This window comes from Blennius ocellaris (genome assembly GCF_963422515.1).
Source record: "Blennius ocellaris genome assembly, chromosome: 9".
Lineage (NCBI taxonomy): Eukaryota > Metazoa > Chordata > Actinopteri > Blenniiformes > Blenniidae > Blennius > Blennius ocellaris.
This window is the reverse complement of record NC_137658.1, coordinates 3407115-3479203: the sequence shown is the minus strand read 5'-3', so window position 1 is coordinate 3479203 and position 72089 is coordinate 3407115. Positions and strand designations below refer to the sequence as shown.

At 41.0% G+C, this 72089-nt stretch overlaps 1 protein-coding gene across 1 annotated transcript; it reads right to left on the bottom strand.

Moving 5' to 3' along the window:
* Positions 1 to 24136: 24136 nt before the first annotated feature.
* On the bottom strand, positions 24137 to 69298 carry cplx1 (complexin 1; the record flags this gene model as incomplete). The annotated part of the gene is made up of 3 exons (XM_080502822.1): positions 24137 to 24331; positions 28138 to 28313; positions 69268 to 69298. The coding sequence occupies 3 exons, from the start codon at positions 69296 to 69298 to the stop codon at positions 24137 to 24139; spliced, it is 402 nt and encodes a 133-aa protein (XP_080358948.1).
* Between the last annotated feature and the right edge of the window lie 2791 nt (positions 69299 to 72089).

Here is a 72089-nt window from a genome sequence, read left to right as displayed (position 1 = left end):
TTCAAAAACACATTTAGAGCCTATATAATGGCCACTGCTGCATTACATTTGGTGACAGTGGTGGGATTTGAACCCACACCTCATGATACTGTAGTCTGGAGCCTCAATCCTGCACCGTAAGTCTCACTTAGTTAAACCTGTTTAAATGAGGGCAAGAGTGATTTTGTAGTGATGCCTTTTGCATCTACGAGCTCTCCAAAAGTTTCCACTCTCCCAATTGGAACAGTTTTTCCTTCAAACATACGATAAATCACATCACCAACTACGTTGCATCATTCACAGTTGGTACAGTGAGTCATATCATTTAGCAAATGCTTTGCGGCATAATAGGAAAGTATTTTGATGACAGGACAAAAAACAGCTTAGGGCCATAAAAATGTGAGAAATTCAAGTTTTGACTAATGAAACAAACTTTAAGACCAAAGCTACAGAAGACACATCATTATTACAATGTTTATGGTATCGCTGTGTGTAGATTTGTGGCATTTCTAACGTTTGAGTTGAGTCTCTTCTGCTGCACACCTCATTGAAGTTAAATATCCAGCATTTCAGAATTATTACAAGTTCATTTGCAAATCGTGCGTGGTATTATAATGGTGGCCAAAGGGGATGGAAAAACAAACAACAAACTCGAAGCGTCACGATTCCACCGCCATCTTTTTGGGGCCGCGTTGCACGAAGCGATAGCTTCATCCCTCCTCCCGCCGTCTGGTCTCCAGAGGATCGGCTTTCAAAGACGAAGAAAAAGACAAAATGTTACGCCGTCGCCTCGGGGACCCTTCACACAATGACACAACATGTATTTTAGGAGCCCTGCTACATTAATTTCCCATTTTCCTCTCAATCATATCTCCCTGCCGGTGTTTGGAGTGAGCTGGCTCCGTGGGGAATCGATTAAATTATGCATGGGAACAAATTGATACTCTGAGCTAAAGGTGGTCCTTATCATTAATTTCCCCCCTCTTCATTATCCTGTTATGATTCAAATGAATAATTAAAAATTCGATGTCGTCACTGTCACCCAAAATGTCTCTGAACAGAGCCCTTCTTCTTCTTCTTCTTCTTCTTTTCTTTTGTTGCCATTCTGGGATGTTAAAGGAGAAGCAGCAGGTTCACATGGTGTAGCTGCTGTTCTTCTTGGATCCGTCTCATTACTAATTCTTTTAAATCTTTTTTTTTTTTTTTTTTTAATTGGGCCGTTGCTGGTTTATGGCAGCATTACTGATCAAATGAGAGAATCTTCATTAAAAGAAATGAGTCTGAGAAAGTCAAGCCTTTATTGTTGTGATAGTGTTTTTATTTCCCCAGATTTTTGAAAAAAAATAATTATCGGTGTTTATTTTGTGCAGGGGTGATAAGTTCATTGCAGTTCAGGGACCGAATACATCCAAATTGATCTGAACTGGCTTGGTCTTGTAAAATAAGTCCTTACATCACTTCTCTATGTACACTGGAGCCTTCGGGGCTGTTGGAGGTGCACGTAGAGTCGACACTGTCCACACATGTCGTGTGAATTACACAAACACGGCAACAGAGTCCTGCAGATCCTCTGAAAACACATCAAGGACAACAGAAAGGCTCCTGATCAATGACAGAGGCACAGTGGGTGTTGGTCGGCGAGGGCGTAACGCACTACACTGCACCAATCCATCATTTTGGGTTTTCGGATCTTTCCCACACCCACCGCATATCGACATACTGGATGATACATGGTCACAGGGTCCTCCACATGTTTGATCCAACTGCACAGTGAATAGATTTTTTCTTCTTCTTCTTCTTTTTCTTCACAGACAGAAACACATGTGGCCTTTCAACCACTCCAGTGGTCTACTTAATAATGTATTTACCCATTTCCAGCGGGAGCTCAATTATATGTAGGCCAACATGTCTGATGGCATTGTGAGAGTCGTCCTTCCTCCTGCCGGTGGTAATTCTGTGCATCAATCTTCATAGGACTGGATATTAAGCAGCTCTCTTTCAGCTGCTCAGTTGAGTCTTTGATGCCAGGTCTGCTCAGTGTTTTGATGTGGGAACACAGAGGCCCACAAAAAAAGATGGCTTGGCATTAGTGGTCCCTTCAGATGGCAGATCAGGAGGGAGGGAAATAAAAAAAAAAGCCTGATGATGTGAAGACCCTCACAAACCAACACTGATCTGTCACACAGGGAAACTCCCCTCAATCTGTCTGATTTTTTTTATGTAAGACAGAAATATAATTAAAAATGCTCTTTTAAATTAATTAAAAACATGTCTGTGATTTCTGCCTTTTATTATCACGAAATTGTTTTTTGTCTTTAAGAGATCCTAAAAATGACTTTCCAAATCTGTCAGATTACACCACACACACACACACACACACACACACACACACACACACACACACACACACACACACACACACACACACACACACACACACACACACACACACACACACACACACACACACACACACACACACACACACACACACACAGAGGGAAGCTTTTCTTTTACATTTACATATCCTACTATTTTCTGTAGTGAGAATAAAAGGGAGCTTATCCTAATGCTGTTAATAGTGAAAACACCCACTAATTCCATTATGGTATCTCTGTCCTTTTCAACAAATATGCTGTTCAGAAGCTTTGAAAAGCCACTAATCAACCCAATAATCTCTTAAATGTTTCAGATTATTACTTTCAAAGGGTTTTAAATGAACAACACATGCTCTTTCTGGACTGCCTCAGAGGGTGGGAGGAATGTTAGACTGTGGTTTGGAAACAAACCAATTTTTACAAGTGAAAAATAATCATTTTGGTTTATTTGATGCTTACTTTCTGTTTGTGGTAAAAACCAACTAGGAGTGTTGCTGTGAGAGCCGAGAACTAAGCACAAAACATGTCATAGTTTTACAGTTACACTACATTACAGTGGAAGAGGAAAAGAAAAAACAGGAAGTTGTGTCAATTATATTCAAGCATATTTTAGTTATCCTCAGTAGTTTCTTTATTGGATAAAGCTTGCCACCACTGGGTTGTTTCCCCCTTTTACAAGCATTTTGCTTCATATGGACATGATATTGTCACACATTTAGACGAGGTGACTGGCCAATAGGATGCAGTAAACTAAGGCCCTGTTTATACAACAATGTTGAGTAAAATTCAAAACGCAAAACTGTCTTCGCAGTTTACCTGTGTTACCCTGTGGCTTATTCTACCACCTGACAGGCTCTGCACTGAGGTACCTTTTAAAAATCAGTAATACAGTTACCGAGACTCAAAATTAATAGTAAAGCCTGAAGGATTTTCGATTTCTTGACCCACAAGAGGTCATTCATCTTTGTTCACATTAATAGGACAGTTGTAGCCGCTAGCAGCGATGCTAATTAAGCAGCTGACCCGGGAAAGCACCGGGAAGCCAGATCCACTGCCTGAGACAGAGTCGGGTCGTCCGGTGCCATGAGCAGTTTGTCTCGCAGCTTGTGATCAGCCGTGCGCTCGACGAACTGATCCTGAATGAACTCATCTTCGAGGTGGCCGAATTTGCAGAGGCTAAACCTATGGAAGTATATCTGTGCCATCAGAGTTTGAGTTTGAATTTTTAACTCAGAATTTTTTATTTTTTTTTACATCGATTTCAAGCAATATTTTCAAGCCGGGGAGAAGCAATCGATCCCTGTCTCAATTCACCCAACATCCAGCCAATCAAGTTACACTCTATTACCCTCCTCTTCCCCCTCCTCCTCCTCCTCTTCCTCCTCGTCCTCCACCTCCTCATCATCCCCCTTTTCTTCCTTCTCCCCCTTCAGTGCTTCAAATTCAATGGCTTTGAAAATTCAAATTCAATTCTGATTTCAATGGTTAAAAAAAATGATTCCTAGTTAGACATTCAAACTCTGATGACAACGATATACTACCATTTTGCGAATTTTCTATCAGTAGATAAATTGTGTAGTCTTTGTTACCATTATATGCTTTTGTGAAATACATTTTTTTCCAAAGCTATTATACACAATAAAAATATTTTTTTATATGTACTCATAACAATTTCCCCCAAAAAGTTTGTTTTTGGACACTAATCAATACTTTAACCTATTTTACCATCTCCAGTACACCTGCATGTTAAGTAGTTATGATCCAACGTCAGATACTAAATATACAAAAACCATCGCTCATTACATTTATAAAACAAGAGCACTGAGGGAGGTCAAAATAATGTTTCCCAGTGCCCTTCAAGGCCAGCCTCCAATTGGATCAATGTCTGAGCTTTCTCCCATTTGCACCGTGATAAGTCTTCAATCTGTGTGTGACAAGATTAAAGAAGGGGGGAAAAAAAAACCTTGGCAGCTGTCACACATCATCAGGGAGGAGGGATGAGGCATCTTACGGGTCCATGATAGAAAATTAATGAGATCGTCCCAGTATGCCGTCACAGTTTTGTCACAGCTGGACTCTGAGTGGTTCACTGCTTTCACAGTAGATCTTTCTGTCATAAAACTTCTTATCGGTGTGTTTATGGCTAACTACGGCGAAGCATGTCACTGTCGCCCATATGCTGTGCTGATGTGAGAGGAATTCAAGCAAAACCCCAGCAGAAGGGTGCCGTTCTAAATGAGCTGCTGCGCTAATTTTACTCCACAGTTTCCGCCCAACCGTTGCATAATAACAGGATAGATAGTAAGTGCAGAGCTATGACTTATTCAGCCGTCCCCCCCCCCCCCCCCGACAGACTCCACTGTACCGGTGTTTGCTGGGGGTGACAGAAAAGCCGTGCGGTGCCAGCCAGGGGACAAGTGCATGTGTGCCTCCCACATCAATGCTTCAGGTTCACTTCGCTGCAGCGGTCCCTGCAGAGGCCGCAGCACAGCCACCAGCAACATCACAGGTCAGAGGCAGACACAGCAGAGGCTGTGCAGAGAAACAAGAAAACTGGAAATGATTGGCACCAAGAACAAGATTTATAAAGCACAATAAACACATTGTTTTGATAATTGCTTTTTAAAAAAAACAGCAACTTTGTTCTGTGAATATGACCATAAACCAGAAACTTGATTAAAGTTTAACAAGAAAAACATCAAGAGATGAACTATGTCGACTGTCAGTTAGCTAAGTGATGTATTTGTTGCCCTCCGCTCTGCGCAAGATGGATCTTATGAGCTTGCGTATGAACATGAAGTGTTTTACGTACATCGCACGTCAATAGGCAAGAATAAGCTCATCCTATGATGAAGCCATGCAGCCACCGCACCAGTGCCATCAGGAGATGAATAAATTAAAACTAACCAAGAAGAAAGCCATAGCTCTTTTATCATTTATGTACAAGAAAAAAATGAAAATGTGGGGACTGGCGCAGAGCTGGCAAGGGGGAGGGATTCAAATAAAATTAAGAAAGCACACGTCCTGAAATGTGGACGATGAATCCCAGGAAGCAGGAATTTTTTCACATTCAGTTAATGTATCTTGTAACTTTCCTTTCCACTGTTTCATGTGCTTGCTTATGAAGAACAGTCTGTAAAAGTGCCTTGACATGACTGTATTTGGTGCCACATAGATCGAGTAGAGTTAAATTGAGTGGGTTCGAAGAGAGAAAGAGACAAAAGGACAGAAACAGCAGACTTGATCAGGAAATGACTTCACTGTACGTAGAGTGAGTGCAAAGTTTAATTTGCCGTCCTGATAGCAGTTTCATTTCCCGCTTCATTTCTCTTGTTCGTAAATAAACACAGGTGGTAGCAGGAGTCACACTGAGGGATGCAGGGCTATGTTTGGGGGGAAACAACCTTGATAATTAAACTAATGCAATGCCAAAGCAATGTTTGGAAGCAACATCTAAAGACGGCATCAGTTTCGCTCATGTTTTTTGTAAATTTATCTGAAAATCCATGAAACATTTATGAGAAGACCTTGTGAATGTAACAAGGATGGTCCTTGTTCGTAATGGAGGCTGAAGAGGCTTTTCACAGCAGTGGAGAGCTGCACATGTGCGCTTTATCCAGCACTTGCACTTTGCATTCGCTGCACAACAAGAAGCAGATGTTTGCATCCGACAACGTGTTGTGTTTGTTTACTAGTTTGTTGTGCATTTTGACACATTTCTGTTTAGTCCTCCAAACAGAAGTAGGTAATAGGAACACATTGACACTAAAATAAAGACGAGAATGAATGTCATTGATGGTCACTGAGCAGGAAGATGGACTGTTACAGCATAACTAGCTTTTCCATAAACGTAGTGCAGAAAGGTGGATCTGTCCACCTGCAACAAGATAAAGCATTGTAACAGGCTGATTTGAGTTATTTAGCCATGTTTTGGGTTTGTTTGGTGGAACACGAATAAGCTGTTTTGGTTCGGAGTGTAAGAGACATCTTGATCGGATAAGCAGTATCAGGCTGGAGTGCTGTTTTTAGCATTCCTTCTAATTGTCGATTGGGAAATCGAGCCGATCGTCTGCAGTGAACTGAGCACCATTTGCTGTAAACAACAACAAGTTCAGGTCACTTTATTTACCATAACACCATTTAATACGTCTTTATTGTATTTTAACGACAAATTGTGTCCGAATCAGCTGATGTGAAATTTTAAATACTAATCTTCAATGCAACAAAACACTGAAAAAAGAGTGGATCAGTTCCATTTTCATCACGGGTTTGAAGGGCTGACCGTTTGCTCTGGTTTCTGGTGACCATCATGCTTCATAAGGAGATATATGGACTAAAATGATAGCCTCAATAATCCTTTCTCTTTATTTAGTCCAGCATCTCAAAGGGAATTCCTCACAGTGATGCATCTCTCAAGTTAACTGCATAAGCGTCACTTTGAATTTAGTTTTATAGTATTTACTAAATAATCTAGTTTCCATTCTCTTTCAATTGTGAAGCTGGACACATGGCTGTACAACAACAAGTAGAACATGAGGGAGGATGGGTTTAATGACTCCTGCAGCATTTAATTATGGATGATTATTTAACACTTCATCATAATCAAGATAATTATGGTTGAATATTCATAAGATCCAAGAATAGGTCATGGAAAGATACTGAGGTTAAGCAAGTTGCATATAAAATTCAAATGAGCAAGCTAATTAAACAAATCTAAGAGGACTTCCTTCGTAAGAGCACAGAGTAATTTCCAATCTGCCACACCTGGCCAATTCCATCTTTGATTAAAGAGTATATATATATATATATATATATATATATATATATATATTTTTTTTTTTTTAAAGTTTTGCTGCACTGATATTAAACGAAAATATTAAATTGCAAAGAGTTGGAATCTGGTGTTTAAAGAAGTTTTAACTCTGCACAAATCTTCAACTTTTGGATGACGCACGTCTGGGTCAGATCTCCCACGACAACGCTCCTCGTTTGTGAAATGGAAATCAATCAAAAAGCAAGTCTAGACGTGATGAACGGCAGTCCCAGGAAACACAAAGCGATTTAATCAACCGTTCGAAAGCGGCAGCTTGAAAATGGGTGTCAGGCCACAACGAGAGGCAACAGGCCCCCCCGAGGTTAATCTGAACTTTCAAAGAGACCCAATTAAAAACAGCTGCACTAAAGAGACAAACATTCGCAGGGCATCTTTTGTGTACTGCTGCTCCAGTGCCGGGGTGGAAAAGGTATTTTCTCACAGTGACACCTGGGAAATAAGGCCGAGTATCTGTGGCTATTATAAAAGTCAGTGTTTCCTATTGTGCAGTGGGATTGTGGCGTCTGCACTGACTCGCAGTCTTTGTTTATCCACACAGTTTGTTTTCCCGGGGTCACATTGCTATCTTCCTCTGGCAGCAGGAGAAAGTAGGAGAAAAAAACAAAAACAAAAGAAGTACCCGCAATTAAAGGGTAACACAACAGGCACTGAGAACAACTCTGCTTTAAACTGTTCCAGGTTTTCTAGGCAGGATGTCGCGAACCCGTGTTTCCTTTTAATCACCGGAACTTGTGGAATAACACGGCGGCTCAAACTGGTGCATGTGTTTACACCAAGCAACAAACAGTTGTCACTGTCAATGGGCAGAACCCAAAAGCTGACGCAAGAAACTGCAAGTTCCTAAAGTTCAACGGATTTTGTGCAAAGTTCAAATCGATGCCAAAATATCCAAAAGGAAGAACCAAGATGGTTACCCTCAACACACGCAGAAGTCCAAACATGAGAGAGGTGGGTTGTCACGACACATGACCAACGGCCCAGGAAAGCAGACCCCGACATTCCAAGAGTACCATCAGAGCTGTTGACACTTTCATTGTTTCACCAGCTATTAAAGGGATTTAGGACATTACAGTGGTTGAATGATGTGCCTGAGGCGCATGTAACAAGATATCCCGATAGGACAAACAACCCAAACAAAACATGGACAAATATCTCCTGTGGATGAAGCTGTGTGTCAGACCACACAAACTCAATAAGGCTATGTCTTGTATAATCTTAGCGATGGAGTCATTATTATCAATCACATAGCAATGGGCTTCCTTACCTGATGAAAACTGAAGATACGTGCTTCTAAACTTCAGCATTTTCTCCTTTACGTCCAGTTTTACTCATCGCTTTCGACTGCATAATCGATGAAATATAGTCATGCTGGCTCCAAAAGTTGCGTTGTGGTTTCTACACCTTCATAAAATGCAGCCAGATGTGATGGCTTGTCCGACCTAGTAACAGTAACTAGGGGGGGGGGGGCATACAGTAAGTGTCGACAGGAAGTGTGGAGCGACGCGGACGCTTATCCGCCCTCAATAGATCTGCTTCATTTTGAGGAGGTTTGCTGATTCCCTGCTGACTTTGTCTTAAGAGGTAAGCTACGAGCCGGACAGTGGGTCCCGACTTCTCAGCGCTAACACAGAAGGACGTGCAATCACAGACACACAAATTCACACTTACACAGCTGATTTAGAGGTGCGGCTGAACCTTGGCAGCCTGCATTGCCATTGGATCGTGGAAGAACATCCAGAGTCGCCCAGAAAAGCTCTGAAGCAGATTCAATCTCAGGCTTTCACTTTGAGGAGACGATGCCAATTATGGAATCCACATTGCTTCCTGACCTCACATTTGCACCAATTAGTAGTGAGCTACTCTTGCTGTTACACTTATTTATTTTTTTTATCTATCTTTTCACCTTTTTAGCCTTGATCTGTCTGGGTCTGCCATACCTGTTCTGAAAGTTTCTATAAATAATGAAAATGTTCTGTTTTTTTGTTTCTCTTTCTTTGAATTGCCGAAAGAAAGGGAGACAACTTTTTGTGGTGCATTTCTGCACAGGTGATGAAATTCCTCAATTTTATTGACATCTGTATCACACAAACTGGGGGGGGGGGTTATTCATTATTTGTGTTGTTGTTGTATTGCCATACCTCTGCTGTACCTTTGAGAAATCACTCCAAACTATAGGCTTCAAACTCATTTCTATCGCTTGGCTTTTATAAACTGAAGTTCTCTTGCTGTTTTTCTGATCTCTATTTTTTCCTAATCTGTATATTATTATTGTAAATGTTGTGGTTTTAACGTAAAAACATTTTGTAACTATATTTACAAAAGTGCTATACACATTTCTAAACAGGAATGTACGCATATCCACCTTCATTGTTGATTTGATGAAGTTTGAACTTGTTGCATTTAGATATGTTTTGAATCCATTTTTTAATCAAATGTATTCATATATATTTATTTGAATTTATATAATGTGTTCTCGTGAGTGATGTACTGTATTTTATTTTAAGTTTTTTTTTTTCGATAAGAGGTTTAATGTGTTTTGGTTTGACTGAGAGGAGGGGACTTTCAACCTGCTGTGTGTCAGCTGAATGTCGCATGAGATTTATTTTGCTTTATCTCTGGACAGATGCATCAATTAAATGTCGACCAGCAACAGTGGGTCATCTGAGTTTTCTCTCCACACATTGACACATTGATGGATTGTAATATTGGATTGTTAATATTGGATTTTGTCTCCACATCATTGCGCTCCTGCTGCTTTATTTTAACAAACAAGCCTCTTATTTAAAAAAAAAAAAAAAAAATCCTGATGTTGTTTTTGATGCTGACTGGAGCTTGTTTTTCCAACAAAGCTCCTCAATAAATACTATAAACGTGACACACAATAGCTGCTTTTTGTAAACACCCACACTGAACAAGAGAGAATTAACTCCTTTACTTGCGATAGCGTTCAAACACAACCGAGCGTTTACATCTTATCATGCTGAGGACACAATCAGCGGGGGGTCTACGAGACGAAAATACACAACACAATATCATTAAGACAAGTTGTGTTACGAGAACAGGGGAAACTCACGCGCAAGGAGGCAAAGTGCTATAAAATAGTTTCACAGAGTGCAAAAGAAGTTTGTCTTTAACAGTAATTTCACACCTTCCTATGAGAATATTAAGGGAAGAGATCAAACTGCATTAACATTCCCTCATGTCTGGGTGTGACACAAGTCGTGCACTTTAACGTCTTCTGGGGATTTTAATAAAGTACCATACGCCGCGTGTTCCTCTTTCCAATTATAACCCCCTCACACCAGCTTTTTTTAGACAGCTTTGTTGACAGTTTGGCTAGTAGAGCATGTCCGCTCTCGCCAGCCTCTACCTCAGAGGCGCTTTGCTCACATGTGGCGGAGAAAACTTGTTCTTCTCGATCGCTCTGCTGCTATTTTTAGATCCAATTTAAACCGCGTGAGAGTCAAAAATGTTGCATGATCTGCGCAGAAAATTGCATGTGTTTTAACTGGATTGAAGTGGTCCCTTGCTGCTTGAGCTTCATCTGCACCTTTACTTGTACACACAGTTGATTGTGCATTTACAGTTTTGTGGGATTTTCCGGGTTCTGATAGGATTCAAGCACATTTTCAAATGAAACTCTCGCCTCTGCATGTTGCACCACTTTGAGCAGCGACTTCTTTTTTGATTCACACAATCACCGGTATCATCACAATGCCATTTGCCGCATGATTTCTAGGTGCAAAATGTTCCCTCAGTTCCCCACAAAATCCTCCCTATAATCAGCCCAGCCATCTTTGCACCTTTGTCAGTGGATTCCAGCTGGAGCTAAACGTCCATATGGTGTCACAGATAAGGCCAGCGCCAAAAAAGAGCCGGCTGTCCCATTTTTCTTTCTTTTTTTTATTATCTCCAGCTAGAAAACTTTGAGTGCTTGCTAATTGAGAGAGGACTGTCCTAGTTTATAATGCGTTTTTTCTACAGACTTGAAAAAGTATCACATGAGTGAAATCAGGTAATGTTCTGTATCTGACACCGAGATTAATTGTCTGGAAAGGATAGAATAGAATAGAATAGAATAGAATAGAATAGAATAGAATAGAATGCACTGATACCGATACCAGCATCGGGTATTGGGTCTGATACTTGTGAAAGCTCCCTGATACAACCCAATGAGTACTGTCGTGACGTGATGCGTCAGCAATTTCGCTCACAGATTCACAGGAGAGCTCAAGCGATGTCAACGTTTTAAAGATTCTTTATTATCGAAGAGAGGTGTTGACTTCAAGGTTACCAAAGGTCAAGGTTAACTATTATGTCCCATTAGGCTCCTTGAAATGAAGGAGCTTTTTACATTTTAGGCACAGACATTTGAATGAATACACTATATATATATGCATTATGCAACGACAAGGACCTCAAATTAAACAACTTTCTCTTAAAGCCAATGATTTCACATTGAAAATCATGACTTGCTCTATTTCACAAAAGAAAAGTCAAGTATTTCAATTTCAAAGCGACCCATTTGCTGTAGAGCTCCTCTGCATAAATCTTTGCCCGTCTCCCGATGGCAGAACAAATGAATGCCTTAAATTAAATTTTGGACAATTAGGCTGCCTGCAATATGTAATTGGTCTTGTGGACGGATCAAACAGCCGCGGCTCCGCCCTGGAAGAGGGAGCAATGTGGGTGGATTTGGAGATGCACCATGAAGAGTGAAGCTGAGGACTCCCAAATGCTTCGTAACAAAGGGTCAGTAATAAGACATCACATCGCTTCTATCAGGAATCAGTTCAATCTTTATCTTGGATTTACACGTTGTCTTTTTCTCCTGCTCCCTTCTTCACTGCACGAATAAGCCTTTGATAGCAATATTGAGGGAGGTTTTTTTTTCCCCCCTGCTACTTCAAGGTCGAAATTCAAATTTCAAACTCAATGCATTACCCTTTGTTATCACATTTCCATAGATGAATGGCAGTTCAATTTTGCAGCTTAGCAGAGCATAATCCAACAAAGCACTTTCGGAGGGGCAGCGTTTCACACTGAGCTCCGGCAAAATGTCTTCTGATATTTTGGGCATCGTGTTTGCGAGCAATAAAACTGTGCATATGTACCGCGACCAATTGTTCTGCCATGTTTTGAGCGAGCATATCTACAAAGACGTTGTGTCGTGAAAACAGGGAAGAAAGGAATGAGTAGGAAGTGAAACCTCTAAGCTTCTAGTCAAGGTCTGAGAATCACAAACAATTGTTGGCTCCACACTGTCAGTCGTTAATATTCCCGAGAAAAACTGATGCATGAAATATGACCATTTTGGACCCCAGCACAATAATACATACAATACAAATGGGACGGCAGCTGAGGTTTGTTCACACAATGATGTTTTCAAGTGAAAAAGCAAAACATTTGTTGTGTTTTGGGTTTCATTTCAAAATATAAACAACAGCGCCAACTCATGGCCTGGCATGTGAACTACAGCATTCCTGCTGTTGACCGTTTCAGATCATTGCCACGTAAATGGGAAACGTTTCTGAAATAAAAACACAAAAACGAATTTAAATGGGGCCTAACTTTCCTATCTTTCACCTCCCCGTCATAACCTGCTGTCAGAAATTAATTGATTCTGTTCTTCAAATGTAAAACTAAAGTTAACACTGGCCACGCTGAGAATCTTTGTTTCCTCATATCTGAATTTTTTTTTTGTAATGCTCTTGTTTGTTTTACTTATTTATCTGTTTTTGTTCATCTTTACAGTGTGGTTTGGTTCTCCTCTTGCCTCTTGTAATTTTCTTCAATATATATTTTACACACACGCAGATATTCAGAAAGCTACTTTGAAAATATTTCATTGAAAGCCAACCAGAAAAAAATCTTAAATCTTTTCTTTTTTGAAATGTCACAATGCAGATCTTCCATATTGGAGGTGTTGTTTTTGTTGTATTTATGATGTTTAGGACTGAATCTCGAATTCTGTGAATTGTCTTGTTTTGTTCTACTGTTCAATTGTTCTGATTCTTTAAGGAAAAAAAATCCTGTCTTTATGTGTCTTCTGCAATTCCCTATTACCACCGCTATTGTTGGTTCATAAACACCAACCTGCAGATGTTTTATTGGCACCACATACCTGCAGCTTTTCTCAAAAACAAATGTCCAGGAGATTCTTTCAGTCGTTCTTTGAGCTGTTACCACGTGATTCATGCTAACAAATGCATTGCGCCAGTTAAAGGTATATTATGCTGCATGAACACATTTCCTACATTGTGTAGATGTTTAACTAATTTATTCTTATGGCCATGGTTGTCTGAATGATGTATGCTGAAAGGGTTTTTATTCCACCATGACTGGTTAAAGAATAACTGTAATAGTATCCAGATACATGAAGATATAAATCAATTGAAAGGAAGTCACATTTGTCTACATTTACCCGAGGTTCCAGCTGGAGAATCGCTAATAACTCCAATTCAGAGTGACATTAGTTGATTGTACACCACAGCTGGTTTCCCAGTGAGAACGCTGGTTGATTAAATGTAAGATGGTGTCTTGTTTTGCAGACACAAGAAGCAGCAGATCAGAACAGTGTGAGACTGACAGCTTCCCGGAAGGAAACCTTATTGAAGCGCAGTAGTATTCATAGGCAGAGCAAAACATCCTGTTTATCTCTTTCAAATCCTTAAGGAGGAGCCATGCAGTATTCAAACTTACTCCCAGTCTACATCGCCTATTTATGGAGGGAGGAAGTTTTCTATATATAATGCAGAACTCAGCACCAGATTAGGTTTTGAGGATCGGTGGCAGGAAACACACCATCTAGCAGTTCAGAATATGAGCAGAAATACTCACTAATTGAGGTCAGGCGTGCTCTTAAAACTGAACTTTTAAAATCACTTTTAGCCCGTTACTTCTCTCTTTTTAACACAGTGAAATGTGATGATTGTCCCCTCGGAGGCCTGTGCTTAAATTAAAAGCCTTATAATACGTTGGACCTCTTGTCAGCGAGGTGGATGGAAAAGCAGCTCCAATGTCCTTTGCTGATATGGGTGGGGAAGGTCTCTGGGCTACTCTAGTCATTAAACGGACCTATTATAGCTTCATCTGAGCCATCGCAGCTGCTGCGGTCTCATATCAATGGACTTGTCAATCAGAGCCTCTCGAGGAAGCTGTGATACCTATCACGCTCTCCCCTGATATCACGCTAAACGGGGGGGAAATCAGGCTCTCTTCTCGCGGCAAAAAAAAAACTGCATCGGAGGGACATGAAGCCTTCCACATTTATCTACATAGATTGATCACAACATCCAAATCAGAGGAGACTCTGTATGCGTGGCTTTTAGGAGCATATAGTGTGGCCAGGGGATGTAGATTCCTGTGACAAATAAACATGTTTTTACTTCAGATTTTCAGCTACAAAGCTTTTTTGTGTGTGTGTGCTGTTAATGAGCAGCCTGGACATTGTTTTCTACTCTTGAGATCTGATGGTTGCTCAAATCATTATTTAAATCCAACAATGTTGTCTGACTTTGAAGTAACTCGCACACACAAAGACGATGTGGACTCACAAACAACACGATGTGTTCTGGGAAATATGAACGCTGCACATGTCAGCGTGTGTGTGCGTCAGTTTGAAATCCGGTTTGTAGTTGCTGCTGCCGACATTCTGCACGGGTGTATGTCCAGATGGGAGTCGGTGGAGGGAGTGGTGGGAATGTGGTGTGTTACCGACAGAAAGTCCTTAAAATGTCTGTAGAAATGTTTGAAGTTTTTTGAGTTCTTGCAGTACAAGATCTTGAGTCTAACTAAAACTAAATTGTCACAAATGCAAATTAAATCCAAACCTTTACTTCCTTTCGACTCATGAGCTCCATTATAATTATTAGTGATGCCAAACTGCGAGAGCACGTCTGCTCTTTGTTTGCTGTTAAAACACATCTGACAAGCTGAGGCATGAAGCCGAAGCCTTCTGGGACGGGACGCTCACACATTACAGCTCCAGGTTGCTTGCAGATGTGCCACTGCACTTGGTTTCCCACTTGTTTTGTCTCTTCTCTCACCAGTGTTGCACACAAACCAAAACAGTATGCGGCATCCCTGTAGTATAACATGAGCGCTTCATGTTCATATATGATATGTTGGATCTGATTTACTAACATCACGTGTGATTTTTTTCTAATAATGGGTGATATCACACACAAGCAATTTACAAATTTTTTTTTTTTTTTTTTAATGCATTACAGCCTGTTTATACAGAAGCAATCTGGTGGAAATGGTTTTGCAAGCAGAACATGTGGAGCTGGACATATTGGCACACACAGTTAATATATATTTTGGAGCATTACAGCACATAATTTTGAAAATGGCAAACATTTGTAAAAGTAAAACACAAGATGGGGACGACAAGGTAAAGATTGAGACATGGTGAGCGAGCTGAAGAAATGACAGCAGCATGTCTGCTAAAGGCTTGCTCCATTTTCTCAAACACAATAAAATCAGACACAAAAACACATTTTCAAGTGTCGTAAAAGGCAATAATCTCCTCCCATCACTTTGTGGGATCTGGATCATAATTCGATATTTGTGAAAAAAAAACAAAAAACTGGTGAGTGTTATTCTGCAAGTCTGTTAGATGAGATCCTCAGAGTGTTGCTTTGGTAGAGTTCATCCATTTTTGTTATCGTGTGAATTTTGCAAATTAGATTTTTTCCTTCACCTCTCACAGCTTTTCTGCATTTTTCACATTCCGTTCTACGATTCCTTGTGGGTTTCCATAGTTCCTGTTGCACTTTTGCTTAAGCCTGGGTTGAAGCTTTGTTGACTGACGGAGCCTTGTTTACTTTAAATTTCGGGATTGTTAATATGTCATTTAGCTCTGAGGACAATCACAGCAATAAAGTGCACTGTGAAAAAAAAAAAAATCTAATTGAAACTCTAATTAAAAAAAAAATACCATAGACTTTTTTAGGCCAAATCAGCCAGCACTAATACATATAGTAGATCAGGCCTGAAATGGTTAATTTCTTCCAAATCTGTCATCAGGGAAATTCTATAAACATCAGATTAGCATGGCAGATCACGTGCCAGTCACATTACCGTATAGCTTCATGAGTTACATCATACAGATTTCCTTTGATAACAGTTTTAAGGTTCTAGTATTGTCCTCCTGAAAGCTATATCCACCCCTAAATATATACCCGATTCCAGTTCTGGTCTGCATTCTCTGGATGGTGTTTAGGGCCATGGGCCAGCACTCAGCGGAGAGCAGTTAATTGACATTGACTGTTGCCCATCGTCTACAGCACACACCAATAGAGTCACGGCTCTCCTGCAGCCTGAGTGCTGCTCAGAGAGCACAGAGGCAGCTCGGTTGAAAAGGCTACCTCTGAGCATGAATACTAATGGAATTGATTTATACCTCTATTTCCTGCAGGGAGACCTGTGGACTTTTATTGCAAAGGAGGAGCCAAGACCCTTGTGTGTGCTCAAGAGCCTGAAGTGGTGGGAAAGCAGCAGCAGCAGCAGCAGCAGCAGCACAGTGAAATCATCAGGGGCCACTGCAGTTCTGTCACAAACAGAACTACTGCATCTGGAGCTATTACTGAAATCCACTGGAGAAATGGCAGTGTGAACACACCGCCTCTCAGGAAGACTGCAAGTAGAACACCTGTGAAGCGAAGCAGTGGTTTTATTGTATCATTAGTAAATCTAAATGGCCTGAAATGATGGATGTGTTCCACATTTGGCAACATGTGCTCAGGAAAGAATCTTACATTTACGTTTTTTGAGGATCATTTTGGTGATAAAAAAAGAAGTCATCAGCCACTGAGCAGACACTAATCTGGTTATCATGGACTGGCTATGAAGGCTTGTGTGAGGAAGGTAGTGACTGAATGAAATATATCTGCTGCTGTAAAGAGATAAACCGAAAACAACACAGTATATTGTTTTTCTTTCGATTCACCTTCTTTACACACTGTATAGAACACTGCTTTATCAGCCAACATAATCACCAGAGCTGCGTTTCTTTCCAGCCCTGCTCTGATGTTCTTGTGGTTCGTTTTCTAATTTGCGCTGCTCTAGGTTTAGACTCTTGAGAGAACTTTACAGCACTGACACAACGTCGCTCTCCTGCAGTCTGTGCTGTCTGTTCCTCCCTGCAGGATCTCTGACAGTAGAAAGGGAAGTCCACCTCTGAGTCTCCACCTCTGAGTCTGGTCGTACAAACGTTTCCTCTTGTTCGACGGGACGTTTTCATTTCATGTCTCCTCCGCTTGGTCACGTGGGATTGTTGAGTTTTTGTCTATAAAAGTGACATGAGATGACGATGTTGTTTCTGGCGCCGTTTGGTCACCAAAGGCTCCCTCTTGACTTCTTCTCATCAATTCAGTGTCATTTTACGGAATTTTCAACACTCGGTTGCAGGTGCATTGCAATGAGAATGTGATGGATGTTCACTTCTGTCGGGTAAGTGAGTCGAGTGAACCTTGCTCCCCAGGCTGATGGAACATGTTCGCACAAACCCCTCCACCAACCGCCCTCAAAGGGAGGGTGAGCTCCATGGTTTGACTGGTCAGTGTGAAAACAACCTGATTGAGGACTGAAGTGCCACTGGCAGACAGTCCATCATGGTGCAAACGCAGAGACCCGTCACACACACACACACACACACACACACACACACACACACACACACACACACACACACACACACACACACACACACACACACACACACACACACACACACACACACACACACACACACACACACACACACACACACACACACACACACTTCACCAGCTGACTTGTTTCAATAAGTCAGAAAGAAATACAGTATATTGTTGATATGAGTCGACTCCGGCGCCTCCAGTAGCCAGACCTTAAATTCATAGTATTGCTTCAAGGGCCACTCCTTTTAAAAATGAAGTTCAGTTTAGACAACTGAGCTTGCGTGAAAACAGCTGTTTAATGTTATTTGTGGCTCCAGGCAGAGCGTTATAATGTCACCATGATTCTGTTGCAGTGCAGACTGGGATGTGAACTTTGCAAGCATTCAAAAGCAGTTGATTTGCAAGATGGTACAGAAACCAGGAACAATTCTTCTAAATGTCTACAACCTAAAAGATGTAGAAACAATGTTGTTGTTTTTTTTAAAGATGCCTTTACAAAGCTGTGTTGTATGTGATTTGGTGGTGGGAAAGATTGATGCATCTCAAATCCAATGTTTATTATTTCCATTAATAATGATATGTTTTCTTTAAACCATTGCAATTTATATTTATGTTTTTTACCATAGTTCTAACAAGATTTTTGCAATAGCCTGTTTTTGGACATATATTTTAATTACTGCAGCGGGCAACTTGACATTTTTTCCACATTTTCTCGATCAGTTCCAGAAAACATGTACAAAACAGTGACACCAGTCTTATTGGGGATTTCTAGAACTAACAAGTTTATGCGACAACTAGACTGTAATCTTTTATTAATCCCATTTTAAAGACTATTAGACTGTAAATGTGATGGCTGTGGTTGTATATTCAAACTGAATTTACTTTACTTTTAGCAGAAAGTACAACTGAAAAGTTCGTATTGAAATAATCCGAACCTACGGAAATAATTATAATATTGAATGTCTTTTAAAGGGTTAACAAGTGGTGGTATAGTACTGAGGTCCTTTTGTCACAGAGGATGAAAAAAAAAAGCTTTTAATAAATGACAGTAACTGTAATTCTTGCTTCTTTGAGCTTCTATCTGTGGTTCATTTCATTGTGCACACTGGCTTGTGTACAGAGTCAATGGCTGTCAGCGCGCTAAAGACTGGCGACTGTACGTTATGTTGTGGTGAATCATAATACTACTGCTAAATCCCCCATAAGCGCTAATAATAACAGCAACCTGCCAGTGCTGGGGGTATTTGTGTGCGAGGAGCTGGCACAGAATAAATCAGTCATCATCTGTTGCAAGTGAGAGAAAGATTTGGTCCCCCACTGAGCTCCACAAACCACGCGTGCTCTCTGGAGCCGTCTGATGTACCAGGCAAGTCAAAATAGTTATTTATAATTCAGCGGCGCAGCAGAACAATGTATGCAATTATTTGTGACTTTTTTTTTTAATAGGGTGTGTGTGTGGCGTGATTTGTGTAAACACAGAGCGGCGACTCAGAAAGAAATGTAGAAATGGAGCCTTTGTAAGAGTGTACTGTAAATAATTTGCGCTGGAAGTGCTCGCAGCCTTTCAGAAGAGCCCTTGAAAAAAACCTCTGATAAGCATTAACCCCTGAAAATGTCAAAGCATCACAATCGATTACGTTTCCTTTTAATGTCAGCCTTCGTGCTGTGCAGAATTAAACCTACTCACAAGTCGTTGCCATGCTTAATTCTTGCTTGGCGTTCCCCCCATTGCCATGTATTTGATGTAAAAGGCTTTGCTGCTGCAGAGGCACTTGTAACGGAGAGAGGGAGAGAGAGAGAGGGAGAGAGAGAGAGGGCAAGAGAGATGATATTTGCATTGCTTTGATGTAAATCGGGTCTCTCTCCAATCACCATTTTAACGACACAGTGCATTCTGTTTACAGCCCTTTGCGATTTTATTGAAAAGATGTTGAAATTCCTTCTAAAGGAAAAAAAAAGAAAAGGAACAACAACCATGTCTTGATGAAAAAACAGGATCGCATGACAAAAACAGTCACATGTGATATACATTGAAGGTTTTTGCATATCAACCAATGTCACGCAAGGATCCGTGACTGGAGGTCACCTCTCAGCTGAAACACGTCAGGTTTGATCCCGAATCCCCACAAAAAAACGGATTAAAACACTCCGCGTCTTCCCCGGTTGCAGCAGCCCGGTGCTCGCTGCAGAACTGTTCGAATGCAGAGACACAAGACGATGAAAAAATTATATGAAGTCACTTTATTCTCAGTGTGCGGTGATTCCATTTTTCTTTTTTTTTTTTTGCAGGAAAGTTACAGACTGAAATATTTCGTCTAAAATGGCATGCAGTGAGGCTAACAGGTGAGGCTTTGACACAGAGAAGACACGAAACGATTATATCAACAACCTTGCCTACATCGCACACCATTAGCATGCATACATTGTTGTCAACAGATAGAGGGAGCGAGAAAGAGAGACAACAGAGGGAGGAAGGTGAGAAGTTTTTCGCAGTACAAAAGAATTCACCCCAAAAGAAAAACATGTTTTTTTTGTTTGTTTTTTTGTTGTTGTTTTTTTCTCAAAGTACCAACCACCAGACGACAGAAACAGGACTGGCTACAGACAAGGAAAACTTAAAAACAGAAAATACTGCACCAGAGTAAACATCTTCTCAACATGTACTGAACAGAGAAAGACAGATGCAAGGAGAGAGAAACGTCAGACAGTTACATTCAAGTCACATCAAAAGAGTATTTTTTTTTTTTTTTTTTGTCTTTTAAGTGCCATATTCCCAGGCAGTTTCTTCGCCCTATTAATGGCAGTATGACCGGCACAAATGAGTAGACTTCAAAACCATAGTGGGTTTTCCAACACAATTGTCTACAGGACGATCACGCATGACTCGGGCAGTTTGTTCGGGCAGTGGTCTAAAAGCTGCTTGGCGCGCAATAAATTGGCATTTACAAGATAATGACAAATGAGTTGATGGCGATGCCAGTGGATGAGATGTGATGGGCGGCAATAACGTCCTTGCACGCTAGTTTGGAAAAAACACTCGCTTCTAGACTTAAGTGGGGCGCACACGCTAATGATGTTTGATGAGGTGTTGCTGGGAGTCCTTTACAAGGGGCAGTAATCGTAGCTTTCTAGAACATTTTCGGGGCCAAACAAGAGAGGTGTCATTCACAAGTCAAAGTTGTTGTAGGCTTGCGAGGCCCGCAGGAATGAACGTGTGAAGTTGTTTTTTGATTATTCACACAAAAAAAGGTAATTATTGTAAACTACAGTTGAAACTTCAACGCTAGAGTACCTGAGAATTTAAAATAAACAAATAAAGAAGACATGCCGTAACTGAAAATGAATGAAAACTCTTGTACTTCTACTACTACCAGCACTATTCTTTGGTCAGACTGAATAACTGCTGTGGCAATGGAGTCGAGTGCATGACGCATGACGATCCAAAACTGTAAACATCTATCGGATGCGAGCTACCTCCTAACACGCGGCTGGAACAGAGGTTTTGCAAAGGCAGTTTAACAAGTACATTGAAATCACAGGGAGTTTAGTAAATGTGCTCTACGGGTAACCTCACCACCCTGTGCCGTTGTGTATCGCCGTTGATATATATTCATTCTGATTACAGAGCTAACGAAGCACAGAGAAAAGCTAAATTTCCTCTCGTCTACGCCACAGGAATACACAGGTTCAGAATCAGTGCCGTTAGCTAGCGTCATTAAAAACTGACAATGTGGCAAAATAGCTGTTTTTTTTTTTTTTTAAACGTCAACACCAACAGTTACTGTGCACAAGTGCATCACAAACAAACTGTTTCTAAGAAAAGATATCACAAGATCTGACAGATTACCGCTAATAGCACATTTGTGGATTTTCCCTTAAACGTTACGTGGGATTTTTTCTTTTTTCCTTCTTTTTTTCAAACAACGCTCAACAATCTTTGTGAAGACTCACTTGTTCCGGCAGTTTTCAGTTCACAACAGCATCAAATTTAAGAAAATTCCTTGTGTTGTACTTGAAGGCTAAGAAGGCATTTACCGAGGAATGACTGTAAATCTACGTCTGCGCGTTACCAGCACGAAGTCTGGTGGAATGTCGGAAATATCTGGAATGTTTAACAAGACACTGGAATGGAGGAGGATTAAAAACTACAAGGCATGTGAAACAAGTTATCAACCTGCAGCCTCAACATAGCAGGAAGTTGTTTTACACCGAAGGACGTTTAATGATGCCAACTTTATTTAGACAGATTTATTTATGTTTTTAGGGAGTGGGGCTTTGTGTGATTGTTAAAGTAGACCCAGAGCATGGCCACAAATCACCGCACCTCAAAGGACATTTGCATTGTCTATCAAAGACAAATTTGGTTTTAAAATTCATATTGGGACGTCAACAAAAAAAGGCAAACATACATCGCAAAGACATTTTGAAGTTGCTCTTTATGATTAACAGTTCATCCTTGCATTGCACAGATCTATTGTCAATTTCTTCGGCATGAGAGCAACAGAGCATCTGTGACTTTGAATAAATGGTGAAGGGATTTCACCAGCACTTTTCCACCACTTGTTAACCACATTCATTCTTTAGGCGCATTTTGGGATGGGGAATCAAACTGGCAACCTTTCATTTGAGAGATAAGTATCTTTTTATTCGGGGGGAAGTTGTCTACTTTGGAGAGAAAAAAGAAAAAAAGATCTGTGCAGCAAATGTCCAAGACCTTATTTTGTTCAGAGGCGTAAGAATTTTTTCTCCCACAAAGTCAAACTTTAAGTTTGCATGATTATCGTCCTTCAGCGTGTTTTCTTTCATAGTCAGAGATCTTTCACGCGGGGGGCCTTTCGACTTTGAAATGAAATTAAACCTGCGCACGACTCGTCGTTCGGTTGGGCGTTGCGCCTCGCTCTGGATCGCGTGACTGAATAACGTGGACAAATCATCCCTCCACCACAAGCCATTATCACAGTATGGTGACACACGTTTGTCTTTAACATTGACTAAAACATTAAGGAGTAACTTCAAACACGCAACAATGAAGATTGTCTGTTATTGCTGATTCGGGACTTCACTCCCATCAGTTAAACCAACGGACACAGGACAACTTCATTTCCAACAATATATTGCACTATTGTCACTGTCTGTTCACGTAGAGTGTTCTCGACACTGTTGCATCGGCAAAGTGTCTTTTTTTTTCTTGTCTATATAAAATAAATAAGAATGAACGATGACAACACAATTCAATATAACTTTTAACAAGTCCTATTTGTAAAAGCACACATTGAACAGAAACCACAAACATGTATAGCAAGTGAATTTAGATCATTTAAATAATTGTACCGTTACTGTTCGAAGACAAACTTCATGTACGGAGAAAATGTATAGATTCTCCCATGGAAGAACACTTTGGACACAAATTCAATTATCAATCACTGTACACGGTGGACAAAGTTGCAGCTGACTGAAAGTGGAAAAACCAGTTATTGCCTCAAATTTTTTGTTGTATTTTGCTCCATCATAACAAATGAAATGGCTCTGATGTTTGCACTTCACTTCACAATGGTTTACTGCATTTACTGCATGCTCAAGAAAGAGAAACAAAAGAAAAGATGTACAGATGTTGCTCATACGCCACAATCACAGTAAACCAATGAGAACATGAGGGACAGTTCATGGGGTGTAACCTCACGACGGAGAACTGATAGAAATGCATTTATATACACCGTATGTATCAAAGATTAGCAAGAACATAAATGGAAAATTCAATCAAATTTTGATATGATTTGGATAATTTCTTAAAAGTTAAAAATATGGCTTATACTCTTCATCTCATATGTGATATTTCACTCATATATAGTACTTTTTTTTAATATATATATATATAACTGAGGCTATTTACAAACAAAAAGGGTGGATGATGGGCGATCTCTGATCTGGTTCCGAGCGCTGGACAATTTGAAAACATGGCATCAGTTTGCCTCGAACTAAACATCTCTGTGGGTGTTTGCATACTTTTTTTCAAAATAGATTCATAATCAAAGGAAGATGCTCTGTTGGAGATATTAAAAAAGTATGAATCACTGTGTGAGAGCAGATAGTTTAACTCAGGGACAAAATCATGACACGTTGCACGGCTCCGGGAATCTTAGACGTTTGGTTGGAGAAGAGGTGAAGAAAAGTGTGACTGCAGATCGGGATGGGGCCAAGGTGGTACAGCATTGATTACATGAATAGATGCCAGAATTCACTCACATATTAACCCCCTCCCACCCCCTCCGAGAAAAACACAGTTACTTTTTATTGAACATATCCATGAGAGGCGCCGGGATGAATTTCATGACCGTATCCACGATGCTCTCCTCCTCCTCCTCGTCCCCGCAGCCGGTGGGCACCGCCTTCTTGGGGCGGGTGAGGCTGCCCTCGGACGCCTGCTCCATCGCAGCTGCTGCCTCGGCTTCCTTCTCCTCCTTCTTCTTGATGCCATACTGCAGAAGAAAGAACAGAATGATGTTAAGAAGAAAACAAATGTGACATATTAACGCCAGATCAATTTAATGGTGGACGAACTTTGCCAGGCAATAAGTGGATTATGCTGCACTGTGATTGCTTGGTGTGTCATGAGCAGCAGTGAAATTCTCAGTTTGCTTTAATTAGTAGGAATGCTTCGGACCCGACTGCATGGAGTACTCGTATAAGCTCCACCTTTCAACAAAGTCACATATATGAGACTTGGCCATTCAGATGGCGGTCCCATTGGAAGACATGTGGAAAACAAATCTGAATTGCACCGTTCACATGGTAACAAAACGGATGTGAGTCACTTTTGAGCAGACACCCACTAGTGGCCAAACATGCAAACTACATTGTTTTCAATATCTCTGCGATTTCCGTAAACAGACTTCGTTTTCAAATCGTTTAAATGCTGAAATTTTTGTAAACGATTGTCGAGTCTAGTCTAGATCTGAATGGGATCTTAAAACTATTAGAAATTGGACAATATACAAGTTGGAAAGATCTGAAATGTGAGGGTTTTCGGGACACTGCAAACGCCACAAAGAATGACCGAGGCATAAAAAACTGCATTTCTGACAGTGACAATGCAAAGTCGATCACTGTGCACAGCAAAATGGACATAAACTACTCATAAGTAAACCTCCTGAGGGTTTAAAGCTTTAACTTGCTGGTTTCCCACTTTGATTTAACACTCAGGCGATTCATTATTAAGATAAGTAACTGTTAGCCTCCGTCCAAAAAACGTTTTGACTATTTCAGTAAACTGCTAGTTTCTATGTTAATGTGTCAGTGCCTCTGTTGGCTGTAGTAATTATGATGATAAGCATAATAATATCAAACTACAAACAATTCAGTTGTTGTTTTTTTTTCTAGTTTGAACAAACAGGCTTCATCTACTTTGCTGCTGATATTTTGTACAAAATCAAAGTGTTACGTGAGAACCTGAAAACAACAATCAATATCCAAGATAGAGTGTTTGAATTACTCTGGCAACCAATTGATTCTTCTTTAAGAGCATAAATAAGCTTCAGGTTGCATTACTCTGAAGTGCAGTGTAAACTTTGTGTACTTGGCGTGAACAATGGGCTTTGTTAATTGTAGAGCAGCGACTGCAAGGAGAAATTAAGCTATTGATTGTGAGGCTGCTTTGACATTGTTTGACTGGTGTGAAGACTTTAAGTGCTGCTTACTTTAATTTGACCTTCCTGGATATTTTATGTACCAATTATAGTGGCAGAAGCACTCAGCAGCAGTTCTGGACCTCAGTTAGCTTATATAAGCCTTCGATTAAATCACGACTGTGTTTCAGAATTGGGAGAACAGCATCAAGTGGAGTCCAGCTGTTTCTGCAGCACAATTCTCTGATTGACAACTAAAGGTCTTTGTTTGACCATATTGTTTTCATATGTTTGAAAGCTTGTATGGTTTTATGTGGTACAATGTATGGAAATTAGCCTTGTGCTAAATTCGACATTTTTACAGTAACCTTGTTAAAGAGATGGCTGGTTCATTTATATGCACTGTCCCATCCAAATAAACAAATTAATAAATAAACAAAATTCTTCATTAATTTATTGTCTCACTATTTCTATGATTTTGTGCATTTATTTGGTTCAGTATTATCTACTGACACAACTAAAACAATCATTCTGGGTAAAACCTGAAGTGATTAAAAAAAAAAAAAAAAAAAAGGCCTCGTGGGAAAGTGTGTTTGAAGTCTGACTGACAGCTTTGAAGACTTAATGAGAAAGAAATACTTTCTCAAGAACTTAATATTTAAAATACACCGGAGTTTCTGTTTCTGTATTTTCACATCATCTGAAAGATGTGAAAGATGTAGTCTGCGGCGGGATCGTGTTTTCCCCACCTGCAAACGTTTTCCCACGATCGCAATAATGTAGTCTTCATATTGGGCCACTAGTGGGTGCTGTTTCTCTTTCTAATGAAACCACACACTGCTGCAGGCAGAGAACAATACGCTATGAACATTAGCAATAAACTCCAAAACTACCAAGTCCCAGGAGAATATGGACTGGGAGTCATGACACTCTGGAGGAAAACAATTACGTTGTTATTGTTTATCTATTTATACATGTGCATTTACTATGGCCGTGGTGCGAATGCGCTGTCGCAGCTCCATTTTGTCCCATTCACGCAGAGATTGACTTGCAGCGTTTTCAAAATGTTGCATTTGCTGTGTGGCTCCAAACACTGTTGTCATGGAAACGGAACCCCGGCACACAATGAGGGTTTTGCGTTTTCACTTTAAAATGTTGTTGTGACAACTAATTTGCTGTATTATGCAGACCCTTTCACCAAATCCGGGGGACCAATTTCATTTACACCTTAATCACAGTTTTTTTTGTTCTGCCATTTTTATTAAGTCTCAGCCTTGATATTAAAAGTGCCTTCAGATATGTTATAATTAGCGCTACAAGGATCACGGTTTTCTGATTTTTGTGCAGGAAGATGCCGTCCTCCATGGGAATGGAGCATTATGGGGCTTCTCCAAAGGGTGTTCTCAATCCATTCATACACATTTTATGGAGTAAAATCAGGTTAAGAAATTTACATTTCTCATAACTCAGAACAGCCTTGAATGTTTCTGTGAGCGTTCCTGTCAACCTAACTTGGGTACCAAACCTAAAACAAACAGAGTGCAAACTACCACAACACAACACTATCTTTAGTCTTAATTCTGCAAAGATTGTATATTAGGAGTTGAACACAACCCCCAGTTGTTGAAACAATGAAATAACTGAGAATAAAATAAATGTTAAGCACATATTTCTGCAGGGTTCTAACACAGCATCCCGACTGGCTGAATGTTCAGATAATGATGTTCAGAAGTGCTTCCAAACAAACACGTCAGAAGGTTTCATGCAACACCAAAAGAAATGTTTCTTTCTGACTTTATGGCAAAACTTTAAAAAAAACTGTCAATATTTACTGATGGATAATTCTCCCTGTATCTTCCCCTTTTCCTATTGTTTGCTCTCTGCTTTCCCTTCATGCTGCTCCGTCTCAAGTCTTTTACAGTCAGTCTCTCCTTTCAGGCTTGTTCCACTGTGACAAAGACTTGCATCAGTTGAAGCGAAGGCACTCGCACTTAGTCAGCCGCTCTCCACTCTCTATAATCAAACACTTCTCAGAGACTTGCTGTCATATTACACCCTCTCCCTCATCTTTCTTTCTCCAAAAGTGTTCCAGTGGAAAACCAAAACAAAAAAAAAAGTGGCATTAAGAGCCGATCCATAAACTCCAGAGACAGTGGTACACACATGGAAAACTTTGACATTCAGCTTCAAAATCCCTAAAAGAGTATTTATATATCCCATGCATTATTACTGCGGCCGGGTGTAATCTGTCACTGCAGGCTGCAGACGCTTTGATACCATCATTTCACATTTCATTTCCATCTTATCAAATATTAACAATGACTTTGTCAAAGGAAAAAATTGTCCCGGCGATACAAAGAAATAGGGTCAGTAAGGTTTTAAAATGTTGAAATCTACTGCTGGGAGTTATTTTTATAGATTTTTTTTTTTCCAGAAATAATGAAGAAAGAACATTTTTTTATTTGGAATTGGTGGGATTGGTTTTCCTCCAATATGTATTACTCGTGCAAATGGGTAAGCTCATTGTTTGTTGTAGACTCACATGTGGCGATAAATTAATAAATGAAATTAATGTAATAGCACAGTTTGTGTGTTTATTTGAACCAGAGGGTCGTGTCCTCAGAGTGCATGAGAATGAACAATGTGGGAATATTTTTTACCTTATCCCTGATGCCCTGTCGGATATTTTCTCTCTCCGCCTCCATTTTTGCATATTTGGCCTTCCTCTCCTCTTCTTGTTGCCTCAGGGCTTCTTGTCTTTCCTCCTCTTTTTTCTGAGCATCAGGGTCCTTCTCCTCCTCGCCGCCAAGCATCTTGCCCATGTCTTTGGTGGCCCCTGTTGTTGGAAGAAAGATTGACAAACAAAACGGACGTTTTACTCCTCGCAAGTATTAAAATGATGCACCACATTTAACCGCTACGATTTGGATGTACTTCTTTTGCATATAAATATTCATAGGACAATTGAAGAGCGGCACAACCTGCCCTCGGGCGAACTACAATCAAAAGAGAACAAGAGGTGAGCACCGTGAACAAGAGCCGGGGATAAAAGCCACAGCAATAATTCATTAGGAATCGTCTTGATTTGTCTTTGTGACGCCTGCCTTGCCCTTTTTTTTTGCGTCCTCATGCAAAGCAACCACTTGCAGCTGGGGGTCAAGACCTCAGGACAAAAGCCACGGAGAGCCCTTCAAAGGCTCACGACACACAGACACAGAGGCCCGTTCTGCCATTGATCTCATATCACGTCTCCACTTGTTCGATGTGCTTGGAGATCAAGAATGCAGTCAAGAGATTACAGCCCATGTTTCTGACAGTGGGGTGCTCAACGCCGAGGGCCTTATCTTTTAATTATAGCATTGGGTTTCCCATGTTGATTTGTATCTTAAGTGTAAACGTTAAACATGTACTGATGGCGCTTTAATTGTTATTCGAGATAAAAGGCTTGTTTATACTGGTGAGGTTTTCGGTAGGCAGTGGCATCATTCACTCTTTTCTATAACTGTCTTTGTATAGTATCCGGCATCAATGGAAGTGTTTCGTGTGGAGGAGGCCAGTGTTTCTACGTTGTTCCGATACCCCTGAGACCTCCCCCGATCTTGGAAGAGGCGTTAGGGTCGAGGTGGGGATGTACAGAATGAGAGGATAGCAGTGCTCACATTTATCACACAGTAGAAACAATACAAAGATGTTATGGAAAGACAAAGAAAAAAAAAAACCTTGCGGGAATAATCATGAAAACTGTGCATGTCCATGTTCACCATCAACACTGTCAGAGTTGTCAAAAAGCCGAAGAAGCTGCTCCATAAATTTGTTCTTGAATGACATGAAGACAGTTTTTTTTTTATCAGTGTCTTTGTGTTGCGCTCACATGAAGGCGATGCCACTTCATCAGTCACAAGTCATGTAGTCAAGTCATGTTATATAACCCCTCAAATGAGGTTAAGGCTCTGTTTTACATGACACCATTTTCAAACCCCCATCAGCCTCAAAGTCATGCTGTCAGTATGAGTCTTTAAAAATATATACATTATTCAACAGCTATAAGAGAATCTTTTTTGTATGGATATTTGAATGTATTTTGCACCAGAAGGTTTCAATAGAATTGGTTTTATGTTGAGATTGTAGTATTTTTTTTTATTGTAAATATTGAAAATATAGACATTTTCATCACATATTCTCTGATTCACAACAAAGAACAACGTTGGAGTTTAAATTTAAAAGTTTCCGTGGGACTATTTGAACAGGTTGAACTACCACTACTTGAAATACTACTCAAGTTGAAATTGGAAATTGAAATTCTGTCCACAGTGAAATAAAACATTGACGCAATTCAAGAATAATGGCCAACGACATGCCTTGAGACCATAGGGAAAGGTGAAATCCTGTCACTTTGAGCTCTTAAGGCACATAAAGACTCACAGAAATCATTAAGGGATTCACATAAACATGAAACTAATCTACATCCTCCTCTGAGCAATTGTTCAGAAAGGGCCTGTAAAACAAAACTGCCTCTCCTTTAAGTGGCAACAATTTAAAAGGCCAAAGTTGAAACCCTGAAAGTTGAACAGACTAATGCCGACTGTCAGCCTGCGTGTTGAGCTGCTCCGGCGGTGCCTTTGCAGATTGCATTTACACGCAGTTCTGCCCGTGCGTTCTCGCTCCAGAGGGTTTCTAGCTCTTCTTTCCAGCTCAGTGGCTGGAAACAAGCCAGCGTGCCGAACGGCGGTCCGGCAAGTCCTGAACCCGTGACTCCCTGCTCATTTCCAACCAGCAGGAAAAGAAATTGATTTTAATGAGAAGTGGACCTCCTGGACCACACCGGACGCACCCTGCTCCGTACACCCTGCCCTCCGACGAGCACACTTCCCTTCATTATTAGAGGCTCAGTCTCCACTTCGGTGTGAGCTTCGGCCTGAATCCGAAGCCTCGCAGACTCTCTGGAGGAAAAAACTCCAAGACATAGCCATCTGCTTTAGCGGAGAAATTGATGAGACAGAGTTGACCTTGAGGTTCTTGTTGGCAGTTTGAGCCAGCCATGTTGATGCACCACGATGAGCCCCAGTCCGTTTTCATATGGAGCAGGGTGACTGCTAATTAATGCCCCCCCCCCCCCCCCCCCCCCCTTAACTCTTTGCTTGTTAGTCTTTTGGACACATGGCATTATGTCATGTTGATGTATCACGGCCATCTATCTTAAGACTTTTCATGTCGCTGTAACCTATACAGTAAAATAATTTGCATTATGCAGCCATTAGTGTGGAGCCTGGAGTCTGCCCAGTCAAAATGATGTATGGTCAGAGACTTTAATCAGTCAAAAGAACACAGAAATCCCTTTTTCTAATGAGTCATGGACTTGTCTTTACCTCCAGTGGGTCAGTCTGTACTGAAGATAGTTATTTATATGATGTACTGAGTCATTACGCATTTGAGCTCACTTTTACTCCTGAAAATCTCAGCTTTACTGGAAAAAGGTGATTTGTTTCTGTTCATATTAACAGTTAAATCAATGGGTTCATTGTTGAAATAAAGCAAGTTAAGTGTAAAACAACAAAATCTTGAAATATCCTCCAGTTGGATCTTTTCTTTCTGTTTCCACATAATTCAACAAGTGGCTGATAGGGATTTTCCCACTAAAACTCCAATTATACCTTATGAAGCTTTATGAAGATCCACTGAAAAAAACAATATTCCTCGTGAGGATGACACAAATGGAGCCATAGGATAAAATCAGCCACTTAAACTTGTGATATCACATGAGAACCTGCCTCCTTCATAACACGCCACCCATGATGTATTACCTCCTAGTAATGGATTCCCATGTATTTCCATATGTTGCCGTTTCTCTTTGTTTTCCTTCCAAACCTCTGCCTCGCTAATCCTCATGCTCAAGGCTAATTAGCTTGTCTGATTGTTGACAAAGTTATTGTATAAAAGTCTGAGACGGCTTCTGGTCCCCGAAGCCTCTGTGTCGTGAAAGGCTGCCAGCTGTGGAGTGTGTGTGTGTGTGTGTGTGTGTGTGTGTGTGTGTGTGTGTGTGTGTGTGTGTGTGTGTGTGTGCAGTATGACGAGAAGGCTCCAGAGTGAAAGCAGAGACAGTCCAAGCCACGTTTAGAAAACCACTGAAACAGTACTCAAAATACTCAATTAGAAGGGACACAACAAATAACTCATCCGTCAACAAATGCTTTGGAGATGAGGTGATATGTTCAGTTGGAACAATTCGAATATGCAAATGGACAGAATCAGTCCAGGTCTTCTTATTGAGAATTTAGAGTGCTAACATATAAATATATTTTGCAATGCATTTCACTTACAGTCTGTATTGCTCTCCACCATTTGCGCAGTCCTCAAAGTGCTTTACACTGTTAATCACATTCACCCATTCCCACACATTCACACACCAATGGAGGCAGCTACCATATGCAAATTGCTCAGTTATTCTATTGGGAGCAGTTTGGGGTTCAGTGTCTTGCTCAAGGACACTTTGACATATGAACACGGGGACATTATTAGTGTTTCATAACCTTCAGCGGCACATCTAAAAATGACATTTGAATATTTGCCTGCTTGATGAATCACTGATGGCACACATTTTTTTATTTTCACAACACAAAACACCGCAAATACAAAGTTGTTGCTTATTAGTGGAAATATTTTTGCTTAAACCAACATTGCTTTCAAAATGTTTCTATCTTTTTCTAAATGAAAATGCAAAAACAATGCATTTTAATTTGAACCGTCGCATAAACAGGGGTCTGAGACTGATTGGAATATGAAAGCCATCCTGGAGTCATAAAAAGAAGGGGGCTCATCGTGGTAGAAAAATGTAAGACAAAGAAAAGATCAGAGAACAGACAAAGAGCTCACAGGAGACACTGCAGGAACAAAAAAAAATAGTGATAAGAGAGAGCAATCAGCAGGACCAGCTCAAGGACTCTGTGTTCCCGCTCACCCATCTGTCACCACGCCTCAGCAGTCCCATGGCTGGGTCCTTGCCTCAACCCCCCACCTACAGCGTTCACTAGCCAGGCAAACTGTCTTCATCAGCTTCCTGCCCCAGGCTGGGCAGGACGGTGGTCCAAAACCCAGCGGAGGGACCACCGAGGGAACCCTCAGGGTAGGAGAGGACAGGGGCAGAGAGACATCACACTGGAAATGGCAGCTGCCCTGCTTTCCAGCGCTCTCATAAGATTCAGGGTATTTTGCTGGTATCGTAGCTTCTGAGCTATGCATGTCAGCTCTTTTTCTTAAGCGAGGAAAAAAAAAAGAAAAGAAAAGTGTATTAATATAAAGTCAAAGTGTCAATTTTGATCAAGAAGTTAGATGGGCAACTTAGTTTACAACCAGGAAACCCCTTTTTAAATGAGTGTTCTGGGGATTGATGGCCCATGAAGGTTAAGTTGAGGAGCAGAATTCCCAGACAATGAAAGATTTTGCTGGAAGTGGTTCTAAACAAAGCCTGGATATTTTACAGTCTATTCCTGTTGCTTAGGCTCCGCCCCCTATCCTCACCCTACCCATCAGGCAACATTACAGCCGTTAGTATTAGCCAGGGAGCATCACGACATGTAACCTTTATTTCAGTTATGACTGTCTTCAGCAAAAATACAGCGATTTTGCTATAAATCCATTTGATTAAGCTCAGCAGCTACTTATTCCACCTCCATGTGTAGTATTCCTTAGTTAATAGGCATTTAGGTGAGGTATTCTCAGCCATTTCACTAAATGCCTTAGCTTTATTTAATCGAAGTATAAAGTAATTTTACGCTGCATAACTTTATCGTGTTTTTGTCAAACATGAGGAAGTCAAAGATGAAGCTCCCCGAAGTCAAATGCTGAAGTCATTACTACTGGAGAAATTGTAAGAGCCATTTATATTTATTGTTGGCAGGTTAATTAGTTTACTTAAATATGTTTTGTTCTTTCAATATTTGGACACGTGGTGTCAGTAAATAGACACAGGTTGTATATGTAGAGGGCATGGGTCACAGGAAGAGGAGGACACAGGTAGTGGGAGGACACACAGCTCTCACCAGACCAGTAAAAAGATTATTAAAACAAATATTGACAGGTTTCTATTTTAAAAAAAGGAAAAAACAACAGGTATGTTCATCTCGGGGTCTATGTTGGCTCACTCCTGCTCCTCCTGGGCAGTAATGACATTGTCGCTACAGTAATATTTTGTTCGAGTCAGTACATTGTAGGGGGTTTGGGTAGTTGAGTTTAATTTGATGCAAATTAAACCTGAATTTAGTCGTTATATTCTATATTATATAATCCACAACATAAATTAAAGAAAAGCTTAAATGCACATGTATTGGTGTGAAAACGACAATCCAGTGACTGCCTTTGTCATTCTATGTCTATTGAATAAGTAAAATAAATATTTGCTGTCACAAGATAAGAAAATAAGTGTAACTATGCATGTTATTTTGCTGAGGCCGTTTTCTTTATTTGAGCAGACACTGTGCCTTCGGTAATGATGTTCACTGCATGTGCGTCACACGACTTTAATATTTGCCTCGACCATTTGACTTGCTGAGTTAAATAAAACCGAGTATCAGCGTGGGCATTTAAAAAGTAACAAAAATATCACACTAACTTCTGAAAAGTTTGTGCAGAAGTCAAGGTCATGTTGTGATGCTTTAAAAGATGTGGTTATGCTCCGACACAGGTTTTCTTTTCTTTTCTTTTTTATATATCAGTGTCAGACCTTGGAAAGCTCCTTTGTTGACGGCAGCCCTGAGTCATTTTCACACCGGGCTGCTTGTGCTCGTGCTGAATATTGACTTTATGAAGGAGAGCGGTCGGGTCTGTGGAACACAGCTGTCCTTGGAGAGCTCTCACAACACTTTCAGTGAGAGAAGAGGAGAAAATCATGTTCGGTTCAGGAGACTGTCTGCATGGCTTGGAGTGACAGGAGAGAAATGTTATTTTAGACTGAAATGGACACGAGAAAACTGTGAGTTGTTGGGGAAAAGCACAGATGATCTTTTTCTTTTCATGCGATGTGCTCATATGTAGTCAAATGTATTGGCTGAAGTAGATGTTGCAGCATTTACTAACTATCAAATTAATTGCATGTTAATTTTTTTGTGTTTTGGATGATAAGTATCAAATAGACTTTCATTAGTAAGGTGAGCACCAGTGCTTAAAGTAAACACAGCGATCGTGTTGAAAGATTTGTTAAACTGCCCTTTATATTACTGTTATCTCACCACAGTGCAAACAAGAGTGGTACATAATAGATCATCATTATTTATGTTTTATTTTCCCCCATCAGCAAGCATTGGCAGCTGATACATGAAGGGAAACAAAAAAAAAGAAAAACAAAACACATCAAAAATATTTACTCCAAGACAATTAAAAGATAAAATAGCATCCGTCTCTTTAAGTCTCACTGAATCCGTTGAAAAATACTTATCATGGGGTCAGTTTGGCTCCGCTGACACATGAGAAGGGTCATACAATAAAATATTTTCCTTTGTTTTTCACATTGTAGCAAATATCAAAGAAGCTACAAATGTGCTACAACCACATTTTGCAGTGGAGGGTCAATAAACAGTCGTCTCACGTAGCTGCCATGAATACCATGATCTGGGAGATTGAAGATCCAAGGCATGAACGCCGTGAAAAGGTTGGATGATCGTGTGAGGAATACATTTTTGTGATGATAGACGAGAACAGGGTAAACACAGACACACACACACACACACACACACACACACACACACACACACACACACACACACACACACACACACACACACACACACACACACACACACACACACACACACACACACACACACACACACATATATGGCACATTTTACCACTCCAGCTACCTTGAGAAGCTGAAGTGGTAAGCGCTCGTCCATTCACACACATTCACACACAGCACGGTTGACGGCTGCCATGCCAGGTGCTTACACTCCATTGGGAGTAATGATGGCTTGCAGAAGCACCATGGACACGATGAGATGCGGATCAAATTGTCAACCAAGCCATGTGAAGATGCCCCACTTTACCAACTGGTACCGACCGTCGTGAACACCCCGATCCTCTCATTGTGAAAGAACTCCAACGCGTTTGCTTTTGAAACTGTAATGTTGCTTTGATGTGAGAAAATATAGAGGCCAAGCTGTCTGACTTTTTCCGTTTTAAGCAGGAAATATTAAAAAGTTGGTACAGGGACAAATGGCTCGGGGCGGCCATTTCTTTTCATTATTGGATTGTTCACCCACTAATAGGAAACATGAGCAGGAGTTAGAACATTGTGAGGCAGGTTGGGATGATGCATTGTTGCAATAGCAATTCTATAGCAATTTGGTGTTTTATCATGGATTTAATGCAGACATTTACATCCATCAGTAAATCAACTGGAACTAATGGAAAAGAAAGATAATTATAGTCCTCAATCAAACATGGATGCACTTTGATAGAAGAGGAGGTGGAAATGTATGATCATGCCAACATTTGAAGGATTTAGCAAACATGACTGAAAGGCCAGCAGATTTTTCAAGAGGAAAAAAAATAAAAGAGTATGAACCCTTATAAGATGTAAAGCATTCATCCCCTCCTTATCCACTGAACACCTCGGTGAATCTCTGAGGGGGAAAAAAAAGCAGCTTGAGGTGCATCATTCCTGTGCTTTATCACCCTTCCTCTACCATTATCATTGGAGGACAGCCACACAGAGTCCGGCCTTGGCTACGAATGCACAGGGAATGCACCACATTTATCACCTCTGAGGTTGACGTCAGGGACAAGGCGAAGCATTCATGCACACACACACACACACACACACACACACACACACACACACACACACACACACACACACACACACACACACACACACACACACACACACACACACACACACACACACACACACACACACACACACACACACACACACACACACACACACAGTCTGGGGTTGTTTTTGTGTCTATTTTGAAAGTGCAGACAAAGCAATTTCAGTTAAATAAATACCATTACAAACAACAGCAAACAAATAATTGCAAAAACATTTTTAAGTGCCAGAATGAACAATTAAAGGAATTTCAAAATCAATGTTCTCAACGGTTTAATATCACCGACACCGTCAGTTTCATGAAAATCATCATGATAATTAGCCTTGTAAAGACTCTCGGTCCAACAGTGTCCTTTGTCTCATCGTATCAGCTTTCTCATCCCGATGAGGTTCGTCGGTCCTGTGCTTGAGTTGACGGAGGGTAATCGCAGAACTTCATAAGCAATTACTCCTGAGTGGCAGCAGTAATGGTTCATGAAGGTGACACTGCAGCAGCGTAAAAACTCCAACACCAAAGGACTTATCGTACAAATCGAGCAATGAAAGCCGGGGGGGGGGAGGCAAACTGATTTAGAAGATGCAAAGAGGAGTCAATTCTAGCAGACGATGGGGAAACAAATCAAAGTCGACCCCCGGAGAGCTCAGTTGTCCGTCACAGGGATAACGAATTCATGAAACCCTGAATTGTGGGAGGTCACACTTTAAGAAAATGCAAAATCCAGTCAGAAAGACACGGGCTTGAGGTCTGTGAAGTGAGGGCCAACATTCAAGCAGCTCCACAAGAAGGTTAACAAAAGAATGTTGTGATGGATTTCCTGAAATTGTCTAATTTGGCTTTTTGGGACAGGAGGTCTTGACAGGATGAAGCAGAGAAGAAATACAATTGCATTAATTATTGAATCCATATTGGAAAATCTGTATAAAAATATATTTCTGGAGGGTTTGAATGAAAGCATAAATATGACAATTTCTTTTAATTACTATGTATGCCTTTAATTAAAACACAAAGCTTGCAAGAAACTAGGCGCCGTTACACAACCCCATTTACAAATGGAAATGGAAGACTTTTGTCATGTTTTGGTGTCCATTTATATGACAATACTGCTTGGAGCCACTGAAAAGGCAGCTTTTTGCACATGCACAAATAGATGCATGGGAATCGCCATCATCGCAATCCAACGTGGTCGTCAATCCATACCGATGTCCGTGTACTCATCATTGCGAATTATCATTGTTCTCTGCGAAGGTGTGGTTTCACTGAAAAAACAAGCAAAAGCACCAACTTGCCAACTTGCCAACTACATTGTTTTCGTTTTTTTCTGCCATTTGTGCCTGTCTTATTGCCTGACTGTGTACAGCCCCAGGTTGCTGCGAAGGATTTGGGAGATAATCAACCTTTAGGAAGATCCTGTCAACATGTGGACTCGGGGGCTTGTGTGTGTAAATCCCTGTCTGTGCTGAGGTCATGTTATCAACTCAAGGTCTCAGCCTCAGTCACGACACTGCAAGAAGTGTCCTTCAGGAAATTACTGCACATCTGATTGCTTGAAGGACCACGCTCTATAAACAAAAAAAAAGAACTGATGCAGTATTGTAGAAGAATTGGAGTTTTTTTGTTTTTTTTTCCTAGAGGGATCAATAAGGTATCAGACAGTACTCAGAAGGCGTAATCTTACACCAGGGCTTTCTTTTCAAGCTGTGTCTGGCTTTTTGATCTTTGCATGAGCTTATATTAAAGGGAAATAGCTAAATATACCCAGCCAGACAGCTCATTAAATGCATTTGTGAGGGAGAAAGAGACAAAGGTATCAATGCGGGATTGTTGTTTTTATCTCCTTTTTCCTTCATGGGAGGCAGAATATAGGGTAGAAATCTCACTCATGGAAAACATTTTCTTTTGAATAATTCTCAAGAAATCCATTATACATACAGCATCAGTATTCCACGAATCACACTGGAGAGAGAATGTGACTTGTCTTCTCAATTGCCATTTCAATGGGCCCCATAAAACATCAAATGTACCCCAAAACACATTCATCTTCTGCTGATTTAGTTTCATTGTGCTGATAAACACATTGAGTGTACCGTATGTGCTTTCACAGTTTTGTGTGCTTTTCTTTGAATAATCAAATCCTTGGAAAAACTACCCTCAGGAGTAAGAGGCAGGCGATGAAAAACAGTTGCACATTTTGGTCGATAATTGGAAAAGATCTACCGAAAAAAATACAAAACAAACAACAGCTGTCAATAACCACAGCAGCCAGAATGCTCGGAATCAGCTTTTACACTGCAGTGTTGAATCCAAATCATTTGACGATTCCTACTATGAACATAATCTATCGGAGCCATATGCTTCAGCCTCCGCTGGTGTTAAATATAGACTGAGAGCTGATGTTTCATCTGGGATGTCTCCGGTTCCTCCGGGTCTGATGACTCAACCACTCATTTTGCCAATAGTGTTCTTCCATTCATCTTACTGAGGTTGACAGCATCAACTCTTTCCGTCAGTTTACCCAAAAATAGTGCTTTGATGAGGGGAAAAAACAGGGTATTTAAATGAGCGCCGCTCAAAGTTTTGTGCCACCAGAGCTCTCTCTCTCTCTCTCGTCGCATGCCAATCAATCCACTCGCCGAGGTCGTGTGACTTCATTTTCATACAAATTATTCGCTGCCTGACGACATTAATGATATCCGGCTTTATGTTCGCTGCTTTTTCACTTTGTTGTGCCAGGTAGGGAAACTTGAAAGCACTTTTCTCCCTGTCAGATGCGACAGAAATTTGTTAAACTCTTTGCAGAGCTCAAATAAGAACTGCTTCTGAAAAGATCAAAACAACAAGTGACTCATGAGAATACATCATTGGTCTAATGAACCAGTATCCGCATCTGTCCTTGAGAATAGGAATTGTCTTCGATGGCAAAGACACATGATGAGACAACAGTCGCCACATTTTGAAGAAGCTTCTTCTAAAATCATGTGAGAACAAATGAATTTCCACGTCAGTTTCTGGGCAAAGCTGTTAATCATGTTGAAGTTGGAAGTTTGCTTCTTTGAGTTCTTCATTGTCTGTGTTGCTGGTTTACTTTATCACACATTCTTCTCACTCCACTTATTATTTGCTATTTATACACTTTCACATACCTGGGATGTGACTTCTAACACGTCTTCATGCGAGAGCCAATTAACAGGTCACCTAATTAATAGATTCCTTCATTTCCTGCTCTTGTAGATCTCTAATGAATTCACTGTATGAACTCATTCTTCTGTTCAGTAGATATACATCATGTGGAAAACTGACCAAAGGTTGGGCACCACCAGTATCGCCAGTCAGTCCCGATGTAACCTTACAGTAATTCTTTCTCGACAGATACATAAGTTAATAAGAAAATTCCATTTTATTCTAAACTAAAAAGTCTTCAATGAAATCTCCTCATGGACAAAGCTTCTTTTTTAATCCAGGAAGCTATTGCATGTCTGGGAGAATATATTAATGTTCAACTCTAATTTCCATTTTCCATAACAGCTTTTCCAACATGGCTAAGGATGCTGATGTAGCTCTTTCTTCAGCTCTGCAACAAACGGAATTAAAGTTATATGTACAGCAGACATCATAAGGTCCAGAGGCCAAACGTGGTCCTTCAGCTCTTTTAGATTATCACTGTGAAATCTTCAATCAAATGAAAATTACTGTTAATATTGGATTTAATATTATAAAAAAAAAAAAAGGTCAATTTTTTCGTGTTATTGGGAATTATTACATTATTGGTTAGGTCTAGCAATTGTTACCTCATAAAAGTAATGTTTCATGGTGGAACAAAAGAGGGTTAGCAGAAAAATATAGTTTTTAAATACTTATTTACTTACTTTGAAAAATGTAATTATGATTTTACTGAGAAGAAAAGTGAAACAGAGCAACAGCAGCTCATATAAATCACATTAATCAAGAGATTATTCATATTGAGCAAAACCAAGACAACGTATGTCTCGACCCTCGAGAGTGGTGCTAATTTTTCATGTCGTAGTTGCCCACCCCTATACAGCAATCAGCTGACAGACTGTTGTTCATTTAATAAAAGCATACTATATATTCTACTGTGGCTTCAGACCATTTCTAGATCTGCTATCGAAGAACCCATGAGCCGATTGATCTCATCCCCATGTGCTTAAAAAAAAGTATTTGAAGCCTGCAATTGAAGCGAAAACATGGTTTGGGGGTTGTTTACAGTAAAACACCACTGGAAATAAAAAAAAACCTCAAGCACAATCTTTGCCTTCAGCATCTGAATTCCATTGAGCTGTTCGGAGATGGTGAAAAAAAAAAACCCCTGCAAAGTTTCCCAAGTAGGTCATCAACTTTCCCTTCATCGTCATTAACCAGCCTGTTTACTTTATTAAAAAGAAATAGCCAATTCTGCCATGCTGAATTTAGATGAGTCCTGCATGGATGATGTAAAATTCAATTTGAAATGCATAAAGCAAGGTAAACAGTCTAAATTGAATCTCAAATTGAGGCATGACCTTTTTAGGAAATACATCGTCTCAAAGCGCTGAGCTCGAGAGAGAGAGAGAGAGAGAGAGAGAGAGAGAGAGAGAGAGAGAGAGAGAGAGAGAGAGAGAGAGAGAGAGAGAGAGAGAGAGAGAGCGAGAGAGAGAGCAAGAGAGAGAGAGCTGTGATGCTGCTGTCACCTCCTGAAACAGGCATTACCATGAAAACCCTATGGAGCTAAGCGCCGCTAGATCCTCCTCCAGTGTGTATCGTCAGCATTATGCACACACATTGATCCCTAAGACCCGAGGCGTCGGTTCCTCCTCACCCCCACTCGCCTCTGCTTTTACCACCGACCCCGCCTTCTGCATTTATGCTAAATAGCGAGAGCAATGATTCAATCCTCGGTGCCTCCTGATGACTTTCGAGAGCCTCAGCCAGAGAATTAGGATTCACGGCTCCCTGCTTCGCACAATCGCCCTTACCTCACCCTCCTCCCGACGTGTCTGAGTATACTTATCGATCACATGGGGGAATCTGATTGTGGTGATAACTGACACCATTATTCAAACGTGAGACTGCGCCGACCTTCACGCCCTCTCCCGCGGCTTCAGGATTTGTGCGGCTTTGCAGCTTTTTTGACCGTGTGAAATATGAAAATGAAATTCATGCCAATCCCCTCTCACAGCCCGAGACAGCGCTATACTGTACATCCACAGGAGGACTGAGCTGCATCTGCAGGCGTCGGGTTGAGCCGCAATTTCTACCATTTCAAGTCCAAGGCGTCGTTTTTGCAATTTTGTTTCGGAAAGGTTTTGCGTTTGCACAACAACGATTTTAAAACAAGGGAACAGTAGAAACGCAGAAAACAATGTAGTTTATATGTTTGTGCCATTATTGAGTACTGCTTGTTTTGGGTTTTTTTGGACTGAGACCACACATACATGAACACGGAGAACAATGCGCCATAAACATTAACAATGGGAGTAAGTGAACACTTGGATGGACAGACGAGGAAGTGGGATTGTTTTTATGGTGACTGCCAACTATAAAACTTCCAGGTCAGAATATGGACTGGGAGTCATGACACTCTGGAGGCAAACGTTGTTGTTCTCTATCAATTTGCACATGTGCAGTAGCATTATTCCCCCACCCCCCAATTTTTTGCCATTGTTGTGTAAATGGACCCCAAAACCCGTGGTAGCCAAATGAAGCTTCTTGAACCACTTTCTTTATTTTCTGGCTCCACCATATATATATATACATATATATATATATATATATATATATATATATATATATATATATATATATATATATAAAGACAGTGATTCATGAAGCTTCATTTGGCCATCTCTATACCCAAAACTCAACAATAGTTCTCTGATTTCACTTGGAAAAAGTTGTCTTGTAAACGGGGTCTTAATGATGTGGATGTCTCTTTCAATTTAGAGTTGTATCCTGCCGAAGTGAATCTCAGCTGGCATTGAGACGAAGTGCAAGTTTAGATCACAAATCCATCATAAGGCAACCAAAATAAATAGAAGGAAGTCAGGCTGACAATCATGTGGGCAATTCTGAGTCTAATTAATCTCACAAGCATATCGTCAGGTTACACAATGGGAGAACATGCTAATTCTCCACAGAAAAGCCTGCTGGGGGAAAAAAGAGACTTATCTACCATGGAATTGTAGAAATCCTTTAATGAAAAATATTTCAAGCTGATTATTTCACATTTTTGCTGGCATCTTTTCATCACCGCAGTGCAAAAAAGACCTTTATACCAATATATTTCTCATCAAAATGGTTCTCCAGCTTAATAATTAAGCCATATAGTAATTTGGTTAAAAGTGTCTTGCTTTTACATTTCCTCCGCCATACGGGAATAAATTAGATTTTTCAAATGCATCTCGAGAAACACCATTGTTCCTCATCAGTCAGTGTCTACGATGTTCTCAGTCATGGGTCTTAATATCAGTACACATCTTTCTACATTCCAAAGTTCAGCTGATCTCAAGAAGCAACAATAATAAATCGCTGCCTTCGTATAAATAAATCAGAATGTAATCTGGTAATGCGTAATGACAACAACAAGGAAGATTTAGAGGCCCTAATTGAGCATGGAGCATTCTTGTTGCAGGGCGAGCTGTAAAGTCTGATGTTGCCTTTCTGCCCTGACTTATTCACCATCATCTTCTCTGGAAGTAAAATGTTGGTAATAAAACTCAGCCTCAAAATCTGAGCCTGCTAAATAATTGCACTCCCTCGCTCTCTTTCTTCTGCTCCATGAAAAGGTCTGTAGAAATGAGATGATGCTGTGTAATAAAACATTTATTGTCCTCTCAGAAAGGCTGGCCACACTAATACTCAGTTATGAGAAAATGGAGAATGCTGTTCGTCACACGGATCGATCTTATTATTTTTCGCTCAAATGAAAGCATGACGAACTCCATTATCTCTCATAAATTAAATGGAAGAAAATCGTCAGGGTTTGGGGATCATGTTCGCATGCGTGCATTTTGCACTGTGGATTTTGTAAAAGAATGTCAGATACAAAAAATACGTTAACAAGATGGTACCTCACCGTTATGTTGCTTTCAATGCAGCTCAAAGTAGGCTTGAGTCTGCAGCAGGTTTACATCTGAGAATGTTGGCTCTTTTAGGGATTGCCATTGTTGTGTAAATGGACCCCCAAAACAAACGGTAGCCAAATGAAGCTTATTGAACCACTTTCTTTATTTTCTGGCTCCACCAGATATATATATATATAAAATAATGTACAAATGTACTTGTGTGTGTATACTTACATTTAAATCATCGGTTTTCTCTGAATATATTTTCATAAGCTAATCATTTATTTATACTATCATCAAAGGTTGTAGATATGGATATTTATGTGCCATTTCCTGTCTTAATTTCGAGGGTGACCTTGCTCCCTCTCCCCGAAGCCTCTCTCGACCTCCCAACACCATAACACAGTTATGGTGTTGGAGGTCAAGAGAAGCTTTGGTGCATAACTATCACTGCTGTGACACGTCCAGTGTGTGAAAACCAGTGGGAAAAATGAGAGACTGCTGCGGAAAGATTCCCCTTCATGCTTTTCCCGCGACTGACTCTCGTTCACGCCGACATGCACTGACACATTTTTCAGGCGGTGGCGAGTATTTCTAGATGTCCTCTGATGTTCACCACGCCACCAGTCCCCTGCCTTTCCCGCAGCTCTTTGAAGCTCCTCTGACGCGAAAAGAGCCAATGCAAGTGTAAGGAAGCAAGCTGAGAATCGAGGTCAGCGCTGGATTCGTCTCTGAGTCTACCTTTGCCTGCCCCTTTCTGAATTTCAAGAAATGCAATCCCCCATGTGAAAGAAAAATTAGGACAGAGAGGGGAGTGAAGCTGTGAAAAAGGTTTAGAATCAACGACAAGGAGAGGGTGAGAGCAGAGAAAGTGGCCGGCAGCTCGGATGGGGGAGAGAAAAGAATTGGGAAATAGTGGAGAGAAAGACCGGCAGAGAGCTGATTGTCGCGAGGAGGGGGAAGAAGTAGAGTGTGACGGCGGGCGTCGTGATGCTGACTCATCCGAGTCGGTGACCTTGGCTGGCAGAGGGAAGGGGAGCGCTGCAGAATATCAATGTTTCCTCCCCTCATGCAGAGCCAAGAGAAACGGGCCACAGTTTTCACATCTTTTTTAACTGTGTTTGACAAAATCTGGCAAGTCGGGTTACGCGATTCTTCGTGCGCATTTTGCTTAACAGAGATCCGGCCCACCGGCGGATTAACCCACAACACTATCTGCTAAACGTACAGAAATCAATGCTTTGCTTGGTTATTTGGGAAAAATATGCACGCAGCGAACACACTGACAATGGTGTAGTTAGTATGGAAGGCCACTGGAGGGTGCTGTCGCTTGTTTCTGTAATGAAACCACACAGACGTGCAGAGACCAATACGCTGAATGGAAGCACTTTGGTGCCTCTTCACGCTTGTCTTTCGGGCTCGCCAGTTACGATCGGATCACTCAATGCCAGGTCTGAATGAGCCCCTGAGTTGGACACCGCTGATATATGTGTGCTTAATAATGTCTTTTGATGAAAAACAGAAACTTAATTTCTACGAAACTTTATTAAACTTGTTTATCTCACATTTTGAAGGAAATCGAGTCCCGAGGTCAGAAACAGTCACCTGTGCACAGCTGTTGTTTTTGAGAGCTGAGCAGCTCCAATATGGCCTCTTATTGAGGGGGTGGGGGAGTGGGGGGGGGGGGGGGGGGGGTGGTGTGGACAAAAACAGGCTGATGCTGCTAATGTTCATGCCTCACAGACTTGCTTCTGGTTTAAACTGATGAATATATTTAGGTTGGTGATTTGAGCTGTGGGCAGATGTGGCCTTTTAAAAGCCACACTTGGGGTGCAGTACATGTGAGAATGCAGGCATGTTGGTGAGTGTCTGTGCTGCTAAAAGCTCCCGCACTGAGACATCAAATCACCTCCAGGCCCACTGGAGGTTTTCTGAAACCTCACCTTGCAATGGGGGGAAGGGGGAAAAACACAAAAACACATTTATTTTTTTCTTGTCTTCGTAGTAACATCCAAAGAACCCTGTCAAATCTGATGAGCTGCATCTCATTTATTTTCTCACCCATGGAGGTGCAGCTCTATCAAAACACATTTCAAAGCTCTCCAGCTATAAATGAATGGTTCTATCATGGGAGGCTATCAAGGTAAGGTCAGTGAGGACACTGTCAGGATTTATTAGATAGAGAACAAAGATGGATATTCTAAACTGGTGCTCTATTCCTCTCAGGGACAATCATTAGTGCTTTCATTGAGCCTTCTTCGTGAACCTTGATGAAATTAGCATGTAAAGGGAAAGATTTTTCCACATAAAGCGGTATATACATAGCAGGGCCTTTCAGTAAATCTACATCTTCCCAGATGGAGAGTGCATGCCTGCATGCAGCTGATTTCCTTTTGCAGGCACAGAAACAGAAAGCTATAAAGTCTAAACGGCATCAGGTACTGTGCTTTGGTAACATTCTAAAATACCAGATCAGGTGGAATAAATGACCTTTGAAATAAACCAATGAATAGTTAGACATGACATGAACTGAATGTGGATCTTTTACTTTCATAGGTGATTCAAACTGGAAATGCTTCACTTAATTATTTGGTCTTTTTTATTGCAAAACAATGAACGTGAATGTAATCTTTATTTGTGAGTGCAAATGTTCTTCCGGGCTGAGTTGAATCTGAAATGCAGATTGGGACTTGGAAGATGAAGCAATCTGTCACAACAGTTCTCAAAATGAAGCAAAAACAACTAAGGTCATTTTCTTTCTTTTTTTTAAACAGATAAAAAGAAAAGCACAGCAAAAGAAGGAGCTGCACAGGTTGGAACCAGAAAAGAGATCCCAGACAAACCAATGCAGACAAGCCTGCGGATGGCATGGACTCTAAATACACACTGGGACGAGGAAGATAATGAGGCACAGCCGACAACAGCCAGGGGTGTGGCCACACACAGAGACAAGAGACATAAACACGGAGCAGTCTCATGAAGCCGCGGTTGGAAAGGCATGGGTTCAAATGCTTCAAATGAGATTAACTGCATAATGTGATGTGGGAGGGGAAAACATGCTATTTTGGCTTTAAACCCATATAGAGAATAATACAGATAATGCTGTTTAAAAAAAACCCCAAAAAACCTTCATGCACTCCAGAAAAAGTCGAAAATCAAAGTCCAGATTTTTTTTTCACAGAGAGACGTTTGTCCATCACTCATCATTTGCCCGTGGATGTGAAATCACACTAAATCACTTAATTCTGACTATATAGGGTTGATTACTTCTTATGGACATATGATTTTACACAGGATTCCCTTGATTAATAATAACACAGTTTATAAAGCACCTCGGGATCCGAGCCATTGTCCTTCGTACTCGTCGAACGCTGCAGGCTGCACTGTGTCTGCAAAGTCCTAATACTGATGACTGCACTGTGTTTGTGAGCTAAAGTCTGTTCTGAAGCATCATTTCACCACTTCATTAAACCGCGTGCGATGCATGTCAAAGCAATTTCATTTTTTGACTTTTTCTGAAGTAAATGAAGTGTTTTGTTTATTTTTAAGCCTCCAATTTTTTTTTTCTTCAGTGGCCCTACTCTTCCGTAGCTGTACACAAGATACTTAAAGATACGATAATAATAGTTACTCATTTCAATGTGCCTCAAAAAAGTTGAAGAGGAAATTCACACAGTTTCAATTTTTAAAAAGTGCTACTTACATGAAAATACAAGATTTAATCTCTTTATGTACAGTCTAAATATTAATATAAATATATATTACAATTTCATAGTGTTTTGCTAACAAGGCAGAAAACTCTTCATTGTGCCACTAAGAATAGAATTCACTTTCTTTTGTAGATATAAACCACACACACTAATGCTGCAACAGTAAAGTAAAACTCCGGTTGAGTGTGTACGCAGTCGATTTGTGTTTCAGCCCAAGCCGGGCAGCGGCACAAGTGAAGCCGGCGCTCGCTGAGGCCTTCTGACAGACTCCATGTCTGAGAATGAGTCACTGTGAACATGAGCCACATCAAGACAGTGCCTGCAGTTGTGTACATGGCGACGCATACACACAATCGCTTCCTGTTTGTGAATCAGTAGGTTAATGCGTCTGACAGGAGCAGCTCACTCGGAAAATTAACCTTTTATACCTCGGGGTTGTGGAGGCCAAGGCCGGGCGGTGGCAGAGCGCGTTAACCCGGGGTGGAGGAGCCGGAGGGGGAGCAGGGTTTTAGGAGGCTAACTGGACCTGGGAGGTGTCATACGGGGGGGGTGAACTGATGTCACAGCAGCTTAGATCGCTCAGCTGGCTCATGATAAATAAGCCTGTGGCCCGGACGTTCGCCTGGTAAAACAATACTGCGACTGTTTGTATCATCCAGTAAAGACTCAGAGCAACAATTTGTATTTGCAGTGATTGTTGGAAATAGTTTAAAGCAACATTTTGAAGAAAAGGAACTTAGACTTTTGGTTATTTGCATATTAAAGGACATTTTAGGAGGATTGCTGCTACTGAATTGAGCATTAATTTTTTGTTGTTTCAATATAGTGAATCTTACCCTGATAGTCTAATAAGTAGAAGGATTATGGATAATGTAAAAATAAATTAATTCTTGATAAAAATTTGGGGCATTTTTACATTTACACATTTACACGACAACTATTCAAGAGAAAACGAACGATATTTTTTGCATGATCGCTGCTCTCCCCTCTTCTCTTTCAGCTCGGTGCTTTCCTGCTGCTCGTTTAGCCTGTGTGGGGAAAAAAGTCTCTTTGTCACACTGTAGATATGGATTGAGACCATATCTCTGCTATTGTCTTGCAGGACAAAAAAAAAAAAAAAACTGGCATTGATGTCTGAACTGTGCATCAGACTGATAATAAAGCTGCCAACGCAAACTTATAATCACTCTGGAAAAAAACCAAAAACCAAAAAAAACCAACCCCATCTCTATAAAATGACCCCCCCGGCTATTATTGATTAGCTATATCTCTTTTTTTAGATTCCAGCCCTGGGGAAGCAGCAAGGTGACCTGATTTGAGCACAGACAGACAGACTGTTACTGTATGTGGAGCATCAGTCACAGTGCAGAGCTCCTCTGAATAAGTATGGAAGGACCGACTTTTATGAAGAAGGTGTGTCTCCCACTTCACTTTTACAGTCAGATTAAATTCATTCCCGTGCGCGTCCTCTCAGGTGGATTCAATTAACAGCCTGACAGAAGGTCCGTCTCTCTGCCCTCAATTCTGACCCTCTCACTATAGAATGAATTACCAAACATGAATTTATGAGTCTGCCTCATCCTACGCCACCTGGATGAAGATGCTGCTCGTCCTAACTGATCCAAATCCAAACACCACGTTTCTTTCAGCTTTCCCTGTCCTCCTGTCTCGCTCTAATTTATCACTTCCTTTTGCACTCCACCAGCTGAGATACAGGATGTTCTCCACAAATGTCAAAGCGCTGCCTAATTTTTTTTCCCTCTCTCTGTCTTCCCGTGGTGGTTTGATTTTCCAGTCTCGCTGGAGGTATTTGTAAATGTGGGGGTTTCGTTCAATTCACACCTTCGTGTTATTTCGGCTGGCCCCTCTGTGATTCATTAAATTGGCTGTGTGGGATACAAGTTAAGCGGACTAATTTCATGCCTCTCTCCTTTTCCTGCCAGTGACACATTTAACCGTCCCCAAAATTGAGGCACTTGCCATCCAATTCACATCTGCAAACTAATTAGAGCTCTATTGTGGCAGTTGGCTTCATTTTTATGTCTTTCTTTTTTGTTTTTTTTACCCGCTCTTTTCGGTGGCTTGCCATCTTGCAGAGGATGTATTCGCTCAGCTCTCTAAACTCTCCTTCAGTCACTTACCAGCCTTTTTTGTACGAGCTTTTCACGCAGCCCATTGACAATGTTAAAATAAGAAAAAGCAATTAGTGAAGACCAGTGATGACTAAGTTACTGACAATTACTAATTGTTGTAGTGTCAGTTTTTTGGGGTATGTGCTTCTGGAACAAAATGTATTTAATTGAAGAGCCCAAACCCCCCCCCCCCCCCCCCCCCCCCATTGCAGCGATACCGGTTTGCCCCGGTTTATGGGGCTGCCTGCTGCTGCTGCTCTTTAGGTTGGAACACTCCAGGAAGCATAAAGCTTTCAAGCAGTCAGCAGAAGTTCACACTCCCACTCGCGGCAGCCCGGCAGCCTTTTCTCAACACCCACACCTCCTGCATCTTCACAAAGGTTCACAGTGAGCACAATCACCGACGCAGCTTCCAGACCTCCAGCTCCAGCAAAACACTCCTGTTTGTACTTGATGGGGAGAGAAAAGCAATCGGCAATCTCACAGACCTACAGAGAAAGGCCAACTAGCTATGATCCCTTACACAGTTCCTTTCTAAATTGGTTGTTGTGCAAAAATCCTTTCCACTGTTGTACAGGTGACCCTTTAAGGTATTGATCTGCTGTTCCCGAATGATAAATTGAAGCGCTTTCACATTGGCTTTACAAGCCAAGTGTTCTTCTTTCTCTTTACTAAACAGTTACTGCATTGCTCTGGATGATCCTCAATGTGAAGGATTTTCTGGTACAAATCCTTGTTAAATGACTTAGGAGAGAGTAACATAGACACAAAATGCTTTAGTCATGAGACATGAACAAAAAACAAGAAAAAAAAAAACTACGGACAATATGGATGCTAACATCGGGCATGGGGTCCCGTACTGCACAGAGTACTCGTAAAAAGCTCCCCGATACAACCTGGCGAGTACTGCATGGCATCGACTGTATTGCGAATTACCTTCGCCAATGCAAGTTGGTCGAGAACGTTATGTTTGTTGTCTGAGTTGCATATATTTATTTATGTACTTATTTATCTATTGGTTTGTATGTATGCATTTTACAAACTTTTCCCACAAACTCCTTACTTGAATTGCATGAGATTTTCAGGGCTGACTTGTCATCATCCATGGACCAATCGATTATCGATTATAGATTAACCGTTTCCGAATAGATCCCCAAAAACTGCCCCCCAAAAATATCCCATATAAAGCGAATGAGAGACACTTCCTGCTCAGTGTTTCACACTGAGCAGTGTCTCCTCCAGTTTGTTTGTCAGTGAAAAGCTGCAGGCAAACTTTGGGTGAAACTATATGTGGGTACACATGTGGGCACCTCAACAAAAGGTTTATAAAAGCCCAGACTGGAGACCCTGGTGGGCAGCACCGCTTCAAAGCATCAGGAATGATGAGGTGGTTCCCCAGGGGCGCCACCTGAGCTCAGGAGTTTACTGGGAGACATGAATCATTCTGTGACTCAGCGCTGAAGGGATGCACCAAAGTCTCCAGCTGCAAAAATCACAACCTCCCCACAATTGCTTGGGGATTCCACCTTTTTGAAAGCATTCAGATGAATCTTATTTTAGTGCGAGCATGAAACTCCAGGAAGTACACATATAGAGGTGAACTATTTGTATGCAGGTCAACGTCCTCCTTTGAAAAGTGCTATCTATGGGCCGGCTCTGCGGAAGCCTGATAACAACCCAACCATTTCAATCAGCTGTGCTGGAGAGGATGAGGCGTCTACAGCATGTGCCACAATGCTACTCCTGCAGCAGGATTGAGGAAAATGTGCATTAGATAGCAAGGTATTGAGTGCAAGAGCTTCAAAAGCAACAGAGAGGAGATCAAATCCACCAATCTTGACTGGCGGATTTAACGTTGAAACCGTCATAAATAGAAAAATATATTCCCCCCTCATGTTCATACACTATCTTCCATCTATGGCAATGATTGTTCATATGTTGGTATTATTTTGGTCATATTTTGTTTGGTTCTTTGAAATTTAGTGTATAAGTTTCATTCATTTTATTTTTTTATGTTTTTATTTTTGTCCCTGTAGGGTGTGAGCGAAGTATAAAACATCAAGATGGCATATACATGCATGGAAAACAAAAACATACAGTATATAGCACACAACATTTAAAAATTCAAAAGGGGGTACGATACAGTGCTGAGACAAGCAGTGATGACATAGAATCATAAAATAAACTAAAACAGGTCAGCTCCAACAGCCTAATGGTTATAAAAATGTAAGATCTTTAAAGTGCTTTGAGAACATGTAGGTTTCTGCCAGCTGTGATAAGCAACTTAATATGAAATAAAAAAAAAAAAAAACAACCACATGTTACACCCCTTAACATCTGCAGTGTTTTGTCTCTCAGTGTTCGCCTTTCTGACACTTCTGACACTTCTGTCATTCCAGGTTCCGTAGAGCAGTAAAAGAAGGGATTTCCACAAGACAGATGGCAGATGACGTGGATCTGATCTCATCACCTGATTCGGGGTCCTTTGTGCTCGCTGCCGCCCCCACCTTTACCACCCCCAGGCCAAATACCACAAGCTATTAATCCACAGTACCATACTATATCGTGAGGGCGTACATTTTCAGCATGGCTTAGCCCAGTGGGAACCAAACCACAGAAACCTTGGCAGTGTTGGGAAATAAGGACGTGTCAGGACACATAGCATATGAAACCCAGCGGGGGGTAAAGCTCATTGTGTTCAGGCTGCAGAAGGGGAATTGTTTGTAGCAGAGCATGTATCACAAAATGGACACTTTGAGTGATGTTAGATAATGATCAGGAAGAGGAGCGATTATAAATTGATCAACGGGGATATCAAAATTAAAATTTCCCTTGTTTCATTTCATTTTGTGTACACGAAATGCCTTCTGCAAAAGTTCCTGTTGTCGGTCCATTGGACCCGCAGCCCTGCTGCTCTTTATGCTGATCAGGAAGCGATCTGCACCTGGCGAACCATGTGAGAGCTGTTAGCACCAATTAACAGGGATTGGAGAACCAGCAGAAGTCGTATCTGTACAAACCAGAGATGAAAAAGTCCATGGAATCTGTCCTGAACAGTTTTTTTTATTAACATTTCTGATTTTTTTCAGCCTATAGTTTTAATTGCAGCTTGTTTTAAAATCATTCATCTGAAAAGCTTCATCATATTAAATGTTAGACCCGTCCCTCCCCCTCATTCAACCCACCAAACCATCTTCACTGGTCCGGTTAAAGTCCATATGGCCCCAGGAATAACAGTCCAATATGGTGATTCTTCAAGCAAATTAACAAAGAAGCACCACAGCAAAAAGAAACACTGGTGTGAAATGAAACATTATTCATTCTAATCAGATGAAATGTATACAAGTGTGTAGTCATCTTAAAATATTTCTTGAGTTTTGCCAGAAACTTTGAACGTTTTTCAAGTTCAGAAAAATGCATGGTGTGCTTAATCTTTTTTAGGATGTTGTTTGTTCTTGAGAGGATTGCAGGACTACAACAGTCTGAAAAAAATCTTTGTTCTGAAAAAGTTGAGTCATATTGTGTGCAATCTCAACAATGATTATTAGTCATGTCTGGAGCTTGAATGGGTAGACTTAAAAATTAACTATTGCAAGCAACAGAACACAAAATTTGGAAAAAAGATAGCTTTCATGTCAGAAAAAATGTTTTCTAGACTAAAAATTTAAACGACACAGCAGCTCAACAATAGAACAGTAATGTGATCGAAGTTACTGACCCAAAAAGGATTGCACTGTTTCTACATTTTTTTGTAAATTCATGATGTAATCTCATGATTTGATGGGATTTTTTCTTTTGTCTTCACATCTTTCTTATGTTAAAAAAAATATATTTTAATGACTTCTTCTCAGATCAGAGATGTATAGATGCATTTGCAGTTGACTGACATGATTTCCTGAAAAAAAAAGAGAGAAAGTTTGTTTTGAATTGTTTCATTGAGTACGTTGCTGGTGACGAATGAAAATTAAGTCACTTCTGAGTGATATAAAGCAGTAAATAACATATTTATCTCCTCATCACACTCTCCTACTTTCTTTGAAAGTTATATTGTTGCTGCTAAAAATGACGTGACGCTTCAAAATGGAACCAAAACATCTGCAAATGATTGTGGCTTGATAAGAACTGTTTGTTCCTATGAAAGAGTAGATTTTTCAGGTTGGAAAAAAAAATAATTCTCAGACGGTTTAGTGACAGTGAGGATAAACGACCCGGCCTCGGCTGAAAGCTCGCCGGACATTTGGCTTCACGTCTTTGATCATCCAGCTTTTGGCTCGACCTTGAACGGCATCACTTTCACCTCCAGATGTCTGCAACAACACAACTAAAGCACCACACACACACACACACACAAAGTAGAAGTGTTCTGATGATAAATGACGGAGCGGGACAAATGGAGCGCCACAGTTTAATGGACCTGCAGCAGCTCGGACGGCAGTCGACATAACTGATGGTCCCATTTGTTTCCCATGCCTTTATGAGCATCGAGGTATTTGGCTGCACGGATTAATGGAATCGCTCGTCTTCCCTATGAGACTCTGTGGATGACGATGTAAATCGGACCGGCCGAGGAGCGGATGGCAATATTAACGCCAAGATGGCATATTGGGGAGCGCGTCCCTTTTTTGGACGACGGTCAGGAAGGTGCAGTGAAGGTCGGCTGTTGCTCTTCGCCTTGGCCAGATAAACACGTTTGTTCTCGCCAGGCAAAGCAGCACAGTGTGCCTCAACCTGAGAGCCAAATGGAAAATTAGTGATTATCTAAGGAGAGGGAAAAAAAAACAACCAAAAAAACGTCACAAGGGTTATTTTGGGGAAAAAAGTGGTTCCTTCTTGTAATCAGATTCAACAATTGAGTTAGATTGTAATCAAAAAGGCTGCTATTAACACATAATCATTAATTTACATTAATCTACATCTACATTAATGCTGCATTCCCTAAAGCGGATTACAGTAGCGTGCATATTTAAAAATTCTGACTCTAAATTTAATTTTCCTTTCTGTGTTTATTTTTTTCATGTATTTTCTCCTGCGTTTCTGCAGTTATGATGGTGTAGGAGTAGTTTTATTTCCAGGCAGACGGTTTCAGAAATAAACATTCTGTGCATGTCCTGCATAGATGATTTTAAGTATCTTGGTGTTGGGGCTTTTCCAAACCCTGAATGAGAAGGAAATTAACAGCCTGCCACAAAATATATGGGTTGTTACTGTAATGTAAAAATGCAGTATAAGTCTTTAAGTATATAGATATATTTAAAGCACAAAGTGAATTATAATTGTTAAAAAACATATTGAGTAAAAATCAATCTAGAAACCAGTATTTGTCTGCATTGCAACTTGTGGAAATCTAATCAATTACAATATTTACAGTCATTGAGTCAATAGCAGTGGTTCCCAACCTTCCCAAAGAGGGTTTTACATTACGTAACAATTTTTCCACAGACCAGCAGGACGGTGTATGACAGTGGCGGTGTCTATAGTTCCTAGTTTCAGTTGCTATTATCCATTAGCTTTTCTTCCTTGTCAAAGAAACTTTTCAGTGATCTTCGCTTTTGATTAATTTTTGATGACGTTACTTTGAGAGCTTAATGATCCGTGGGTCAAAGAAATGGTGTGAAAGAAGCGCAAAGTGGTGAGATTTTCAAAATAAAAATGCCGACTAACTGGAATTTTAATGTACATTTTTAAAATAAGACTTTTTCTTTCTTTGTGGCCCAGTACCAAATAATTATTGGACTGGTATCGTTCGGCGGCCCAGCACATGCTAGTTTAGGTGTGATGCTAGTTTCACATCTCTGAAGGGTCAATGTGGAAAAATGTCATTCTTCCCTAGAGGATTAATGATTAGTTAGTTTAGTTTACTGTCGATATGTATCAAGCACTTTGGGACTGAGGAGTCGATCTAAATACAGATGAAACCAAAACTCCCTCCCTTGTAGCTGGTGGAAGTGTTGCTATCACACTAATATTTGTTTTGTCATTTGTTGCTGTAAACTTTGAGCATTTGTATGAGTCCCTGGGTCACAAACCTTTCTGGATTATAATCTATCCGGCTTCACATATTCTCTACATTTCCTATTCTCTAAATATTGTTTTTGATTTCCTCCAATGTTATAGGTGAAGTGCCCCCATGTTTACCTGCTCTGCTCCTCTGACCAGAGTGGTTTGATGTAAAATTTCCAGTAAGTAGACACCGGAGGTCAGTGCAGTGATGTTGCATAATATAGGTGTGAATATATTCAGGCCAAACAGATGATTCATTTTCTCTGCAGAGGGAGAGACAGGACCCATCTGTGGTGGGCATGTGTGCGACTAATGTGCTGCTCTCACTGTGTTCACGTCTGTGTGTCAAATCGAACATGTTTGCATTGATTTCTCTTTTTGTGGAGCAGAACCATTCATGTGCGCACATCTCGTCAGCAGAATTTGGATGTACTAAGCAGCAACTGAGTAATTCTCTGGACAGCAGCTTTAAAATTCACCTCACGACGAGTCTTGTGTGTGAGCAAACAAACGCCACGGTCCCTGGCGCTCCCGCGGCGGCCATTGATAACTTCTCACCCTTCTCCGTGTGTCACAGTGGCAGTCGGCGTCGCTCTGCATCAGGATCCTCCGGGTGGCTCAGTGGGCCGCAACACATCAGTGATTCCTTCTGCCTTTGGTTCAGACAAGCCCTGCCACTGCCAGTGTGTGTGTGCCAATGTTTGCCAAGTGTACAGCTGCTGACACCAGTGGAAAGTTCTGGAGGCTGCCAGGTTCGCTGGACAGAGAATTCTGCACGCATCCTCTGCCTCCTGTGTTCTTGGTCAAAGTCAAACCTTTTGCTCAGATGAAAACTTAGATGAGGTCTGGACCAGAGAGGGGGAAAAAAAGCACTTTTGACCTGCTTTCAAATCACAAGATGAAAATTGGCAGATGCACTGGAAGCTTTAGTCAAGGTTACAATTGAATTTAAGACCTGTATTCATGACGTTTCTAGTGTAAACACAAGCTTTTGTTGTGTGTTGGGGGTCTGTTTACATGGCAATGGTGCTCAGAGCCACTGAAAAGGCAACAACTCGGTTTCAGGCTTCGTGGAAATGGTAGAAATGGTACTACTGAAATTAGTGTAACAATTAAGAATACAATGAATATCAAACATTTTTGATGAATGATCCCAAATTCAAAATCTAAATTTTGTATCTTTATTTGTAAAGATACTTACATACCTCTGATGTCATCAGTTGTTTGGTTAGTACACAAGAAATTGTGCATAGAATAACATCTGGATACTGTTGTTACTGTAATTTCCGGACTATTGAGCACACTGGAATACAAGCCGCACCCACAAAATATAAAAAGAAAAGAAAAATAAGAAGATTCGGAGTTACGTGATGCACGTGAACGCATCACCCAGGTATTGGCGGCATTGCGACATTGTTTAAGCTGCAGGGTTAAAAGCATGTGAAAAAAGTTGCGGCTTATAGTGTGGAAATGACGGTAACTTGATGCTCATCTGAGAACAAAATGTCGATCGTTGTTGGCAGGCAGATTTGTGATTGACAGCGTTCCACCAACATTTTACTCCCGAGTGCTCCGATAATCTCAATTTAAACAGTAGATTGCTGATTTATGTTGACATTTCGATCTGCAGCAGCTGAAAGCTGGAGGTGGGAGCCGAATTATGAAGGGTTTAATTGATTGTTTGTCCGAGGCGGTGACTCGTGTCACCTGGGTGAAGCCAGCAGCACCGCTAAGAGGTCCATTAGCTCCTCCCGAGCACGAGCTGCACCTGCACAGAGCCTCGACATGTCTAATGAACACACGCCTGCTTATTATATTCCTAAATGTTTGCAGGATTGTTATTTGATTGCAGAAATTCTTTTAAAATTGATCCTTGGAACAAAAAAACAACAAATGATCATAAGTTGAGTTTAATTCAAAATTAATATTTTTTTCTGTAATGCGGGGAATTTATCATTGTATAACATGTTCTACCATTTAACATCGGAGGAAGAGATGCCAACATCCCATCACCACATCTCACTGTGAAAAGAAAGTTAAAAACCTATTTTTCATCCGATCTAAAATCATTATGCATGAATGCAGTTGTTTTTAGTTTTTCTGTTTCCACACCTCTAACAAATTGTAGAACAAATACGATCTGCTATGTAATCATTTGAACTGTGTGCTAAAGTTATCAAATATAGCGTTTGAATATTCCCAATTGGTTCTGGGAGTGTGAAGTACACGACGACTCCTCCACTGAATCCCTCCCACCCGCTGACTGGAGGAGTCTGGACGGATGCCAACAGCTGGTGATATAGATTCTTGGCATTGATCTTACAAATGTATGCATTGTCTGTGCACTGCCAACAAACCAGTTGGATACAACACCATTACAAGATTTAGTGCCCGGAATCTTCTAGTTTTAACAAGCTCCTATCTGACATTACCATTAAAAAAAATACAAAAATTACCATACTGAAGCCAAAACTGACAGTTTAAAGTCGCAAGGCAAGTAGGATTATGTGCTTCTAAAGTGTGAAAAGAAAAAGATAGATAAATAAAATGCTTGCAATTCTCGCTTAGTCACTTGAAAACCGCAAAAACTTGACCATGAAATTCAAATGGCGGGGACAGTGGTGAGTCAACTGCAAATGAAAGAAGCCGAATGAGCTCAGCGGTGTTCCCACTGAATAATGATCAGACACGGCGCAACGTGTGCATGTGTGCACGGAGCGCTTGCACGCAAAGACAATCAAGAGGGTGCTCCATAACACTAATGTGTGCGATCCAGTCATCCTCTCACCGCAGCGTATAGTTAAGTGTCATGCAGCCTCGGCGTACGCTGTTAACCGCTTTCTAGGTCAGCGCGTGAATCGGTAATGAGCGTCAGCGGCTCTCATGCAGAACGGCGGCGTCTCTCAGCTCGCCGGCAGTGCAGGTAAAGTGTTTGGATTCCCCGAACTCCCCACCAAGATCACACCAAGAAAAATCAATTTGGAGATGTAATTAATACCGTGGAGCTGGGGTGTTTGTGTGTTCGGGGTCCTTCGCCTGTGTGGGATTGCCACGTGGCTTTTTTTTTTTTTTTTTTTAACTGTACACGTGTTAATCGGTTGTCTCAGTCTGAGGAAAGCCATTTAAATTATCTAATAGATATGGATTGAATTATTATACCAGTTACTTTAAATCACTCAGCTGTTCAGGCAATAGGATTGAAACCCACGGGCATAAAATGAAAATTAAAGAGTGGATCAATATTATTGGGGAATTAACTTGAACGGTGACGAGCGCCAAGATCGATTAGAATCTCGACTGCCTGTAAGTTATGGACTAAAATCAATGTGGATTCTCGTTCGCTCTCATCATTCTCGTTGATAAACCCACCCCTCATGGCCAGACACGAAGTATGAAGTGTTAGCTGTTGAACCAACAGATATTTTGCTCAGTTAGTGATCGAGACCAAAACAAAGCCAAAGCAGATGACGCATTGGTCATATTCAGGAAAAATCGTCATAAATTAAAGCGAAATGCTGATCCTGGTGACAACACAGTGGTGCAGTGGTTCGCACGGTTAACTCACAGCCAAAGGTTTATTGATTATTATATGTATTATTGAGCCTGTGAAGTGGCTTAGGATCCACCGTTATACTATTAAGCAAAGGCTTTATGCAAGCAAGTGAAGTGGGAATTTTCTGTACCTCTATTTCGGCCTTGTGATCAACCTTTGACCTCTCTAGGCTCTACTTTGCTCAACTAACATATTTAGAGTGGCAGTATGTCAGTGGTTAAGGATGTTTTGTTTTGGGTTTTTTGTACCAGACAAGAAAAGGGAAAAAAAAAAAGGAAAACATTTTTTTACGTGAAGGAACATGAGATCTTGTTCACATTAATAATTATTCATTCAAGTGCCTATATTTGGACGACACAAAAACTTTCCGCTGGAGGAACTGAAGGAAAAGTGTCACCCGGTCGCTTGTTTTTTTTTTCCAGAGCAGGTGTTGCTCTCGGCTCTTTTCAGTCCGTATTCTCCTCTCTCCTTTCATGTCGACTGCAAAATGTTTCAACGGAGCACATACCACGGGGAGGTTTCGCGTTGGAAACTGAAAAGACTTGACTGACGGACACGTCGGCCACATGGGGGGGCTTCTGCTGCAGTTTGATGGACCGCCCGCCCCCAGCAGGCTGTTGCAGGGCAGAAAACCCCCGCAGATGGGAAAATGTCAATCTACTTGTTTTGCTCGACAACGAGGAAAGACAGTTCAACATGTCTGCAGATGCTAAGCAGCTATAATGTTTGAAAGTAAAGGTGAAGGCTAAAGGTGGAAGGAAAGCTCCAGCGGTGTAAAAGCGGTATGACGACGAGTGGGTATGGTTGGATGTAAAGACATGGCGTTCTGGAGCAGCTTTCAGAAAACTGCCCCAGGTTGATGCTTGTCCATTTCCCCCTGATTATAACTCAGGCCACAGAATGTGACACGAAGACCTTCGGGGCGAGTTGCTGGACGATGATGACAAGTTTGATATCAACCCATCAATCTTCTTCAGGGCTGATTTTTGTCCAGCGTTTACTGATAGCTGGGATCAACCCCAGCACCCGGATTGGTGTAACTACATTTCTAGTCAAACAGCTCAAATAGATCATGACAGATTTGCATTACAACTGACTTTACGACCTCAGATCAGAAATGGGTATTTAAGGATGGTTTGTCTGATCTCCTATCCTTCTGTTCTTCTCCTGCCCATTAATTCATGTTTGTTCAAAATGTGGCACAGCAATGTGGTCATGGGCAAAAAGCCAAGGGTGTCAATGTAGCTGGCTCTGCTCCGTTAACTCTGCTTTTTTTTTTTTTTGCCCAGATTTGTCTTTCCAGCCAAATTCTGAAATAATAAAGTTTAGATCAAAGGCGGAATTCTTGACTGCTTATTAGCATAATTACCTGGATTAGACAGAGCTTTCTAAAGTTTTACCTGTCTGTCTGAATGAGTGATTAACTAACTTATCAACTTCTTGGGCTGAATAATAAACCACACAAGGGAAAGGAGAAAAGACAAAAAACACAAAACTAATCTTCTGGAAAGTTTTACAAACCTGCTCAGAAGTTTTTTTTACTTATTTTGTAAGATATTAATGATGTTGAAATGTAATAAGGGGCAAGGTATCATTTGCAACTGCGACTTAATTAAAGAAATCATTGAGCTCCCTAATTTAGCTTTCATATATTCAGTGTTGAAATCTCCTGACTGGTAACCCGGAGGTGTATTACATTTTCTCGTAAGGTGATAATGAATCCTCTCCCTCGCTCCCAGATCACCGTAAACTTTATGAATTTTACAACATCATCATTGTCTGTAAGAAAAGATAAGAAAAACGAATATTGAGCAACTTGAATGATCACAGCCTAGAAATCTATCATATCGAAGTGCTGCCAGGAAACTTAATGATGCAATGATTTGTTGTTCATTATTAAAAATTCACACTATTGACACGCTCTCTAAAAACCCGATATAGAAAGACTGCAGGATATGTTGTAACTCAACCCGTGACAGAATTATAGTAGATTTTTGCTATAATTTATATTTTTAGGTAATATATGAAACAAAGCACATTACCTGCTTGTTTGGGTCTGGACACAAGCATGTTCCTGATCATATTTAGATTTGCACAAAAAAAAACATATTAATTAATTTCATGAGGCTCCATTTACACAACATTTCAAATAAAGTAATACATTTTTACGTTGTGAATTCAGAAAAAGTTCACATTCACACTGCAACACATTGAAAACGATGTCCGTTTCCACAAAGTACACATGTAGTTTCCCAGTAGGGCCACTAGTGGGTGCTGGCGGTTGTTTAATAATATCTTCACTGTAATGCTTTCACAATCTACGATACATGGTGTCTCCAGCTGCTTTTCCAGGCATGTTTGATCCACTGGGGAAGACGACACTACTGCTATCACCTGGCTTTTCAATCGTTCCTTCACTTATAAACCACTGGAATATATGACAAAAATAAATACCATTTAACTATCATTTATGCCACAAAGTCTTGCTTCTGTGTGTACAGCCTTTACTCAACCTTTAACACAACCCCGCATAGTGAATGATAAATACAACCATGCCGTGCAGTGGTGGTGTCTAAAGAGAGCAGATATCATTACAGCAGTTCAATTTATCAGGATTACGTTGTCTCCCTTCTTGGCTCATTTCTCCAAATTGGGTTCAAATGGGCTGATATCTACCATAGGACATTATTCCTATATGCCAAGTCAGTGGCAAGGCAGTTAAGTGTGAAGAAACTCATATGAATTGCTCAGAAAGAGACTGCCCACCCATGCGCAAAGGTTTTATATGAAACCCAGAAGCGAAGCGGCCAAATTACATGTCACGTTATCTAAACTTGTGGAAAAATGGTTAAATCCTGTTAGCGGTAACATATGCTAGCAGTATGGTTAAAAAAAAATAATAATAAAAAATACAGCAACCATGAACAGTATTTTGTTAAAAGAAAAAAAAAAAAAAAAGCAGGAAAATAAGTTATTAAAAAAACAGATTTAGCAGTGCGTAGGCCTGAAGGGTTTAATAACATGTAAACTCACAATCACAGCAGAAGAATGCAACAAAACCAATTTCAAACTCCTATGGCCATGTTTCCTTACTTTAATTCAAAGCTTCATATAAAAAGAGAGGAACTTTTTTCTTGCATCCATGGATCTGTCCCAGTGCTCTCTCTCTTCAGAGTCAGTAGGAGGATGGTGGGCAAAGCCTTCACAGTCTATTTCAGGCTCATTAGCAGGAACTGGACAGAGCCAGAAGAACAGAAAAGACAAGATGGAAGATGTCGTAGAGGAAGAGAGTCATTAATTTACAGATGGACTTTAGCTTTTATAAGTAGGCGAAAAATCTATGACGGTTTTTCAAAGTGTAGAATAAAACACTCTTGATTTCACATTAAAAAAAAAATTTGTCAGATTCGATTTCTGTTTTCAGGCAAACAGCAGCCGATACACTGGGGGGTGTTTGTGAGGTCACACGAGAGTTACAGTATATATCTTCATATAGCTATGTATCCTCCAGGGTTCTTCAGCTAATCCTAATTAATCCTTTAGGATAATTCTGTTTTTATCTCCTGTGTGGCCACACAGCCAGAGCATGGGGAATTTCCTCACACGGTACTTTCCACGGCATTTTCACAGTTACACTATCAATATTGGTCGTCATTACACTTTGCAATGAATGCACATACTGTATATCCAACCTGGCTGTCGACAGCTCCTATGAGGACTATGGATTTTTGCGTTGTGTAAATGGGGCCTAAGTCAGATTTAAGGCACAAATTATTCCAAGTCAATTGAAAATGTTTGCTAATTTAAGCATTTATTCACACATACAAAAAGAAGCTCCCAGCTACAGATGGATTTGATTCTGTGAATTTATTCCATCATCTCTTAGGGTTGTAGGCTCCATTCATGTGTACAATATAACTGAAGCTAAAATCAATCCAAATTTTAAATTAATATTGAAACCTAACCAGGAGGCAAAGTTTTCCCTTCCAAGTTTGAGACTGATGTTTATTGCCTCCAGTTCACGTCTCGGCTCCTCGCGTAGTTTAAGATGCCCTTTCACAAACTTTCACCCTCGGATCCTGATTTCAGTAAAGGTTGCAGCGATGAATAACAGAGGAAACAGATTTTCTCTGTCAGACAATAACTATCTGATTGCAGTTAAATTATGTCTTAGTGAAGTTATCTGGCTAGTTTAAGAAAGGAGAAAAACTATGAATTCTCTCTCATTTTTTGGCCCTCTTTATCCCAAAATCAGTGTGTTTAATATCTTTATTATATGTCCAGAAGACTGAGTATAAGAGATGTATATCCTAACATTTTTTATTTATCTAGTGTTATTATCTGTTGACACACAGATGTTTGTCTTCTAAGAGAGTATTTGTCCAGAAGATTGCTTCAGGCTATTGCATCTTGACACAGGTGTGTGTGTGTGTGTGTGTGTGTGTGTGTGTGTGTGTGTGTGTGTGTGTGTGTGTGTGTGTGTGTGTGTGTGTGTGTGTGTGTGTGTGTGTGTGTGTGTGTGTGTGTGTGTGTGTGTGTGTGTGTGTGTGTGTGTGTGTGTGTGTGTTATTGGGTTTCTTTAAGCTTGGACTTGACATCCCTGCAAACTATGCATGTCTGCAGTCACGTGTGTGTGCCACGCGTCGATTTTGTGTGTGTTTTGCGTCTGTGCCATCTCTCACCCGGTGTGATTTGAAAATTCACACACAATCACTAAAACCAACCGGCGAAATCTGTCTTCGCCCGTCTGCTTGTCACATGCACTCTTTATCTCTCTCCGCACAGAGTCACACCCAGAAAAGCACACAACAACACACACAGGGACACAAACAGGTTTCTCCTGTGGCTTTCTGATTGAGGTTTCTTTCCCTGCTCTCTAGATATCGTACCCCCCCCCAAAAAAAAAATAAATAAAAATAAAACATAAAAAGGCAAGGTAGGAAAGGGAGGAAAAGGGAAGTGAAATTGAACGCAGGGAGTGACGGAGTGAAGGGGAAGAGAGCGTGAGGGAGGTCGCACGAACATGTGAGAGGTGGTGACAGAAGGTAACATGACAGAAGGGGGGAGGAAGGACAGGGAGGAAGGAACGGAGAGAACCTGGGAGGATGAAGAAATACAGAAAACACCTCCCATTAAACTGAGATTACAGCTTCTGCTGCCCCAGAGTGCAGCTCGACTTTACAACCTCGCCCGTCACCCGCTTGATAATATAACACCGTTTTAAAGATCAATTTGTCACTTTTCATCTCCTCCTCCTACACCTCATTCTCCTCCTTTTCCTCTGAGGCCAGGGGCAAGGATGCCAGAGGAGGAAGAGGAGGAGGAGGAGGAGGAGGGAGGAGGAGGAAGGAGTGCGAGTTTCAGACTCAGGGAGAGAAATCAGCTGAGAGCTGACTCGTGTTTACCAGCATTTTTGATGATGTCATCTGCTATCCCCACCCTGTCCCCACGGAATGGCTTCACACACACACACACACACACACACACACACACACACACACACACACACACACACACACACACACACACACACACACACACACACACACACACACACACACACACACACACACACACACCGTAAACAATGTCAAACAAAGAGTTTGACATTGATTTTATTTTCCCAGATATCTGCATACATTCCCAAAAAAAAAAAAAAGATTTCCTCCCTCTTTTGTTCCTAAAAGATTCAAGCAAAAACCTTGTTGTAAACCAAAGATCATCAAAACTCGCCTGGATGCCGACTGCCAGTCAACCACAATGTTGACCGGAAGACAAAAAGAAATTGGCCACCATTGGAGCATAAATGGCTAAATGGAAAATTAACTTTCTTTTCAGAGTGCTCTTATAACATGATCGTTCTCATTCACACACCAATGGTGACGGTTGCCATGCAAGGTGCTCAGACACCACAGGGAAAACAAATGGGTCCCGCCAAAGGACATTAGACGCTTAGCGAATGCAAGAGGGGCGATCGGACTGCTATGGCTTCCCCAGTCTGCCATTTAAAACTTTGTGGAATCATATTTCTTCTTCTCAGAACCAATTAAAGAGAAATATAAAGTTTTACTAGTAGGCATCAACTCAATGATTTTAATGGTTCGTACTGATGTTAATCTTGAATCGGCTGAGCGTTATCCTTATGTTCCACTGTCCGAGCTTCACCCACACTATTAGCAACATGTGGAGGTTTTACAGATGCGAGTAATTATCCCACTGCCCAAATTCCAACCTGGACGGCCAGGGTATCTCTTTTCTTCTAGTCTCCCTCAACCTATTCATTATGGGCCCTACCAGGAGTATAGTCCTACAGCTGACAAAGCTCCAGGAGTCCTAGAGACATACCAACTATCTCACCATGGTGGGATAGTTATTATGTCTCCAATCAAGATGGATGAAGGTACCTAGTACTTCCTCATCACCTTGGTGACCTCAGGTTCTTCACTGGAAGTAACTTCAACTTCAGACGACCTAACCCTGTGTTGCTTCTTATAGAAAGTGTATATACGGGCATCAAAGGGCAATCTCATACAGTTATAATACCTTGAATTATTATTAATAATCAGATTTGTGTGTTTCAATACCAAGAAACCATAAGAGGATAAGTGGACATTTGAGCCCCAGTAACAGTGGTGAAAATATAATTCGTTTCCTTTTAGATGCTGCTGGAAATCTAATGGTGGAGCGACGGAGTGCAACTCAGAAAATGGTCTCTGATAGATTTCTCTGCTTCAGACTTTGCGGCTGTCTGCTCACTAACAGTTCAATGCTGTAGAAAATAAAAAAACAATTTGCTCATGATCAGCGGCAAAGACTCCTCCTCCATTCGGGAGATGCCGGATTGTTCAACTTAAAAAAAAAAAAAGCATGTAGCCACCAGTTAGCAGCAAAACCAACATTGTTTGTGTGGGTGCAGATGCACCTTTGGTATGTTTGGTCTTTTCAACCCCGTAAACATTGATGTTTTCTCATATCTAAATGCCTCCTGCAGACCTTTTGCAAGACCTCTGTTAAAGAGTTCTTTAACATTGAGAACTTGCTACCTATGCCTTGCATTGTAAAAGATGAATCGGTCATGGGCGACAGATGAATGCGTCCATGGTGTCCAGTGGGACGACCTTACTTCTCCCAGTACCAAACTGACAGAATACAAATCAGGGCCAAGATGGGAACAGATGGAGTGTGAGTTTCTCCTCAGAACACATAGAGAGGAAGAGAAGTGAGATAATAGCCCGCAGCTAATCCACTGCACACTAAAAACTCATTACTTCTTGAGAAGGAAATGTGGAAAAAGAAAAAACCCGATTCCCCAAGACAGAAAGAAATACTCTGCTTAAGGTGAAGACCTTGGCTCAAACTGCCTGGTTTTCCTCATGTGTGAAATTTCTTTTATGTACAGTTCAGCGCATTTGATTAGTCTTTATTGACGAGGAGCTCTGGATGAACCCAGCAGCGAGTATCAAGGGCGCCATAACACACCAACACAACAACCACATGATGAACACAGTGCAGCAAACGTGAAACACAGCGAGTAGACATTTCAAATCACACATAGTTTATGTTTTATCACCATTTGTGAATGCAAACTATGTGGATATACAGTTTGCCATGAATACAAATGCCTCAGTTGGCCAGTTATTCCCATTATAAATGTGTATGATGTCAAAAAAAACATTGAAGGAACTTGCCATGACATGAAGCAGGTGATAAAATTCAGAACTAGGCCTATGTCACATCAAAATAATGACACAAGACTGACATGTCAGTGGTTTAGTTTTAATAGATCGTGGCTTATACATCAGACAAAAAGTTATATTACATAGAACGTTAATACATAGTTAATTGTGTAAGATGCTCTTTCTGAAAACCATTTCGAATTGAAAGACTTTCCGTCCCACTCACTTTGGTTGAATATTAAGCTAGATATATTCTCTATTATTCGTGTTTTAGCCTGCAAAGTTAGAAAGTTGTGTTGTAGGGAAAAGGTGCATATTCCCTTGATTTAGATTTCAGAGAAAATATGAATTCATGGTAATCCATTTTTAATTATTCAACACATTTTGACTCTTTATTTTTTTTATCAGAGCTGATTAAACTTTTACCAATTACCACACAGTTTTTAATGAATAAATAAACATTTATAGTAGTGATTTGGTCACATATTAGGTGACTTATGTAGGTATTGTGAAGGGATAAGCAAAGTAATTTGTGTCTTATTAGGGTAAAAACAGTGGTCAAATGTAAACATTGCTGCAGTGGTGCTGAAAATATCATTTCATTTAATAAGAACCAGCAGCCCAACTCTCAATGTGACAGGATTCCTCACCAAATATCAACAACCAGCAGGAGGGCTTCCTGTCTGGCTCTAGAACAATGAGCGTAATATATCTAACGAGAAAACCAAACAAGGTACACAGACAGTAACTGTCTACCTGCTGCCTCCACCACCTCAAGAGACTTGTTGTGTTGATGTGATGCAGAACAACTAAACAAGCATTGTTTGTGTGAACGCGTTTGTGTGAGATGTGATTGTTTTTCAGTTGATCTTACTAAAAAAAAGTCCTCTTCTGACATTTGCATGAGTCACTTCTACACTAAAAAGCAGGAGGTACTGCATGTGGCTACAATATGGCAGCAAAAGTATCTGCAGCCTGATGCATCAGTATGTGTTCATCATAATATTTCTTCATTATTTTGTTTATGCTTGGGCTGTGGTGTAGTGGTTATCTCACTGAACTGAGCTCAAATTATATCTTCAGTTTTCCCTTTCAGCATCAGACCATGACCAGTCCACAGTACAGCTCAAAATGCTCTGTGGCTTTGAGGCTTTTGTCACTTACAACTAAATAACACAGGTAAAAAAGGATTTCTATGGCGCGAGAAGAATTTTTCAAAGGACATTTTTGCCGTCCACAAAGGAACTGAGGTCAAATCAACCTGTGGGAACTTCAATGACTGAAGCATTGCAGCTCATAAGGTCAGTGAAGTACTCCTTCAAATTCAGAGGAAAAGGTAATATCCTCAATAGGCGAAACCAAAAACTTGCATCGACCCGTTGAGTTGCCAAAACTTTTACGACATTCATCACCAGTGGATGCCAACAAATCAAAACATTCATTATTTCACCTGACATGCTTCTCATTGGCTGTAATCTTTGCTCATTTTTAAAGTGGGCGGGGCTCCGCGGGAACATGACGATGTGATTTGTTCCAATCGGGTTGTGATGGTGTCGTGTTGTTGTTTTCCCAATTCAGACGACCGGCACCAAAATATTTAGTTTTAAAACTATTTTCTGTTAAGCTGATAACTGTTGCTTGTTTATTTTTTGCCTGTTTATTTCACAATCGAGGGTTGGTATATGTGTTGTTATAAGGTGAGTAAAAAAAACACACTCAACATATCTGTCATTGCAGACATTTTCGCCTGGACCTCTGTTCAGATTGCCTTTAAGAAAAAGCTGCACAACCTGTCCAATCTCCAAGTATGTCAGCTTTGCTGTAATATTTCAGAAAAACAAACGCACTCTCAAGAGTATATAGACACACAAGCTTTGAATATTAGAGGAATTGATAGTTAGGTCTGCTATAGAGGCCACCATCTCTTGCACACCCCCCCCCCCCCAAGCGAGGTCCCAGGCTCTAGATGGGGAACTACTGCTCTAAATGGCAGCCTGTACTTTTCAGCGCAGGGATGGTTTGGATTTGTCTTTTATTTGCTCTGGACAAACATTTGGTACAACAGTCCTCTACAGACAAAAGAAAAATAAATCATTCGACAACTCTGCTCTGTGGAAATCCAATCAGGTCCTTTCACCTTCCACTGCATCATCTGCATATTCATACATGATAACCATTTTACATGCCATCAAAATGCATTAGTCTATTAGGATGAGCCCACGTCTGGGGAGCCTTTCCACAAGCAATTAGAACAATCACACACATGCCCGTATGTTGGAATAAAATTATTGAAGATTAGATTCTGCCCTGATTATAATTCTCCCCCACCTTCAGGTGGAAAGTGTGTATTCAGCATGCCACAGTAAGAGTCACTGTCGCGTCCAGCCGAGAGGCATAGCAGCTTGATTAATGGTTAGACTGAACCCTGAAAACGACCTGTTTCAACAGCTCTGTGTGAGCAGGTTGCACTCACTGGAAAATGAAATGCCCTTTTGGCCACATTGGCTTAGTCAACGTTACAAATCACTAGCCTTTACAGTAAGCTGTACTCAGAGTGCCCCGGGGCAACTACACGAAGTGTGAAGCGAGCAGCAGATGTGGGAGGAAAATGCAACAAGCAGCTAAATAAATAAATAAATAAATAACCGCACACAGCAGAGGACAAAAAGATGGAGAGAATTTCAAATGAGTCCAAAAAAATAAGGAAACTGGAAATCAAAATGATGCAGAAAGGCTATAAAAATCACATTGTTTGAATTTGTCTTTTTTAAACTAGGGACAAAAACACAATAAGAGGCAGAAACATTGCTTGTAATTGTAAAAGGTCAAACTTACCTCCCAACGCTTGTTTCATTACGAAATTCATGATGATGGCTTTTAATTCCCTGCCTTCTTTGTCCGAGCAATGTTACATTCAATAGTTGCCCAAAAGTAGAAGTCCTTCTTCGCCAGATCTGGAAAACAAAAAAAAACCCTCATCAAAGTCAGCCAAATACTACAGCAGGAAATCCTCAGTGCATTTTGAAAATTACAACACTCAGATCCAAATAGTAAACCGAAGCGGGTTTTGTGTGTTACGCGCGTTCCTTTTCATGCGCCAATTGAAGGGCGCCAAGGTCAATGGTTCAAACGCAAGCACAAAGGCGTAAAAGCTCCAAACTACTAACCAAACAGTAGCTTCCCACTGCTAAATGTGTAGATTCTCTCCCAGCCTGGCGTAAAGTGTCAGGGAGTGACGGGTCTGTGTGTCACGACTGGTGCGGATAATCTCAACGTGGTGCGCTCCGCCTGCAGCCACAGCGAGTTTGGAGAAAGTGAGACCCCAGTTAGTCAGGACGGTGTGTTGTCATGCATGTGGACTGAACCACTGCTAGGTGTATTCTCTCTCTCTCTCTCCCTCTCTCTCCCTCCCTCTCTCGCTCTCTCTCTCTCTCTACACCTCTATCTCTCCCCCTGATCATGTGGTAAAACTTTCCATCCTCCATTGGAGCGACATTGGACACAGCCATCCCACTCGGGCATGAACAAGGCGGTTCGCAGGGCACCTCGATTGAGCAGAATAACGTGTTCATATGTGGCGAATATCGAGGCGGAGACGGCGTGGAGGCACGCGCGCACATGCACTCCCTCCCGTTCTATGGTCGGATCCGGTTTCAGCACCACCGCGGGTGGACAGCTCCCAAACACCGCGGCGACGCACCAAGGCGGCGCGTCGAGCGTCGATTTACCTCCGTCCGTTGACCGGCTGGAATCCTCTTCTCTCTTACACACACACACACGCACGCACACGCGGGCGCGCGTACACCCACCCACCCCCTCACACACACACACACGCGCGCGCGCACGCACCCGCACCCGCACACGCGCACACACTCCGAACACAGGTCTGGGAGCAAAACGCTTCAGCTCGTGTGAAGTTATCCTGCAGCAGATGATCTAAGCGCTCGTCCCTTGCATCTCCGGGAAAGAAAAAAAAAAGGGGAGAAGGACGTCCTTGGTGCTTCCTCCTGCGTGCCGTTTCGTCTTCCTGCACACACATACACACTCATACGTAGAGAAAGAGGAGGGAGAGGAGGAGAAGGGGGGGGGGGGGTGTGGATGCGGAGGGTGAAGCCGTTAACACAGTGATGTGGAAGGAGCGACTGGATCACATGGAGGGATGGAGATGGACGCGTCCCACTAACGTCTCCCGGACCGACAGAGAGATCAATTATTCAGGCTTGACGCTGGCTGGCTACTCCATCCTGCATCCCGCCCCCCCCCCCCCCCCCCCCCCCCAGAGCTGCGACGGGTAGAGAGGGGGACACACAACCCGGCACAATGTGAGGAATACTATGGAGGGAAAACATGCAGCAGCTTTCTATTGATCTGCATTGTCCTCTTTGATTCGCATTCGTTTGCCAGGTAGTGAAATGCAGAGGAGGCACAATCAGAGAGCCCCACCACTACCAACCACCACCCTCCATCTCCATCCCCATCTCCATCTTCTAGTCGAATCTGCCCTCATTTTATACATTTAGAAAACTATATCAGTTTAAAGTAGCATATACTACAATGAAAATATAGATCCAGTGGTTCACATCCTTTTTCTTGAGGGACCAACATGAACAAAAATAAATAAATGAAGGAACCTCATAGCACACTACACATGGGAAAAAAACGTTTTTGGGGTTTTTGTTTTTGCATCTTCAGTGACAACAAGTTCCTTTTCTCTGAGGTTAAACTCTTTGGCGGTTTCAGCTTGCACAGTTTCAAACTTTCATTTGCCAGTTTTTCACCACAAAAGATGAATTCAGCTCTGATTTGGTCCATCGCTTCATTGTAACTGTAATATTGTGGAATACTGAGAAGGGACAGTCGAAGGAGAGTTTTGTATATGAAATAAGACCTAATAAATTGGTCGAACATCTACTTCATTATTAATAATGACATTTGCTTCCGTACCCTTGATAGGATGTATGAAAAATAAAAAATCTCAAAATGTTCCAGTTACTATTTGTTCTTTCAGTCATTGTTGGTGTGAGACGATGATGTTATAATAACATCTGTTGTCACAGTATGTTCCTCTAGATGTCAGGTGCTCAGATAATGTGTGCAGAAGCTAACTGAGGCACCTCGTTCGACCTCGGAGTTCTGAGCATCCAAAGACCGGAGGCACAAAACACTCACTTGGAGCAGTCTGACAACGGCTGCAAGTGTATGTTTGAGAAGACAAGTGCAGCTCCTCTACACACCACAATAAGCAACTTAAAGCTGTTGTTTTTTAATGTTTCATTTTCACATCTCGGCTTTATTGTAGCTGAACCAACACACTGCTGCAACATACAGATCTCATGGTTTACTGGTCTCCCAGGCAGTGGTGGAGCTGCTGTGCGAAGCTCTGTCTCTCCACTGGGATCAGCTGCAGGTTCAGGTAAAGAACATTCTGGTATGCGAATAAAAGGAAACTGACCTGCTGAGCTTGTGCATCTTCAGACGCCCCATCTGAGCCACAGCATGGCTGGAAAGAGTTGCTGTCCATCACTCAGGAGAACAGGGGAGATCACAAGTCTTGGATAGCATTAAGTGAAGTCCGCCTTATAGTTACATTACAGTTAGTTTTGAAAGTAAATGAGGGGATTTCTGTTAGTTAGTTTTGCTTTTATTTATATAATTTA